At 37.1% G+C, this 67,273-nt stretch overlaps 2 protein-coding genes across 2 annotated transcripts; one reads left to right on the top strand and one right to left on the bottom strand.

Annotated features, from left to right (window-relative positions):
- The first annotated feature begins 5,405 nt into the window (after positions 1-5,405).
- On the top strand, positions 5,406-32,674 carry Idh (isocitrate dehydrogenase [NADP] cytoplasmic). Its single transcript, XM_068371125.1, has 9 exons — positions 5,406-5,511; positions 12,679-12,912; positions 17,508-17,668; positions 19,751-19,902; positions 20,111-20,239; positions 20,384-20,541; positions 29,289-29,423; positions 29,667-29,829; positions 32,188-32,674. The coding sequence occupies exons 1-9, from the start codon at positions 5,496-5,498 to the stop codon at positions 32,267-32,269; spliced, it is 1,230 nt and encodes a 409-aa protein (XP_068227226.1). The 5' UTR covers positions 5,406-5,495; the 3' UTR covers positions 32,270-32,674.
- A 5,020-nt stretch (positions 32,675-37,694) lies between these two features.
- LOC137635315 (uncharacterized) lies at positions 37,695-60,628 on the bottom strand. The gene is made up of 11 exons (XM_068367784.1): positions 60,554-60,628; positions 57,359-57,640; positions 56,704-56,915; positions 55,373-55,648; positions 55,036-55,237; positions 49,251-50,627; positions 45,537-46,879; positions 44,374-44,503; positions 42,816-42,934; positions 42,445-42,635; positions 37,695-38,005 (listed from the first exon to the last, which is right to left on the bottom strand). The coding sequence occupies exons 1-11, from the start codon at positions 60,626-60,628 to the stop codon at positions 37,875-37,877; spliced, it is 4,338 nt and encodes a 1,445-aa protein (XP_068223885.1). The 3' UTR covers positions 37,695-37,874.
- Between the last annotated feature and the right edge of the window lie 6,645 nt (positions 60,629-67,273).

Consider the following 67,273-nt stretch of genomic DNA (forward strand, 5'->3'; position numbering starts at 1 on the left):
TTGCTGATACATACACAGAATAGTCTGGCCTATTCTTTATATATACTCCTCTTTCTTCATACACTTGACAACACTGATATTACCAAACAATTCTTCTCCTCTCAAGAGGTTAACTACTGTACTGTAATTTAGTGGCTACTTTCCTCATGGTAAGATTAGAAGATACTCTTTAGCTGTGGTAAGTACCTCTTGTAGGAGAACGACACTCCAAATTCAAACCATTATTCTCTAGTTTTGGGTAGTGCCATAGTCTCTGTACCATGGTCTTCCTCTGTCTTGGGTTAAAGATATCTTGCTTGAGGGTACACTCGGGCACACTATTCTATCTTGTTTCTCTTCCTCTTGTTATTTTGAAGTTTTCATCAACTAGTTATTTTAAAGTTTTTATAGTTTATATAATGAAAGATTTATTTTTTATGTTATTATTGTTCTTAAACTTCTCTTGTAGTTTATTTCCTTATTTCCTCTTCTCGCTGGGCTATTTTCCCTGTTGGAGCCCTTGGGCTTATAGCATCCTGCTTTTCCAATTAGGGTAGTTGCTTAGCAAGTATTATATAATATAGTAATACTTGTAGTTGCACTAAATACGATATAAAACTCGAAGATTTCTCATAAAATTATTAAGATTCCTGTTCAGTATCTCAATGTAAGTCAAATTACAAATTTATATTAATTGTTGTTTTTAATTGTTACCCATGGGTGATCATTTCTCAAGATTATTTGCTCATATTTAGTTTTTCTTTGTTTTAAAGATAAGCCTGCAGCTTTTCCTGGTAAGTAAACGCTTGTGGTCCATTACTTGGGAGACCTTGGTATCGTATTCCAGAAGTCCTACGTTGCATTTCTCAATTTATTTTCAACGTATATTATTATTATTATTATTATTATTATTATTATTATTATTATTATTATTATTACTTGCCAAGCTACAATCCAAGTTGGAAAAGCAGGATGCTATAAGTCTAAGGGCTCCAACGGGGAAAAATAGCCCAGTTAGAAAAGGAAATAACAAGAGAAGTAATGAATGATATAGCATATTCTGATAACATTAAAATATATATCTCACACGTAAATTATGAAATCTTAAAAAAAGAAAACAAGAGTAATAGATATAAGATAGAATAGTGCGTCCGAGTGTTACCTCAAGCAAGAGAACTCTAGCCAAAGACAGTGAAAGACCATGATACAGAGACTGGCATTAACCAAGACTAGGTAACAATGGTTTGATTTTGGAGTGTCCGTCTCTTGGAAGAGCTGCTTACCATAACTAAAGAGTCTCTTCTATAGCTTTATTATTATAAATAAAACTTTATAATTGTAAAAGCCCCCCCCCCCTCTCTCTCTCTCTCTCTCTCTCTCTCTCTCTCTCTCTCTCTCTCTCTCTCTCTCTCTCTCTCTCTCAAACATACTGTTTATCAGCCCACACCCATTACAATATTGTAATTTAAGACTACGGCGTGCAGTGTATTCACTATAGAACCATGAATGCTCGTAGTTTGCTGAATTAGCATCTTTATAATGAATCTTGTTGGAAAATATCAAGAAACTATTTAGCATTATCAATATCTTTTATGTACTTTTTATGTGTTACTTTTATCACATGTGGCACTTTCAAGGCTTGTTCAAATCATTCTGCTTTTCATATTGCCGTTAATATATATATATATATATATATATATATATATATATATATATATATATATATATATATATACATATGTACAGTATATATATATATATATATATATATATATACATATGTACAGTATATGTATATATATATATATATATATATATATATATATATATATATATATATATATATATATATATATATATATCATTAGCCTTAACTAGACCACTCCAGGACACCTCAGGCATGCCCTTCCACTCCTGTCTGCTTATGACCTTTCTATGCCAGTCTATAACCTTAAAATGTCTTAGCTTGTCAACCCATCCTCTTCTCTTCCATCCCTGCTTCTTTTGTAATCCCCAGGGACCCATTCTGTTATTCTTAATATCCATCTATTATCTGTCATTCTCATTCTCATGATATGCCCTGCCCATGTCCATTTTTTTTTCTTACGTGTTGTTAGATTATCCTCTACTTTAGTTTGCTCTCATATTCATGCTGCTCTCTTCCTGTCTCTTAGAGTTAATTAAATCATAATTCTTTCCTTAGCTCCTTGAGTTGTAACTAGCTTATGTCCTAAGGATTTACTAAGGCCCCATACTCGTGATGCATAACTTGTTACTGGTAGGACTATCTGATTAAATACTTGCCATTTTCGGGAAAGTAATTTTACTTTTTATAACACACGCACACACAAACACACACATACTGTATATATATATATATATATATATATATATATATATATATATATATATATATATATTATTAACTAGGTGTGTAGAAGGACTGGGTAGAAGGAATTATGTAGTTGTTATGGGTGACTTAAATGCTAGAGTGGGCGCTGGAGAGGTAGAAGGTGTCATTGGGAAGTATGGCGTACCAGGTGAAAATGAGAGTGGTGAGAGACTGGTAGATATGTGTGTTGAACAAGAGATGGTAATAAGTGCTAGCTTTTTTAAAAAGAAAGATAAAAATAAGTATACATGGGTAAGAGTGGCAAATGGAAGAGTAGTAGAAAGGGCATTAATGGATTATGTGTTGATAACTAAAAGAATGTTTGGAAGATTGAAAGACGTGCACGTGTTTAGGGGTATGGCTAACGGTATGTCTGATCATTTTTTGGTGGAAGGAAAATTAGTTGTAGCAAAAGAGTGGGGGAATAGAGTAGGTGGATATAAAAGGGAGCTAGTGAGGGTTGAAGAGCTAATAAAACCGGGGGTAAAAAGTAAATATCAGGAAAGGTTGAAAATGGCATATGACGAGGTGAGAGTAAGAGAAACTGGTAATTTAGAGGAGGAGTGGAAGTTAGCAAAAGAAAATTTTGTTGGGATTGCAAGTGATGTATGTGGCAAGAAGGTTGTTGGAGGCAGCATGAGGAAGGGCAGTGAATGGTGGAATGAAGGAGTGAAGGTTAAAGTGGAAGAGAAAAAGAGGGCTTTTGAAGAATGGCTGCAGAGTAATAGTATAGAGAAGTATGAAAAATATAGAGAGCAAAAGGTGGAAGTAAAGCGCAAGGTACGTGAGGCAAAGAGGGCAGCTGACCTGAGGTGGGGTCAGGGACTAGGTCAGTCATATGAAGAGAATAAGAAGAAGTTTTGGAAAGAAGTGAAGAGAGTAAGGAAGGCCGGCGCAAGAGTTGAAGAGACAGTGAAAGATGGAAATGGAAGGTTGTTAAAAGGAGAGGAGGCAAGGAAAAGGTGGGGGGAATATTTTGAAAGTTTGCTGAATGTTGAGGATGATAGGGAGGCAGATATAATTGCTGTTCCAGGTGTTGAGGTGCCAGTGATGGGAGATGAGAATGAGAGAGAGATTACAATAGAGGAAGTGAGGAGAGCACTAGATGAAACGAGAGTAGGAAAAGCATCTGGTATGGATGGTGTGAAAGCTGAGATGTTGAAGGAAGGGGGTGTGACTGTACTTGAATGGTTGGTGAGATTGTTTAATGTGTGTTTTGTGTTGTCAATGGTACCAGTAGATTGGGTCTGTGCATGTATTGTACCACTATATAAGGGTAAGGGAGATGTGCATGAGTGTTGTAATTCAAGAGGTATTAGTTTGTTGAGTGTAGTTGGAAAAGTGTATGGTAGAGTACTGATTAATAGGATTAAGGATAAAACAGAGAATGCAATCTTGGAAGTACAGGGTGGTTTTAGAAGAGGTAGGGGTTGTATGAATCAGATTTTTACAGTTAGGCAGATATGCGAGAAATATTTAGCAAAAGGTAAGGAGGTGTATGTTGCGTTTATGGATCTGGAGAAAGCATATGATAGAGTTGATAGGGAAGCAATGTGGAATGTGATGAGGTTATATGGAGTTGGTGGAAGGTTGTTGCAAGCAGTGAAAAGTTTCTACAATGGTAGTAAAGCATGTGTTAGAATAGGAAATGAAGTGAGCGATTGGTTTCCGGTGAGAGTGGGGCTGAGACAGGGATGTGTGATGTCTCCGTGGTTGTTTACTTTGTATGTTGATGGAGTGGTGAGAGAGGTGAATGCTCGAGTGCTTGGACGAGGATTAAAACTGGTAGGCGAGAATGATCATGAATGGGAGGTAAATCAGTTGTTGTTTGCGGATGATACTGTACTGGTAGCAGACACAGAAGAGAAGCTTGACCGACTAGTGACAGAATTTGGAAGGGTGTGCGAGAGAAGGAAGTTGAGAGTTAATGTGGGTAAGAGTAAGGTTATGAGATGTACGAGAAGGGAAGGTGGTGCAAGGTTGAATGTCATGTTGAATGGAGAGTTACTTGAGGAGGTGGATCAGTTTAAGTACTTGGGGTCTGTTGTTGCAGCAAATGGTGGAGTGGAAGCAGATGTACGTCAGAGAGTGAATGAAGGTTGCAAAGTGTTGGGGGCAGTTAAGGGAGTAGTAAAAAATAGAGGGTTGTGCATGAATGTAAAGAGAGTTCTATATGAGAAAGTGATTGTACCAACTGTGATGTATGGATCGGAGTTGTGGGGAATGAAAGTGATGGAGAGACAGAAATTGAATGTGTTTGAGATGAAGTGTCTGAGGAGTATGGCTGGTGTATCTCGAGTAGATAGGGTTAGGAACGAAGTGGTGAGGGTGAGAACGGGTGTAAGAAATGAGTTAGCGGCTAGAGTGGATATGAATGTGTTGAGGTGGTTTGGCCATGTTGAGAGAATGGAAAATGGCTGTCTGCTAAAGAAGGTGATGAATGCAAGAGTTGATGGGAGAAGTACAAGAGGAAGGCCAAGGTTTGGGTGGATGGATGGTGTGAAGAAAGCTCTGGGTGATAGGAGGATAGATGTGAGAGAGGCAAGAGAGCGTGCTAGAAATAGGAATGAATGGCGAGCGATTGTGACGCAGTTCCGGTAGGCCCTGCTGCTTCCTCCGGTGCCTTAGATGACCGCGGAGGTAGCAGCAGTAGGGGAGTCAGCATTATGAAGCTTCATCTGTGGTGGAAATGTGGGAGGTTGGGCTGTGGCACCCTAGCAGTACCAGCTGAACTCGGCTGGGTCCCTGGTTAGGCTGGAGGAACGTAGAGAGTAGAGGTCCCCTTTTTTGTTTTGTTTCTTGTTGTTGTCGGCTACCCCCCAAAATTGGGGGAAGTGCCTTTGGTATATGTTATGTTTATATATATATATATATATATATATATATATATATATATATATAAAAGGATATATGTCGAGATCAAAAGTGTGAAAAGGGAAAAGAAAGTACTGTACTTTGCTCCAAAATGATTAGGAACTCTATACAAAGTACGACTACTCTTCCGTCGACGCACGAAGACTATTGTTGCTGGGTAATCCAAACACCGGCAACACACAAACATATCTGTCACTTGGTCATCCGCTGGTGGCAAAGGTAGAGACTCCTGTTCAAGGTTACGCACAAAATGGGGAAAATTGCTTGTAAGTATATTAAATATATGATATGTTGCATGCATATTTAGAATTGAATTACGTCGTATATATTCCCTTTAAATTAAACTTTGTCGGAAGCTAATATTGAGGCTTAAAGCCGGTATCCAAGGTATGGTCGTGGCAACCTCCCCTACATACGATGGCTTACAATTATAAATTAATTCCGGAAGTTCAGTAAACTCACCTAGATGTAAAGGATGTAGAGTCGTTTACAGATTAGCAAGTATTAGGGTGATATGTTCACAGTTTAGTCTTCTAGATAGAAAACAAATACTGTTTTCTGGAAGCAGTAGGCCTAACTTCAAATTTGAATTGATATTAGGCCTATGTAACTTTCTGTCTGATGCCAGATCTTTACAAGGCTATGGATCTACGTGATCACTTGGCTATTTAGTCTATTTTAATAAGCATTACTAAAAGTTTATAGTCTGCCTCTTGGTTTAACTTCCGGGATTTATTTCGGTGTCATCTTTTGTTTACAAAGCTTTGGATCCATTTAAAAATAAGCATTTTTAAAATTTTCTATAAGTAAAAGTTAAACATGAAAGTTTTAATTCGGATTGGGCGGTTAAAATTCATAAAATTTAGTTGAAAAACTTTGTATTCTTTTGTGACCATTTTAAATTTGATTTTACTCTTGTTAACTAGGTGTAATTACTTGTACATATTACCGTAATAAGTATTATTATTATTATTATTACTACTACTACTTGTTAAGCTACAACCCTAGTTTGAAAAGGAGGAGGCTATTAGGCCAGGGGCCCCAACAGGGAAAATAGCCTAGTGAGGAAAGGAAACAAGGAAATATAAAATGCTTTATGAACAGTAACAACATTAAAATTGATATTTCCTATATAAACTAAAAAAAACTTCAAGAAAACAAGAGGAAGCGAAATTTGATAGCGTATTGTGCCCAAGTATACCCTCGAGTAAGAGATCTCTAACCCAAGATAGTGGAAGACCATGGTACAGAGGCTATGGCACTAACCAAGATTAGAGAACAATGGTTTAATTTTGGAGTGTCCTTCTCCTAGAAGAGCTGCTTACCACAGCTAAAGAGTTTCTTCTGCCTTTACCAAGAGGAAAGTAGCCACTGAAGAATTACAGTGCAGTAGTTAACCCCTTGGGTGGAGAGGAATTGTTTGGTAATCTCAGTGTTGTCAGGTGTATGAGGATAGAGGAGAATATGGAAAGAATAGGCCAGATTATTTTGTGTAACTGTAGGCAAATGGAAAGTGAACTGTAACCAGACAGAGGGATCCAATGTAGTACTGTCTGGCCAGTTAAAGGACACCATAATTCTCTAGCAGTAGTATCTCAAAAGGTAGCTGGTGCCCTGGCCAATGCACTACCTATAATGGGGGACAAGTATTACATCAGAAACAAGTAATTTCATTACCTACATTTTATTCCCTTTAACAACATCAATTTTATATTATGCCCCACTTGTGTAACCATGTAGGAAGTCTTCTAAGCATAGATCGTTTACCTTAGCTTCCTTCTCTCCAGGATGGATTCCAAGCTGATTAAAGATATTATATTACTGATGTAAGAACTGGAATATATATATATATATATATATATATATATATATATATATATATATATATTTATATATATATATATGTGTGTGTGTATATATATATATATATATATATATATATATATATATATATATATATATATATGTGTGTGTGTGTATATATATATATATATATATATATATATATATATATATATATATATATATATATATATATATATATGTGTGTGTATATATATATATATATATATATATATATGTGTGTATATATATATATATATATATATATATATATATATATATATATATATATGTGTGTGTGTATATATATATATATATATATATATACATATATATATATATATATATATGTATGTGTGTATATATATATATATATATATATATATATATGTGTATATATATATATATATATATATATATATAACTAGGACATGAAATAAATGAAGCCGTTGCAATTTATGTTTTGGAATTTTTTAATTGATTTTGTGTAGATTGTTTACTTTTATATCTTTTGGAGTTGGGATACCTTAACATGTAATAGGGTTTGGGTATTACCAAGATCAACAAAGCTTCACTAGTCAGGGTGACCCTTACTAGGTTGGTTTGCAGTCAGCAATCAGACAAAAGTCTCCCACCACCACCAATCTGCAGTCGCTAGCTTGGTGGTGAGAACTGGCCAAACCCCAGACATGAATAAGGACATATCCGAGGCCTTTGTCCTGCAGTGGTCTAGATATGGCTGCAGTTGTTATTGTTTACTTGATGTATTGGTAATCATGCATGCTTTGCATGAAAGATAAATTTTGATGCAGAATGGTTGCGCATGTCACAAGAGAATCAACTTAACTGATTAACAGAATTCTTTTTGATTTACAGAGCTATCAGGTTAGGTTAGGATTTGCCTCCCAGTCTCATTACTGTAATACCTTGCATCTTAATGTCATGGGTATTGTAGTTATTAGATACCAGAATCAAACACTTCTACTTTAATTTATTCCCCATCTACACATATATACTCTCATACATTCACAGTTGTACATCAGATATTACTTTAAACCTTAAACTTATCGATGTTAACAATAATTCTATACAATCAGCTTCTCATAATGAAAACATAACCTATGCAGTTAAGATTATAATACTGTACCATAGAAGGCAACAGAGTTACCTAATTATCTTATCCAATAAACTTAACCCTAAATGTCTTGGATAATTATAGTAAACTAATATAAGCTTAACTATAGCATGTATCATAATACGAAATTATCTTTTTGCCACAATACCGTAGGATGGTGTTCACTCCATGAGGGAAGTCTATTCCAGTGGAAAATACAACCACATAAATCATAAGAAATACATACCAGTACTTCACTGTAATGTTTTTTTCAACAAAACTTTACAATATTCAACCATTGAAGAATCTCTTGCAAGCACATTACATCTTATTCAGCCTACTGTTTTCCATTCTTTGATACACAGTCCTCTTAATACACTATCTTTATCAAAGCTTTCTCAATTTCACACACGCTTATTTAAATTCCACTTTCTGTACTTACTTGCTGCTTTATTTATAATATTTTCCAAAGGCTTAACCTCACTATTACTGTTATTAGGCTGTTTAAAAAGGCTGATAAAGGTCTGTACATATTCCACTACACATAAAATTTTTTTGTTGTGTTTCGACATCCAAACAGAGTTGGCAATCTATTTTTCTTTAAATGCCTTGTCAAGTACAAAGCAGCTCGCTCTGGGGTCACAAAAAAAAGGTGAATGGAAGGGAAATTGCCAACAACATCTGATTTCCACACCATCCTGGAAAAAAGACAAAATTGTGGAAAACTGGCAAATGGGAGGAAAAAAATTTATTGTACCAATACAAATACAAACCTTTGGCTTTCAATGGGAGATTAATTCGAGTGCAACTGGAACTCTGCAGTTTAAACTTATGATAAGGTATCGGCAATGATGGGAAAGCCCCACCCTTCTTGCCAGTATACTGAATTATCACTTTGACTCCTGCCACCAACTATCATGGATATAATATTAACGTGGCTTTCTAAAATTGTTTCTTTCTCTTTTATGTGTGTGAGTGTGTGTGCTTGTCCATACCGAAGGTGGACATGCAACCCTGATCGGAAGTGTCGGGAAAATGCAGCACTTCTATGAGTGGTAGATACGTAGAACCTCATACTTTGCGCCGTTCATGCATGGGGCAGGAGTGTCGCTAAGATTCCCCCTGTGAGGAGTGGTCACCCTCCCAGTGGCAGGTGTATGGCTATTGGCAGAAGATGGCTAAGCCTGACTCCTCATCCTCGACATCAAAGAAGTCTGCTAAACCTCTTCTTTCAACCCTGGTACTTGACCCTCTGAACCTTCCCCTTCAGTTTCTTCAGGAAATAAGAGGGAAAAGCAGTGACAAATTAACTCTTGGATAATCTTGAGGTTGGGAAACTATTGTATCCCAGAGTGATGAAACAGGTGAGCCTCTCCCTTAAGAGGAGTCCTCTAAAATTTCAAATCTTGTTCCAGTTGACGATGATGTGATATACCTTAGTACAGAACATGTACTTCCCTGGGGTTACAGGCTACTCTGTCCAGAGAGAAGTTAGCCTTAGCGCTTAATCTCTAGAAGGGGAATAGTGCTTCAGTCCCTTTTGACATTGAACCTGAACCCAAACTGCCTGTTAATGCTCTGCCCTTGGATCAACTTCCATGATTGACAGTCCTCTACAAGTTTTATTAAGAAGACCATACAGTTTTGGGAAGAGTAAGTTGTCCTCGGAAGGTATATTGTTGTTCTTATAACGCGCACACTTCCGAGCAACATGTCTCTGAGCGCGCAGTGGTTTTGTACTATTTTATCAATGAACACTGCTTCGAGCTCACGTTCTTTTCCAACTAGATGAGAAAACCCCCCTTCACAAGAACTTGTCTGTGCTTGACTTGCTCCTGATACATGCATGTTTTGCTCTTACATTAGCACGCACTATGACAGATATTCGTGCAATCTCAAGGACCTGGGCTCCCAAATGCATGACCATGATTACATGCACAGTTTTGGCAATTGCAAAGCTATCAATGATGGTAGCTGTGCTCATTTGAAGCACTCGCAGTATTGATGCGCCTTCTATTTTCTTTTCAGACGGACAGAGGATAGCCACAAAAGATACGCACCCATTTCGTGCTTCCTCAGCCCACTTCAATGATTTTTTCTGAATGGAAGGAAACTATTCCGGCACCAATGACCATTCTTGCCTCTAAGTGCATTCGGTCTCTGACAAGACCATACGGTCCAGAAGTCTTGAGCACTACCTGATCCTCGTCATATTCAGGACTCTTGTTCTTTGAAGCTTTAGGTCTTTCCTTTATTGTTACACTCAGTTTGCAACAGCATGATCCTTGTAAGGGGTCACCAGTGAAACAATTTTCATTAGATCCTTTTCCTCAAATGCATAGATGAAAGAGATATCCGAGATGCATTTCTTATGTTGCCAACTACAGGCTGTCACCTTTCGAGTTGGTCTCGATTCTATGTTTTAGAAACGCCAGCTCTTTGGAACATTTCTCCTCCAGACAACCACCCTCGTGTCAAAAGTCTCCTGAATGTGTAGCACATTTAAGAGTCACAGAAGACACCTGTTTACCCTTTCGTATCGGGTCGAAGTGGAAGGAGAGCAAGGACTCGATGATAGTGGCATGGCGATCCTTTATTTCCCATTGGCTCTTTCATAAGAAAGGTAGTTAGGATCCCCTGTTTCCTAGTTTGCCAGCTACTGGTAGATGTTGAAAGGCAAAGTTTTACCTATGCAATTTTGTAATTCTTCGGATAGGGGTAATTGAAGCAATATTTTAATTTTCAACCTTCTTTGGCGCCAGCCAGATACGGTGTTAGTGTATCAGCTATAGGACACTGGCTGGTTGTTACTGGCTACTGCCAACACCTCGATATAAGTTTTAACTGCCGAGTTCCAGCTGAGGTTGACTCAATTTCCTATTAAAGGACTTGGGTTTGTATACTGTAGTTACAAAAAATATAAATAACTTTTAAAATTTTATATACAGTATTTGAAAAAAATCTAATAAAACTATTAAGATTAGGGAAGAGCATCTTAGGATGTAGGCCCTCTCAGATAATTACTTTTGGTGTTTCTTTTGCTCAGCCTTCTCAGCTACAGTATTCTGCAGTTTTACCTGAAACTAAACTGCAGATGTAGCCTACCCTGCTTCCCAAGAGATGAGCACAACCTAACAACAGAAAACCAACAAGCCTTGTATAGCCAGTTAGGTTTAGTTTTTGTTGACATGAATCACAGGTACAGAAATCCCTGTATAGAAGGGTTGAGAATTATTATTTTAGAAAGACACTTCTCTTACAAGAAGCTGCTGATGAACTAATTATAAGAGCAATGAAGTACAGAAAGTTCTTTAAAAAAGAAAATGGATATTGCAGTCAATTGAGTAAACAATAATCAGGAAATCAGGTTACATCAGGCTACCTCTAAATTCTTTTGTGCCACAAACTAAATTTTAATGCACAATTCTAGAATCTTCACTAGATATCAAGTTAAAATCTTAGGGATGAGCTAAGAATTGCCAACGTTGTGCCCATCACAAGATGTAGGCTGGAAGATGCAGATGAAGATTCCCTTCAATTTCCAAAAGTACATTACAGGAACACCTTCCTGGTTGCATGACTGTAAGCACCAACCAAGATGTTGTGAAAGGGATTTTTATAGTAATAATTAATTCTCTATCTATCTACCAAGGCACTTCCCCCAATTTTGTGGGGTAGCCAACATAAAAAACAAAACAAAAGGGGAATTTTCTTCTTCGCTCCTAACAGCGTGACGAGGGATTCAGCCTAGTTTGATTGGTACACGTACTGCTAGGGTGCCTCAGCCCACCCTTCCCTGTTATCTGCTATAAATGAAGCTTCGCATGCTGAATCCCCTACTGCCGCTACCTCAGCGGTCACCAAGGCGACTGGAGGAAGCAGCAGTGGCTGTTGGAACTGTTACAATCACTCGCCATTCGTTCCTATTTCTAGCATGGTTTTGCCTCTCAAGGGAGCAAAAATTCTTGTTGGTTATTTACCTATTTCATAAGGAAAACTTGAGCTTTTAAACGTATAGTAGTGCTAAATAGTATTAAATATCTGTCCTTTAGATTGCAGTACAGTATTTATCGAAGTATTTTTTGAAAATTAAGAAGTGTTAGTAGAGAAAGTATTTGGGTTAAATAGTGTTCTAAAGCAATGAAGCTAATGTAGGGTATGATTATTTTTTCAGGTACAGTTACAATGTATAGAAATTTTACTTTTTGCTTGAGTTAGATACCCTCATCTGAGGTGTGTATCTATAGTGACCAATAGCAATTCAAGTTAAAAAACTATCAAAAGATGCATTTTAGATTTACTTATGTATTTATGTATCAGGAGAGGAAGATTGAAATGCGGCTCAAATGTTTTCAAGCAGCAGACAGTTTTTGTTTGAGATGAAAATATAGTTAAGATTTGTATCTTTTGATTATTCAATCCACAACATTCAGTATGGATTTTCAGTTTGGTTTAATATTATTTTTCTTGTTCTTAGGTGGTCCAGTTGTGGAGGTTCTTGGTGATGAGATGACCAGGATCATCTGGGATCTTATCAAGCAGAAACTCATTCTCCCTTTCCTTGACATTGAGCTTCATACCTTTGATCTTGGGATTGAGAACCGCGATGCCACGGATGACCAGGTCACTATAGATTGTGCCAATGCCATCAAAAAGTACAGCGTTGGTATTAAGTGTGCTACGATTACTCCAGATGAGAAGAGAGTTGAAGGTAAGCTTCTTTCTGCATATAACTATTTAAAAGTTATTTGTTCTTACATGAATACAAACCCTTGTCTCTTAATAAGAGTATAATCTTTTAGTGGAACTAGAACTCTGCTGTTGAAACTTATAATGAGGTGTCAGTAGTTAATGGCTGGTGGCGGGGAAACCCTGTCCCTTGCCAACACATTAAGTAGCCACTTTTGGCTTTAGCCACCGAGCAATGCGGATGTTACCAAAATTTTGGCTATTTTTATATACTACTGAAATTGTATCTCTTTTCAGAGTGAGGGTATGTAATGGATTATGAAGAAGCCACGTGCAGGCATGCCGTCCTGTCCAGATGTAATAAACAAAGTGTGGCATGTTCATCATACATACATACATATACCAAGGCACTTCCCCAATTTTGGGGGGTAGCCGACATCAACAAATGAAACAAAAACAAAAAAAAGGGGACCTCTACTCTCTGTTCCTCCCAGCCTAACAAGGGACTCAACCGAGTTCAGCTGGTACTGCTAGGGTGCCACAGCCTACCCTCCCCCGTTATCCACCACAGATGAAGCGTCATAATGCTGAATCCTCTACTGCTGCTACCTCCGCGGTCATCTAAGGCATTGGAGGAAGCAGCAGGGGCTACCAGAACTACGTCACAATCGCTCGCCATTCATTCCTATTTCTAGCACGCTCTCTTGCCTCTCACATCTATCCTCCTATCACCCAGAGCTTCCTTCACTCCATCCATCCACCCACCCAAACCTTGGCCTTCCTCTAGTACTTCTCCCATCAACTCTTGCATTCATTACCTTCTTTAGCAGACAGCCATTTTCCATTCTCTCAACAAGGCCAAACCACCTCAACACATTCATATCCACTCTAGCCGCTAACTCATTTCTTACACCCGTTCTCACTCTCACCACTTCGTTCCTAACCCTATCTACTCGAGATACACCAGCCATACTCTTTAGACACTTCATCTCAAACACATTCAATTTGTCTCTCCATCACTTTCATTCCCCACAACTCCGATCCTTACATCACAGTTGGTACAATCACTTTCTCATATAGAACTCTCTTTACATTCATGCCCAACCCTCTATTTTTTACTACTCCCTTAACTGCCCCCAACACTTTGCAACCTTCATTGACTCTCTGACGTACATCTGCTTCCACTCCACCATTTGCTGCAACAACAGACCCCAAGTACTTAAACTGATCCACCTCCTCAAGTAACTCTCCATTCAACATGACATTCAACCTTGCACCACCTTCCCTTCTCGTACATCTCATACCCTTACTCTTACCCACATTAACTCTCAACTTCCTTCTCTCTCACACACTTCCAAATTCGGTCACTAATCGGCCAAGCTTCTCTTCTGTGTCTGCAACCAGTACAGTATCATCCGCAAACAACAACTGATTTATCTCCCATTCATGGTCATTCTCGTCTACCAGTTTTAATCCTCGTCCAAGCACTCGAGCATTCACCTCTCTCACCACTCCATCCACATACAAGTTAAACAACCACGGCGACATCACACATCCCTGTCTCAGCCCCACTCTCACCGGAAACCAATCACTCACTTCATTTCCTATCCTAACACATGTTCATGAGCAGGAATAATGTGAATTCCCCTTCTTTGTGTCCTTGCAGGGGGCATGACTGCATGTAGTCAACCCCCTGGTAGAGAGTAGGGGGTTACCGTCTTCGTATTGGTTATAATATGGCAAGAGAAGGAGGAAGTAGTCAAAGGTAGATTCTTCACCTTTTGGATCATCCTTGAAATAGAAGAAATCTGTTCTCTCTCTTTTAGCCCATGGGTACACTAGGTTGTGGGCATTCTCCATCTCCCTCCTCCAGCAGGATTACGAAGAAGCATGATTACTCTGACCTTCCTTTAGGGCAATATACGGGTCAGGTGATCTTATCTACTACCCCACAGAGAAGCAGGTAATCCTTTTCTTTCTTATGGTGAACTTAACTGTATAATTCATGAGGACGAGGCTGCTGGGAACATGATCCAAAGGGCGCTATTGTCTTCCATAGGCTTAGAGGGCATCTCCTCAACAGAGAAGCTGCTGCAAGCCCTATCCACATCTTGGACTACTGATGTAAGTTGTCTGCTGCAGTTCCTTTTTCGTGTTGCCCCTGCAAAGGAAGTGACTGATGTAACCCCTTCCAACTAGTTCTGATCTACTTTAGGTGCAGTTTATTGTTATTCTTCATCCTCTGTAACTCTGTCGCCCTCAGCAAAGGAAACCTCAACAATGACTTCTAGTAAGGGGAGGAAATGGCCTTGTCTTTCCTCTCCTCTTGGTCTGATTCTTTTTACCTCGTCCTCTGCTGTATAATCTCTTGTTGCTTCCTGCCTTCCGATTACAAGTTTCAGAAGACTACCTATCACAGACGACAAGATAGATATCCTGAGCACTATACGAGTTATCGTACACGATCCTCAGGGTAGGACTCTGCGCACGCAGATCATCTTCTGTTGATGTTCTTATGCACGTTTGTCTTACCATCAACAGTCTTCATGCTTGAAGTTTTCTTTACTCACATGGTCTCCTTTTAGCATGCACTGTCATTCATGTGTACAATTGCCCCTACACCTGTCTTCTTCTGAGAGCATGCATTTGCCTTCTAGTAAAACCATAGACTTCAGAGTTTTGTGTATGTATTAATTCGAGCGATTGCCATGTGTAAGGTCTCCACGGATACAGCTCCACCTTAGAAGAAATCCCCAAGCACTAAGATCATGCATGAATTAACGAGGTGTAAGAAACCCTTCTTCTCTTACGCTTTGGATCCCCTATTTAATCTTCCAGCCATTTAGGATGGTCTTCATCATCCTGGAGGCTGCATACCATCAGGAGAGCAGTCTTTCTGCAGTTCATCATGGGTACTAGTTCAAATCCCCTTGTTTTGACCACACTACAAGTTTTTACTTGGGTAATGGCTCCGGTGCTGGTCATTCTTCATCAGTTGGGTGTCTATGGAGGCGTCTCCCCGGTCACTTGTCTTCTCTGCTACACCTGGTCCCAGGGGGTCGCCTCAGGTTGAGATTCCTTCAGCTGGCTTTTCATCAGTTTAAAGGTTACCCATGAATCGCAGAGACAAGGGACAGTGACAGTGCCCTATCAAGCAGATGCCCTAGAGACTGACCATATACTGTGTACATGTGATCAGCGCCCAAACCCCCTCTCCACCCAAGCTAGGAGCAAGGAGGACCAGTCGATGACTGCTGATGACTTGGCAGATGGATCTGTAGGCTCCCTCAAATCCCCCATTCTTAGCTCATAAGGAGGATGAGGTTTCAGAGACCAAAGGAACTAATGAGGATATACTTTCTGACGAAAGCCAATTAATGAATATCTATCACTGACCTGGAAAAACTATGTTGGAAAAGTGGCAACATTTGTGCCACATTTCTTTTGGTTATGAATGAATAATGATGCAAAACCATAACAATTCAAAACTGAGTTTTAATATCATTGATGTTTTATATTAAAGTAATTGTATTCATTGTATCAGTCTAGTAGCATCTTTTATCTTTATTTTCAAAATACAAAGGTGGAAATAAGGCAACATGTGTTTTTGTCTACAGGTACAACTCGACTTTCTTTGTAAATTTGACAGAGTTTAGTATTATGTACTGGGCAGTACAGTCTGGGAAGATCTAAATGCAAAGGATGGTCAGTATAATGAAAAATCTTATGCAACAGCCATAAAGAACTAACTGAACGACAGTGTCAGGGGTTAATATCCAGATCAGGAATAAGGGATTTGATATACCACTAGTTTTTGTTCAACCATACATGAAAACAATACTTGAAACAAGGCAAAATGGAAGTATTAAAACACTTCTTCAGAATGGATTGATCACCAAAGCTTATCCATTTCTGTTTTTATGTCAATGAAGAATTATTTTCTAGGTTGCAAAGACAGATGGTGAGATTAACCCACTACCCTGCTGGTGTCAGTGATATTTAGTAAATTGTCTTGCGTGGTAATAAGACAAATTATTACCACTGGGTTAATGCCCACTTCTCTAAAGGGTAATATATATAGAAATTTGTTCTCGCGAGTTTTTTTCCTGTAAGGTGGTTGTGGCAAAGCCTGCAAAAATTGAGGTGTTAACTTTAATACCCCACATAAATTTACTTTTCAGTCACTTAGTCAATTTCTTCTCCAATTCTGTTAAAAGAATTAGGTTAGTGAAGTTTTTTTCACATCACTTTGGAAACTAATTTTTTAATAAACACCCTGGTAGCACTTTGTTAGGTGCCTATATCTTTGGCTAGAAATTTTGCTCTGTAAAGATTGTTGAATCATGACGTATGCAAGCTAGTGATAGATATTAAATGTTCTTATTAAAATTTATTAAACAAGCCAGTTGTACTAGATGTAAATTCAGAAAGATGAATTTCCTTAAACCTTGTCCTGTAGGAGTGGCACAAAAGCTTAAATCTGGTACCCCCTGCTTAGAACTTTTCTTCTTTTGCCATAATTTTCTCATCCACAACAGATTTTATTGTTATTTAATTGTTCATCTGCAATTTTTGCAAAGTATTAAATTGTTATAATTTTGTAAATACTGATTTCAGAATTCAAGCTTAAAAAGATGTGGAAGTCTCCCAATGGCACAATCCGTAATATTCTTGGTGGCACAGTCTTCAGAGAAGCTATCATCTGTCAGAATATTCCACGTCTCGTCCCAGGTTGGCAGAAGCCCATTGTGATTGGACGTCATGCACATGCTGATCAGGTGAGTTCGTCATATGAATTTTTTATAGATTATGTAAGTGAACAGAACCACAATGGTCCCAATACTCTATAGAATTTAGATTAGATCTTTGCAAAGTGCACTTATTATATAAATACTGTACTGTACTATATCTTAGTAGAGGAGAGGGTGTTGTTGTATATATGATTTAAAAAGATTTAATTTTCTTAAGTACATGATTAGAAATCCTAGCAGCAGGACTATCAGTTCGTTACATAGTTTCATTGATAGAAAGTGACTTTCTAATTTATTTGTTGTTTCTACTTAAGCTTTTGATAGTAAAATAGAGTGGCTTTGTTAATGTATAAATATTATCCTTCCCTAAGAGTGAAGTTACTTTTTGTTATGAGGAGTATAGAAACCTTTTGATTCTATTAAAACTAAAACAGAATTGGAAGCACTTTAAAAACAAGAAATAAATGAAAATGTTATAACACTTGAAGATATCTGTACAGGGTTACAGCAATCCTAAAACTACATATAATTGAGAGAAAATACCAATAGAGAAAGGTGTTAGACAAGGAGAATGTCTAGTAGTTTTTCAAGAATTTAGATTGGGAAAATTTAGGAATTAACATTAATAGGAATACATTAACAATTCATGATTTGCAGATGACAAAGTTCTATTTTGTGAATCGTGAGAGAAATTGCAATACATGATGGAAGATTTGAATGGAGAAAGTATTGTCGGACTGAAAACTGATAAGAGTAAAACTAAGATAATGTCCAATGAAAATGAAGACTGCAAATAATAGTTATTGAATAATATATATAATTATTTGGAACAGATGGTAAGTGTTTCCCCAAGACATGAGATCAAAATTAAAAGAAGGATAAGCATGTAATGGAGAGTTTTTGGTGAATGAAACAAGATTATAAAAATTAAAATGCCTCTATTCTTTAGAAAGGAAAGTATATCAATCAGATGTTCCGACCCGTATTAACTCATGCATTGGAAATTTTGTGCTTTACTGAAGCCTTAAAACATAAGATAGTTACAACTCGAAGATTTATCAAAAGAATTATGATGGGATTAACACTAAGAGACAGAGAAACAACATGGATACGAGAGCAAACTGAAGTAGAGGATATTTTAACAGCATGTAAAGAAAAGAAATGGACATTAGCAGGACATATAATGAGAAGGACAGATAATAGATAAGTATTAAGAATAACTGAATGGTCCCTAGATATTGTAAAAGAAGCACACACACAGATGCAGTATATATAGTATACTAATACTGTATCTGTTTTTTATATTTTATTACTACTTTTTTAAGGAAACATATAAGCACACATGATATGTTTAAGTAAGATAAGATTTTGTCAGGCTTAGCCTACTAGTGTTTCTGGTTACATAATGCAACTAGGAAACTATGCTCAAGATGTTGGCTGAAAGGGTAGATTGTTTGTAATGATATTGCTCACCGACAAGGTTATAACTTCGTAATCACAACGTTAAGGGGAAAATACCTGTACTGTATCGGCATTGGATAGAATAAATTTTTTAAAAAGTAATTTGTCTTTTTCCTAATGATATAAACCTGACCCATTTAAAGTTAGAAATCCAACTTCAACCATTCATTTTGGTCCTGAGCTGAAATTCTGACTAGTCAGCAACACTCACCTCCTGTTGTTAACCACCACATTAATGATTTCAATGGTTGTTCCAACTAACATTTCCTATTTTAAAGGTCTTACATTTGTATAGTTAGGAAAGAGAGTACGGTAATTGCTTTTAAAATGTGTAATTTTTTTGGTGTTTTTCTCCTTGGTAAATGATTAATTTAGAAATATAGTTATGTGATATGAGTACAGTATACTTTTACAATGGCACTGTATAATTAATTGTTTTCACTTTTGCCACCATATTTTAGCTGTAGTTTGAGTTATATTTTACATTTATCAATTGTATGTAGTATTTCCTTCATGTCTTTTTATTAGAATTTTGCACAGTTGTACTGTTGTATGTAGTATTATTTTTAACATTTCATTAGTAAAAAAAATTGTCAAGTTTCTTATATTTGTCTCACTATCAGTAAGATATTTTGATAATCCCAACAGTACAAAGCTGTAGATTTTATTGTCCCTGGAGCTGGAAAACTCGAAATCTCCTGGACACCATCTGATGGTGGCGAACCCATCAGAGAAGTTATCAATAATTTCCAGGGAGCAGGCTGTGCCTTAGGCATGTTTAACACCGAAGAATCAATTAGGTTTGTGTACAACGCTAGTATTTTTTTCTTTATATTGCATATGCTTGTTAAAATATAGTGTTAATCTTCAAGTATTTTTTATCAAACCTCATACTATAGTCAAATTGATAGCATTTCGTATTCCTTTGTATTATAAACACTAACCATAGATTCACAAGAGGCAATCTATATCTGATGTATGGTAGTTTTCACTTTTTTTTTTTTTCAGAGGATTTGCCCATGCTTCTATGGTCTATGCCTTGGACAGAAAGATGCCTCTCTACATGTCAACTAAAAATACCATTTTGAAAAAATATGATGGCCTCTTCAAGGATGTTTTCCAAGAAGTCTATGATAAGTAAGTTCCCACAGCAACGTTGCTTTTATGGATATTTAGTTTTGAATGTTCATGTACAAGAATATTTAAAAGATGTTTATAAGCTATTTTATTGATTCTTGTAACTCCTTATTTCAACATACACTTTTACTTCTTATTTCAAAGAGAATACAAATCTAAGTATGAAGCTGCTGGAATTTGGTATGAACATCGATTGATTGATGACATGGTTGCACAGGCTATGAAGAGTGAAGGAGGATTTGTTTGGGCATGTAAAAACTATGATGGAGATGTCCAGTCTGATTCTGTTGCTCAAGGCTTTGGTAAGCAAATAAGTAGTTATGTTTTACTTGTGATATTCATGATATATGCAACAGATTTTTTGTATATTACAAATAAGCTTGTTTTAGTTTTTAATGAAGTTTATGAGGAATGTTACAGCTATAATCGTAAGTTTTAAATATTTAACTTAGCCGGTGAATATATAATAGCTGCTGCTCCGGCGGCTCGACAGAAAACACACAAAAACTCGCGAGCGATCGCTATGAAGGTTGCGGGTGTGCCCACCAGCGCCAACTATCGGCCAGATACCGCATATGCATGTAAACAAGCCTCAATTCTTCTCTGTCGGTCTGATCGACAAGACGTACCATTACTCGCTGTTAACCTGGAGTTTTTCAACAGACTTGGTGAAGTACTTCATTTTGGTTTGAGCTTTCGCAGTGCAGGTGTTTTATCTTCAACTTAAACTCTTGAACTCTTTTTTGGACAGATTTAATTGTTGATGACTTTGGATTGTTTTTTGGACTTTCTTTGACTTTTTCAAAATGGCTGACCCTTCTCCAATTCCTAGATTTCGTAAGTGTAATGCTAGGGATTGCAATAAGCGTCTTCCAAAGGCCTCTCTCGACCCACATACTGTGTGTTCTAATTGTCGGGGTAAAACCTGTCAATTAGGAGATCGGTGTGAGGAGTGCGTGGGCCTTTCGGAATTCGATTGGCTTGAATATGACAAGTATTCTCGTAAGCTAGAGAGAGATAGGGTGAGGAGAAGTTCCTCTAGATCGTTAGAATTTTCCTCCTCCCATGCCCCTGAACCTAATCCTTCCCCTGTAGTAGTTGTGCCTGAACCCTCTACTAGCACTCAGGAACCATCAATGCGGGATATGTTACGTGCCATTCATGCTTTGGGCGAAAGAGTTGAGTCGTTAGCTACAGACCGTAATCAACTCATGGCTGACGTTAAAGAGTTAAAGTGTCAGAGTGCCACAGTGGAAAATCGTGGGAAAGTGATTAGTGCGCAAAGTGTTATCAGTGTTGCGACCGAGGGTTCGTCTGTTCGTGCCTGTTGTTCGCCTCTGTTGTTCGCCTAGTCCGAGACCTCTTGCAAGCTCCCAAGCCCCAGGGAGAAGTAATGTCGTACGACTTATGGGTTCGAGAGGCCTTGATCAGCGAACAGACGTTCCCTCTATGGTTTCAGGCGTGTCTCATCAAGACCGCCCCTACCATAAGACGAGCGAGACGATTTTCTCCTCGTCATCCGAAGGCTTTTCGCGTAAGAAACCGTGGAGCAAGGTTTCGAGGCCCTTAAAGCGAAAGTCAGTCCCTTCAGGACAGGTCCAGCGTCCTGGTTGTAGCCATTGGGACAGCTCTGACCCTTTGCAGTCATCGGAAGACTGCTCGCCGCCTAAGCAGAAACGTAACACAGGCTCCGAGAGTCTTGGTGTAGGCAAGGTTTTGCAGTCACAGACGTTACCCTCGTCTCTTACCGCACCCATTCCCGTTGATCCTAAATGGGTTGTACTGCAAGACATGCAGATTAAGCTCGCCTCCCTTATGGAGGACTATTCTGCTGAAAAGGTTCACGATGATCCTCGCCGCTTAGCTGATCGAGATCCTGGCCGTCAGCCGCCCAAACGAGCCTTTGCTCGTCCTGTTGACGTTGGCGTTACTAAGTCACGTCAGTCACGTTTTGTAGAGCCTCACTCGATGCAGTCCCGTGTTGACTTTCAGCCGCATGTGGACGTTCAGCCGCTTCCTAATGCTCTTGTTGACGTTCAGGACGTTCGCCAACCAGCGAAGTTGACTTGTTTTGACACTGAGCGTCAAGCACCGCAGTCAAGAGTTGTTTTGACTGCTCAGTCTAGACAGTCAAGGCAGTCTCGAGTTGACGTCAAGCGTCCTCCCGCTCCTGTTGTTGTTGACAGTCAGGCTGTTAAGCAGTTACATGACGTAGCGTCCTGGACTGCTACTGATGCACCAGTGCGTGTGGACTCTGCGTGTCAAGCATTGCCACCAAGGCAGGTCTCCCCTTTGCTTGTTACTCAGCAGTTGTCGGACGAAGATCCTTCAGATGAGGACGTTGCTGATCCTCATCATGATGATCATCCTTCAGATGTAGACGAACCTAAGACAGTTCCTCCTTCGATGGACTTTAAGAAGATCATGTTGATTTTCAAGGATCTTTTTCCCAATCACTTTGTTACCGTTGCTCCTCGTTCGCCACCGTCTGAGTTTGCTCTAGGCTTACCTGCTACCAAGCCAGTCTTTACTAAGCTAGTGCTTTCTCGCTCTTCCAAGAGGGCTTTACGACTTTTAGGCGACTGGTTGGATACCAGGAGGAGTTTGGGGAAGACGGCCTTTGCCTTCCCTCCTTCTAAGCTTGCTTCTAGATCGAGCGTCTGGTATGACACGGGAGAAGTTCTCGGCTTGGGAGTCCCTGCCTCTGCCCAGGGTGACTTCTCAAGCCTCGTAGACTCTCCCCGTCGCCTGGCCATGAGACGCTCGAAGATTAGTTGGTCCTCCTCGGACCTTGACCATCTGCTTAAAGGCGTATACAGGGCCTTTGAAGTATTCAACTTTCTTGACTGGTCATTAGGAGCTTTAAGTAGGAAAATCTCGTCTGCTGACCGAGATGTTTCCTTACTTATCATGTCATGTATGGATAAAGCCATCCGCGATGGCTCCAATGAGCTCGCCTCCACCTTTACGTCGGGAGTCTTAAAGAAGCGAGATACCCTTTGCTCTTTTCTTTCGGCAGGAGTTACTCCCTGTCAGAGATCAGAACTGCTCTTTGCTCCCTTATCAGCGTCCTTGTTTCCGCAACAACTGGTTAAGGATATAGCTTCTTCGCTTGTGCAGAAGGACACCCATGACTTGATGGCGTCCTCTGCTCGCAAAGGGACTCCTTCTACATCCTTTGCTGTAAGACCCAGGATCGAGACTCCGGCATCCAGATTTATCCCGCCCTTTCGTGGCAGAGCTCCCAGCAGGGGAAGCGCTCGTGCCAAGGGAAAGAGAGGTAAGAAGAGAGGAGCCAAGTCCTCACGTGGCAGAGTCTGACTGCCCACAGCCTCAGACAGCGGTAGGAGCCAGATTGAAGAGCTTCTGGCAGGCCTGGGAGAAGAGGGGCGCAGACCAAGAGTCTGTTCGGTTGCTCAGAGAGGGGTACAAAATTCCGTTTGTACCCAAACCTCCTCTAGTGACAACTCCCATAGACCTCTCTCCCAGGTACCGAGAGGAGTCAAAGAGACAAGCCCTAAACCAAGAAGTGTGTCTGTTGCTAGAGAAGGGAGCGGTGGTGAAAGTCTCGGACCTTCAATCACCGGGGTTTTACAACCGTCTCTTCCTAGTCCCAAAGAATACAGGAGGTTGGAGACCGGTGCTAGACGTCAGTGCGCTCAACGTTTTTGTTACGAAAACAAAGTTCACTATGGAGACCACGAAGTCCGTCTTAGCAGCGGTCAGAAAGGGAGACTGGATGGTCTCTCTCGACCTACGAGATGCGTACTTCCACATTCCTATACACCCGGATTCCCAACCGTTTCTGAGGTTTGTTTTCAGGAATGTGGTATACCAGTTTCGGGCCCTGTGCTTTGGCCTCAGTCCTGCTCCTCTCGTATTTACGAGGCTCATGAGGAATGTGGCAAAATTCCTCCATTTATCGGGAATCCGAGCCTCCCTGTACTTGGACGACTGGCTTCTCAGGGCATCGTCCAGTCATCGCTGTCTGCAGGATCTTCATTGGACGTTGGGTCTGACCAAGGAATTGGGACTTTTGGTCAACCTAGAAAAGTCCCAACTGATCCCATCCCAGACTATTCTATATTTAGGGATGGAGATTCGCAGTCCAGTTTTTCGGGCTTTTCCGTCTGCCACCCGAATAGAACAAGCCCTGCTCAAAGTCCAACTAATGCTGAAGAGAGAACGGTGTTCAGTCAGGAATTGGATGAGTCTCGTAGGGACTCTATCATCCCTGGAGCAGTTTGTCTCGCTAGGAAGACTACACCTTCGGCCTCTCCAGTTCCATCTAGCCTTTCACTGGAACAAGGACAAGACGTTAGAGACGGTATCAATCCCGGTCTCCGAACCAGTAAAGGCATGCCTGAAATGGTGGAACAGCAATATCAGTCTGAGAGAGGGAGTATCCCTAGCAGTCAAGAACCCAAACCACGTGTTGTTCTCAGACGCGTCGGATTTGGGTTGGGGTGCGACCCTGGACGGTCGGGAATGCTCAGGTCTGTGGACCTCAAGTCAGAAGAGCATGCACATCAACGGCAAGGAGCTATTGGCAGTCCACTTGGCCTTGATGAAATTCGAAAGCCTCCTTCGAAACAAAGTGGTAGAGGTCAACTCCGACAATACCACAGCTTTGGCGTACATCTCCAAGCAAGGAGGCACACACTCCCTCACGCTGTACGAGATCGCAAGGGACCTGCTCATTTGGTCAAGAAATCGAGGCATCTCCCTGTTAACGAGATTTATCCAGGGGGACTTGAACGTCTTGGCAGACTGTCTCAGTCGGAGGGGTCAGGTGATTCCCACGGAATGGACCCTCCACAAGGACATGTGCAAGAGTCTTTGGGCGACTTGGGGTCAACCCACCATAGACCTCTTTGCCACCTCGATGACCAAGAGGCTTCCAATCTATTGCTCACCAGTCCCAGATCCAGAAGCAATACACATAGACACATTTCTACTGGATTGGTCTCATCTGGACTTATATGCATTCCCACCATTCAAGATTGTCAACAAGGTACTGCAGAAGTTCGCCTCTCACGAAGGGACAAGGTTGACGTTGGTTGCTCCCCTCTGGCCCGCGAGAGAGTGGTTCACCGAGGTACTTCAATGGCTGGTAGACATTCCAAGAAGTCTTCCTCTAAGGGTAGATCTATTACGTCAGCCCCACGTAAAAAATGTTCATCAATGCCTCCCCGCTCTTCGTCTGACTGCCTTCAGACTATCGAGAGACTCTCAAGAGCTCGAGGCTTTTCGAAGGAGGCAGCCAGTGCGATTGCAAGAGCGAGGAGAGCTTCTACCATTAGAGTATACCAGTCGAAGTGGGAAGTCTTTCGAGACTGGTGCAAGTCAGCATCTGTGTCCTCGTCCAGTACCTCTGTAGCCCAAATCGCAGATTTTCTTTTACATCTGAGAAATGTTCGCTCCCTCTCAGCTCCCACGATTAAGGGCTACAGGAGCTTGTTGGCTTCGGTCTTTCGTCATAGAGGCTAGATCTTTCCAACAATAAAGATCTCCAAGATCTCCTTAAGTCTTTCGAGACCTCTAAAGAACGTTGTTTGACGACTCCTGGATGGAACTTAGACGTGGTCCTAAGGTTCCTCATGTCAGACAGGTTTGAGCCATTACATTCAGCCTCCCTGAAGGATCTCACCCTCAAGACGCTTTTCCTAGTGTGCTTGGCTTCGGCTAAAAGGGTCAGTGAACTTCATGCCTTCAGTAAGAACATCGGCTTTTCTACAGAAAAAGCCACATGTTCACTTCAACTTGGTTTCCTGGCCAAAAATGAACTGCCTTCTCGTCCTTGGCCTAAATCTTTTGATATACCTTGCTTATCAGAGATCGTAGGCAACGAACTTGAAAGAGTGCTGTGTCCAGTTAGAGCTCTTAAGTTCTACTTAGCCCGTACTAAGTCCTTACGAGGTGGATCTGAGGCATTATGGTGCTCAGTTAAGAAACCATCATTGCCTATGTCAAAGATTGCTTTGTCATATTTTATCAGATTTTTAATACGAGAGGCTCATTCTCACTTGAATGAGAAAGACCGATGTTTGCTTAAGGTTAAGACGCACGAAGTAAGAGCTATAGCAACTTCCGTGGCCTTTAAGCAAAATAGATCTCTGCAAAGTATTATGGACGCGACCTTTTGGAGAAGCAAGTCGGTATTCGCGTCATTTTACTTAAAAGATCTCCAGACTCTTTACGAGGACTGCTACACACTGGGTCCATTCGTTGCAGCGAGTGCAGTAGTGGGTGAGGGTTCTACCACTACATTACCCTAATTCCAATATCCTTTTAATCTGTCTCTTGAAATGTTTTTAATCTTGTTTTTGGGTTGTACGGAAGGCTAAGAAGCCTTTCGCAGCCTGGTTGATTTGGCGGGTGGTCAAAGTCATTTCTTGAGAGCGCCCAGATTAGGGGTTTGATGAGGTCCTGTTGTATGGGTTGCAGCCCTTGATACTTCAGCTCCTGGGAGTCTTTCAGCATCCTAAGAGGATCGCTGGGCTTCGTGAGGAAGACAGACTAACAAGGCAGAGTAATCGTCTAAGTCAACTTCCTTACCAGGTACCTATATATTTGGGTTTTGTTATGTTATAACTGTCAAAAACTCTAAGCATATACGCTGTAAACTTAATTAACTCTGGTCTCTACCCACCACCATGGGTGTGAATCAGCTATTATATATTCACCGGCTAAGTTAAATATTTAAAAATGATATTTTAATTATAAAATAAATTTTTGAATATACTTACCCGGTGAATATATAAATTAAAGGCCCTCCCTTCCTCCCCGATAGAGACGCAGCGGGATGAGAAGAATTGAGGCTTGTTTACATGCATATGCGGTATCTGGCCGATAGTTGGCGCTGGTGGGCACACCCGCAACCTTCATAGCGATCGCTCGCGAGTTTTTGTGTGTTTTCTGTCGAGCCGCCGGAGCAGCAGCTATTATATATTCACCAGGTAAGTATATTCAAAAATTTATTTTATAATTAAAATATCATTTTTATAGCAAGGGAAATCATGTGTTAACCTTTTAAATGACAGAGTTTTTATAGTTGTTTTATCCCATTTTAGAATATGAAAGACCATAAGATAATTTGTATTTTTGATAAGTCTCCTAATGATATGTAGCAAGCCCAAATGTATTGGGTAAATTTTTATAACTATACTGGAATGTCTTGAATAGTAACTTATTCATCAGGTTTCATGCTGTTATTGTATACTGTTTATGTTGTGAATAAGTATGCAATTGATTGCATAGTTTTAGAAAATGCACAATATTAGCCTTGGCTGATAAATGAGAAACATCACAATGCTTTGATTTTTTAAATTTCATTTTGTGAAACAGGAAATTTAATTAGTATGAAATTTAATTAAGCTTTTTAATTTTGTAAACTGGTCACAGCAGAGATAATAATTATTTGTAAACCATTGATTTATATTGCCCATTTGGTTTGGTTTGTCACAGAATGTTTTTGACAAAAATTTTCCTTCTTTTCTGTGGTTATAGGTGCATATGTATTGAATGTGGAATGAGTTGACCCACAGGTTCTGGCTGTCAATCCGTCTCATGTTTCGTTTATCAGTGCTCATGAGTACATGGTTTTCTAGACTCATTGATGACCTCTTTTACCTTTTTTTCTCATTATTGTCTTGCATTGTGTGGCATTAATTTAGATTGCCAGGCAAAATACAATTTATTTAAAAAAAGATTTATCATATTGATATGTAGGCTACACCTCTTCTCTGGTTTGGTAGCAATCACGTTCATAAGTGATGATATTGTGTACCTATTTTTTGGACAAATTTTCAGCCTAGAAAGCAACATCTGGCAACTACAGTAGTACAAGCAGCACGTTCCCGTCAAGTGGCTGATTTAAAGGGGCATGTTATCTTTCAAATTATCCTAGTGGCCTACTTATAATTTCAGGTTCTGATATGTTTTTACTGGAAAAAACTTAAAAGGGAAAAACTAACGACAAAAAATGTTTTATTGATTATGTATAGTTTGAATTTTCAAGCGCTCGCCAAGAATTAAATCTAATACAATATCGATTGGTCTGAAAAGTTTATTTTAGGTCTGTGCCTACTTTCCATGACTAATTATTGATGAAAATATATTATTTAATTGAATCATAAAGTATAAAAGGAATAAAAACACAATAATTCCCTTTAGCAATGATCCGAATATCCTGCTCTCGAGTATTGGATTTGGGTCGTCCTTTTCTAGGCTAATTCTTGAGGCTGAAACATTTGATTCTATCTTAATACTGTCTGACTTTTGTATAATTTATGACTAATTTTGATGGGAAATATATTATTTCTATGCATTTCTATAATGACTGTTTAGTTAGTGAAGTTTCCCAGTTTTTTTCAGCTTTAGAATTTATTTGAAGGACCACAAGATGTTTCATCATTCCAACGTTAGCTAAGCGAGAAGTATGTTAAATACTGAATGTCACCGTATCTCATCTAACAGATTGCAGCATTGTTTCCACAGCTTTTCAGACATGCTAACCTTTTGTAGTATGGGAGGTGTATTTTCTCCTGTTATTGTTTAGGGAAATTGTGTGGTTGGTAGCCCTAATTTTCATTCATATTTCAGAATGTTTTGTCTTATTTTGTGGCATAATATGGAAAATGGCAAAGTTTTTTACTAGTAGAGAATTATTATAAATTTTATATTCGATATAATCTTGATATTTGAAAAGTACTTATTTGGTCTTATAATTCAAAGTTTATAACAAAAATAGAAATAACTCTTTACACTTGTGAATGATAATAAAAGTACATAGTATTGTCACTAATGAACGTTATTGTACCATTGTAGGGTTTTATAACTTATTTCCCACATCTAGATTGAGAGTTGGTTACTGCAGATGAAAGGTTTGTTATAAAACCTATGTAATTATAAAAAAATTGTGCATTTACTTTAAAAGCAAAAGAAGAATAGGCACCACTGTATAAACATAATACTGTAAAGTTTTTGTATGAATAACTATCTTTTTCAAGAATTAATAATGATTGTCTAAATTTTTTTCATTACTTAGGTTCCCTTGGTATGATGACATCAGTATTAATTTGTCCTGATGGCAAGACATTGGAATCTGAAGCTGCTCATGGCACAGTGACCCGACACTACCGCCAGCATCAACAAGGAAAAGAGACCTCCACCAATCCAATTGGTAAGTTTGACAATCAAATGTTGTCTGGCCTTTGCATCACTTTGCCAGTTACAACATATGAACTTTATATAATCTCTGCTTTTAATTCTTCAATAGTAATTGCTCATACAAAATGTTTTTGGTAATGTTTCATAAAAAATGCAATATTGTTTTCATGGATAAGGACATGTTTTGCATTACTTGGTTTATTATATTTACAAAATTTTTTGGGACATAATTTTAATATATTTTGTCCAAAATCAGCATCTGTGTATGCCTGGACTCGTGGCCTTTCGCACAGAGCTAAGCTGGACAACAATGAAGCCTTGGCAAGATTTGCAGTTACTCTAGAGAAGGTTTGCGTTGATACCATTGAATCTGGTGCTATGACCAAAGATTTGGCTATCTGCATAAAGGGAATGGCAAAGTAAGTATTCTTTTCCTCAAGGTTAATTGAAATACTATTTATGATCATGGGTATTATTTATAAATGGAAGGGCTAAGTGAGTTTAAAAGTTAGATAGATTTAGATGACTGAACATTTAAGATGTTCAAAAAGTACTACTGTACTCATCTAGGTATTGCTACTCAATTAAGGTACTATTATACAGGTATTTACAGTTAAAAACCAAGGTAATGTCGGTGTATTTAGAAATATCCATATCCCATTTTAGTGTTCTTTTACCCAATCACTTGAGTTCACATTATGATCGACAATTTCAAAATAATTCCTGAGTGCCATGATTTTTCAAGAGTGTTAATAAGTGGAACGTTATATAGTAATGATTTAGTTTATGCAGACAAGAAATGGATTAAAATATTGGTGCTTCTACAGTATGTAGTAATTCTAAATGTGTGAAAAGGCTCAAATTATATTTCTGTATGTAATCGCTGGTATCATAGTAGGATGACAGGGCTGCCAACATACAGCTGAAGAAAGTCTCCCCACTGAAAGTATGCTCATACTTTATGGAAGAAATGTACATGCTGTACTGTATATGACTGGACTCCTTGTATTGCAAATTTGAGTTGCAACAAAAAGGCCAGGTTTGAAGAACAAAAAGTATCCAAGGAGATAACACTACATTACTGTGCTGTATCTAAGAACTTTATTTATTAGGTACTTACCCTAGAAGTTTAACTTTTAGAATGTTTGCATACAATTGCTGCAATAATTTACTTTGCCTTTCCAAATCTTACAGTAGTTCAGCATCATTCACAAAATAAATACAATCGTCCTTTAATTAGGGAATATGTTCTCAGTGTGAACTGGACAGACGCTGAATTTTTTAACTAACAGTTACTGACAGGTTGGAATGAGGGTAATGAGCCCTGTCCTCCCACCTGTCAAAAGCTCTTCTCTTATGTTTTTGGTTGCAACGAGTACAGGCATAGTGTTGCACCCTTAATCGAACATTTAATTTTCTTTGTCTTTTAGGATGTGAATTATGGCTGTAGATCCATACACTTGTTGCTTCTTGCTATTATTATTCACAAGCATCCCTTTGTGCAGAGTGTAGGTCATGGCCTCCTATGCAGTGATTCACTATTTATGTACAGTCTTGAAGAAGGTTCCGGAAGTTGTTTAAAGGTCACAATGTTTCAAGTGAACTGCTTGCTCAATATGCCTATGAATCTCGCCAGAGGTTCACATGGCATTGTCCTTGAAGTAGTAGATGCTCAGAATGTGATATCTTATCAGACATACATACAGTACTTACAGAGTTATGTTACTATTGTTTATCTGGGTTTGTGAGAAGGACTTAAATATAAGAGAAAAATACAGTAGATTTCAAATTAGGAGAGCATCCAGAGAAAACTAGACTAGGGGATGTTACTGTGCAGGCTATTACTGGGTTCTCTGAAGTTCATAATGATGTGCTTGATATTTTTTCTCTTAGGGAAAAGTTTATGTTCATGCAATCTGAGAAGGCTAAGTTGCCTTCTGTCAGTGGTACTGATTATAGCCTAACCTGCCTTCATTTGAACTTTAGGCAAATTTCCTGTTTTGTTTTGTGTTTTTAGTTTACCATTTGGTAAAGGTTCTGATGATACAAAGCGCATTATAGGTGACGGGTTAAAAAATTTCACCTTTTTTAAACAAAGAATTTTAGCAGTACAATTATACTGAACTCTAATTTTAATTTTATTAGTATGAAGCATCATGGTCAAACAGGAAATTAAATTTCCCTTAACTGGCAGCCAGTTGAATTACTTAGTAAATCAATCAAAGCTGTTGAATTTTTTCTGACTGCTGGTTCATACCATGGTGTTTATTGCATTTTAAATTGAAAATGAGTGCAAAGTACTGTGTAGAGGAACATATTTCATGTTCTTGGGTTATGCTGTGTTTAGGGATTTCTTTTACAAAAAAGCTCAATACGAGATAGAGGAAAAACATTTATATAAAATAGAAACAAACAAATCAGTGTAAGCTTTGAAGGGAGCATAGCTAAACAGAAAATATGCCCAAAGTTTTTTTTTAGGTAGAGCTTAAATAATACATCTTTGGGGTACAGGAATATCAGTGTTTTATGCAGTAAATAAGTGTGTACAAAATCTGCATTAAATGGAATTACCACACAAAACATTATGTGAAATACTTAGAAAAGGAAATGAGGATAATACCCAAGAAGAATAGCATAATGAACAATATAATTTTATGAATAACAAAAAGGAAAAGCAAACTTAAAAGGAGGAAGAATGGAAGATAAAAACAGCTTTAGACATGCAAGATGGTACACTTCTGTGTAATAAACCATTTTTTCTACATTTTTCTTTTCAGTGTTGGACGCCAGGACTACCTCAACACATTTGAATTCCTGGATAAACTTGCAGAAAATTTACAAAAAAATATGAGTGCCTGACTGGATAGTTCTCAGATAAATATATCCAGATTATAACAAATAGATCCAGATTTAAACATTTAGCAACAGAAACATTCCCCCATCTTAATTAGAACAGGGTGTTCTTTCAATAAGAGTGTACTAGTACAATTTCTTCATTCCTTGGGGGGGTATACTGAGTTAGCATTTATTTTTGCATTTAGATGGTTTTTATTTCAGGATTGTGTACTGTGGTATATATCAGTTTTTAGAGGATTTATTTTTTTGTTGTGCTGGTACGTATAGAATTTATTAACGTCAATATAGAGACTGAAACAGTTTTTAATTTTTTATTTTACTTAACAGTACAGTATTAGAAATTATTTTTACCAATCCTTAATCTTAGGGACCATAAATTGAAACATGAATGATTAAATTTTATTACTAGACTTTATTTTTTTCTCCTGGTATATTACATTGCATACAATTATTTCATTTCCCAACCTATTTAATGAAAAGTTGACATTTAAAGTTAAGGTCAAATAGTAATTTTCCTATTGTAATCCAGTTTAATTTAAATATTATATAAAAGGCTAAGAAAGTAATTTTTTTTTCTTTTGCTACAATTGATAATTCTTCCTACACATGATACAAAACATTGACCTATAATATGAGTTTTAAGTTCAGCGAAGGCATCCGGTAAGAGGTAGAGGTGCTCATGCTCCTTCTACCAGTATGAAGTCTTGTATGAGATCGAACACAAGTGCTGTTGGTCACGATGTCAGGAACTGCTCTCGTACCTCCTTCACGCAAATATGAGAGGGTGGATGGGGTTCTTCTCATCATTCGCCTTCCCCACAATTGCCGCATGAGCAAGCTCCATTAACTTGATCAGCAGACTGTAGTCCTCCACACTCCTGGCCTTCTCCTCACATGGACACCTCACGCTTTTGGCCTGTTCTCACTCTCTTTCAAGGGAAAGAGAAGTGGTACTTGTCAATGAAAATTTGGTACTCGCAGGCCTGTAGACATTGTTGAGTATATACTAAATTTTTGTAATTGGGGAAGATGATCTTAGTACCTTACTACTCGTATTGTGAACGATTCTTTCCCCAAGAATATTTTTTAGTACACTATACAGGCGTGTAATATCCCTGGCAAGTGCAACCTTATGAAGAATAAAAAGCCCTGCCCTTGTCCCCTCACTTCAGAGTTCCAGAGATGACTGCCTATCATTTCAAGTGCAAGAAGACTGACTGGGACACCTCACGCCTGTCCTTCATTGACTTTCTGTTGAAAGAACTTCTAGCATATGCTTCGTTCCAGCTTTTCTAGTCTACGATACTGGTGCAGGAGGAACTTATGGCAGTCTTCATTGCTTATATATTCTACATGATCTTTCATTTTACGGGAGCAGAGGTTTTCTCGTGATCTTTCTCTGTGTGTCTCATCCTCACGGGAACCTACGACTGGTTTCGTATTGGCTGTTTTCCACGATGGATTGGTATGTGACTGTTTTCCACTCGACTGGCCTGGCACCCATATTGGAAATCGGGCAATCTGGAACATAATCTGAATGTTCTCTTTTCGAGTGAGCTACATTAGTCTCTCCAGTGAATTAATTCAACTGTTCCTTCCAAGCACTCCTGTCACATTGAAGAGAAGGAGAAAGAAGTCACCGAAGCATAGGAGGACAGACTGGGCTAAGTCTCACAAAACTTTGACTGATTCCTCTACATAGTTTAACAGAAAACCTCAAATCAATCATGGAAAGAGCAGATCTATATTAAAACCTATCCCTGATAAGAGTTTTTTGTTATAGGGTTCAGGAGCTCATGCTCCTTCTACCAGTGCTCAAGCACAAGCACTGCTATTCAGGACAATTGGCGGTCGCCCTTATCCCTCTCCTGCCACGGGACACTCCAAAGATGATTTAGTGACACCATTGCTTGAGATCATCCTACACACCAAGACTGCTACTCAAGACCTGAAGTTTTCCCAGACACCATCTTTCAATTCTTTCTTGCATTAGGGATTGGAACAAGTGACTCTCAGGTCCAATCTCAACACTCATACAAACACAGAGATACCTCATCATGCTTGCTATCCTGCCAAGGACAAGCACTCGTGTGATACTGCTAACTGCTGTGGGGTGCCACACTCACCCATTTGGTCTCCGTAGACTAAAGCAATTAGTACCCCTGTAGTCTCAGAAGAGAATGAGAGCCAGATACAGTTCAGTCACCGAAGACGACCAGTCAACGCTCGTTTGTCCCTTCTTTCTCTACAGGAGATCACCCTGTTTCATTCATGAACAGAGCAGTGAATATCCAAAGGCAAAGAGAATTCTTTGCAAAGCTTCTAGAGAATCATTGATCAAATGGAACCCAACTGGCGTCCATTATCTCTAGAGGTAGAGATCTTCAAAACTGGGTTAATGATCACCTAGGTCTTTGTACTTAATCGTGAGTGCCAGAGGTGGACCTTCTCCTCTGTTCACTGACTTGGACATCAGGCATATTGTTTTGTGGCCAAGGAAGCTGCTTCCAGGACCAGCCTAAATAGCTTCTCGCTTCAACCACTTGTTGGGTATAGTTGTATTCTTTTGCCTTGATCTGAATAACGATAATCCTGAAATGCAGAAGTACTTGCACTTAGTGTGCTCAGGCAGAAAGCTGGGACCTTCTTGGCATAGCAGCCATCTTACCAGTGGGCCTTTGGGTTCCAAATGAATACTGAAGCAGAAGAATGCACTTGAAGTCTTCCAAAACAGATCTCCATGCCCTTAGACGTAGACTGTGGCCCGGGAACTGACCTTCCTCCCCTTCTTTAACTCGGTTCAAGATCATCATCAGTTTCCATACGGTCTGTTATCAGGAAGAAAACTTCGTGCACTTAGTGAGCTTGAAGGACACGTGCACCTAGATGCCCGTCATTCGATCCAATAGGATATATCTCTTCATCCTCAGGGATTTATTGAACAATTCAAAGCCCAGCACATCAGATGGTTTACTGCTACTGAGTATTCACACTCACCTCTTCTGGTGCCTATTCCCACATGTTTTGCCTCTGAGATTTCCTGCTCCTCCAGGACTGAGAGAGAAAACTTTCTTGTGTTAACATCTGAGAATAGTGTTCAATCGTTAAGCCCACGCACTTTGTCAAGCAGAAGCCAGAGAACCAGAACACAGTATGCTGTAATACATTGAAAATTTGAATCTACAAAATATAAGGAGATAGTAGAGCCACTTCTGCTTAACCAAGGACTTCCTGCTCAATGGTGGCAATGTTTTTTGAGACTCTCTCGTCACTTGAAAACTTTTTCTACACGGGCTCCCTTGCCAGCAATTGGTCCAGGGTTGCTGGAAGCTTCACTGGTAAGCAACCAGCGATTTTCTTATCTTCTGATTTCAGTGGAATAGGAAATACGGTATGAATAAACTTGGCAGCTGATTGACGAGATCCTTTCCAGGGTAGTAGTAGTTGAATCGCACCTCCAAGAATCCTGTGGTTCACAGAAGTATTCAAGGAGGGTTGGGGACACCTGAGGTATCAGAAAACATTTGGACATGGTTCACAGGAGTAAACACCTGCTTTTCAACACACGAAGTCTAAACAACTCTATTAGTATTGCCAACTAACTAACTAGAAAAGGTGTACTATTTTACAGACCCTTTGCAGGTTGGCAAGCTGGTATGCACCTTGGCAAACAACAACATGACAAAGCCACATACAAGATGTATTCTAATCAGTGTTCTAGCAAAAAAGCTCAATCCCCACAGACACGGAGTAGGACCAGACTGGTCCCCATAATCGTGCTTTGGGAATACCATTGAAGGGCCTCTTTGCCTCCGTTAATGCAGAATTCCCAATGTACAGTATTGCTCTCCAATTCTTGAACATTTTCCAGTAAGTGGCCCTCGAGTTCCGGGAATGTCAGCAGTGTCTGGGACACCTTCCAACACACCGGTTATTTCTGTATCCCTTGGCCTTTCCAACAGTCTTATTGATTACTGACCGGCGTCAATGACCTTAGATGTCAGGATGCCTGAAAACTTTAAATCAATCAATCAATTGATTACTGAAAAGTCTGTTGACAGTATCAGTTTCAGGATGGCCTAGCAGCTTCCAAGTGCCACTCACCAGATGGGATCCGGATTTGGTGATGCTTTCCTCTAAGCAAGTACCAGTAGAACTTCTCAAGTACCACACATTGGATGGTACCAGTAGAACTACCCATCTGCTAGTGGTATAGTAGAAGGGATACTGTTGTCTTCCTTTGTTGAGGGATTTCTTCTCAGTTTCTATTGTAAAGGGCTGTCATTCAGCCTTTAGCCAAACCTTGGACTGAACTACTTGGACCCTTCACCTTTAGAAGATCAGCTTGGGCTTGGAAGTAGTTCCGAACAGTCATTCCTCACTATGAACTTGAGCCCCTTTTTGGCATGTTCCTCAAGTCATGTCTCTCAAGCAGATCTTAACAAGTCCTTGACCTGGTATTACATTGATTCTGACACCAGGACTACTCAACAGAGTAAGGCCTTCCTTTCCTTTGATCTGGAGTTTATCTCTCAGCTCCAGAATGTAGCCCGGCACAAGTTGGAATTCAAGTCCTCCATCTCTAGGATGACTCATTTGTATATTTTGAAAGGACACATCAATTATACCTTAAAAACTCTGGTCTCTTTGCAAAGCACCAGACTTTCCACACCAAAAGGGTAAGAAGAAAATATCCGAGAATATTCAAGCATATGAAGTCAGATCTACTTGAACCTTCAGGAAGAACCTATCAGTGACACCACTCCTGAAGGTAAGTGTCTGGAATGACAAACAACCTTCACTGCTCACTACCCAAAGGAGTTTAACCAGAGGCCCCTGCATAATCTTATCCTTGGTTCTGCTCCCTCATAGGACAAGAAGCACCTCATCTAAGATGGTGATTGTGATACGCATCTAGAAGGAGAGCTAAGTGTATAGCCATTCTCCTCGTCCTTTGTCCTTATTTTGTTGTGAAACAGTTCCTTCGTTATTTGGTGGACAATAGATGCAGTCTTGCCTCATGACCGAGTAACTTTACTTTCGACAAATTTTATATTCAAGTATAGAATGTATGCAAATCCATTTCTCATAACGGCCATATATTCAGGATGTAGGTTCTTCTACGACTACTACTAGTCTCCTAGTGGCAACCTAGACTTACACATGCTTACTTAGAGGTTGACAAGAGTCATGAGTTTCATCTACGCGACCAAAGTACATGGACATTTCCTGGGTTAGTTAATCAGCCAGATTTAAGTTAAGGGACTTCATCCCTCTTGAGGATTTGTCTCCTATTAAAGATTAATGGTTTGTACTGTGTAGAAACGAATAAAAATTTTTAAAAGTAATAAGACCTGATGCTCTTACAAGAAAACTATTCTTTCTGTGCAAGCAACAAAAATCTTGAAAAAAATGATTAGTCTTGTAATTTCTTCCATAAAGCTTTTATTTTAATAGTTGTGCTTATTTTTGTTTTTCATTGACAATATAAAAACTTGTAGAGGCAATGTAGTGAAAATACTAACAGGATATTTTCCAGTATGAAAATTCTTACCTAAAATAAATAAATATAATTAAAATACAGTACTATAAATAAAAGCTGAACTGATTATACTAATGACTGTTCCTGTAGAAGTATTTTTGTAGTAGTCATTATATGATGATCCCTTTCAAGGCTTAAATCATGCAGCATGTGGAGACATCCAGGGTGAAACCTATTCTCTGCAACTTGACAGTTCACTGTAAAAGAAGAAAAATAATCTAGTTCAAACATAATTAAGGATAACAGTTTGAACATTAGTAATCTTTGAAAATGTTTATGCACAGAAACTGCATGTAATATTAATAACCTATAGATAAGGTTATAAAATGCAGACCAATACCCTAACGCTGTGTTAGTCCTCCAAAATTCTTTCATGTATTTTTTACTTTTTTGCCAAATATATTGTTATAATAGTTTTAAAAGGGTGGACAACTGCAAACCCTTTTTAGTATTACAAAATTAATCAATTTTCTTTTTTAGTGCCATACAAAAGATTAGTGAAGTCTTATCAAACATATCACAATGAAAACACTGTTCCTATTATTACTTAAGAAGTAAAAATTAGAGCTAGATTAATTGAATGATTATGCAGACTGAGAGGAAAGAAAACATACAGTAATTTGAAAGACACAAAAATAGCAGCGTAGTAGATTGTAAAGAGCATGCAATAGTGCACCATGCAAGACACTGTACTGTATATAGCAGAGTACTAATTTACAAAGTACTTCGCTATGCAGTGCACTTTGAAAATGCCCTTGACCTAGAATGAATGCCATGACATTTTTCCAAGGTATGGAATTTTGCTCTCAGTCCAGGTACTTGAAATTTAACTAAAACCCCTTGAGTACTAAAGGTTTGACCCCTGGAATGGGTAGGACTGTGCTCTGGAACCCAAAATATGCCTTCTAGTTCTGCATATGTTATTGTCATATATAAATTAGTCAAGAAACTATTGAACAGTCTCATTTCCTTTTCAATCAACATTTCTTACGCTTACTAAAGTTAATAGGTAACAAAATTTGTCCTAACCTATTGTATATACAAAAGTTAATGTGAATTGGAGTAGATACCAATTTCTGTTTTGCGTAAATCATTGTTACTCAAGACTAAATTTTCTCAGCCAGTAAAGTGGTACTTTGGTAAATTCATTCTTGCATCAAGCTTTCTTTCATTTCACTTGTCACATTATCCAGTACAGTTTAGTACTTCAATCACTGAAAACTTCTAAGATAGGAATTTTATCCTAAACTTTCATCTTAATTACTTAGTAAAAACAAGAACCAGTTCATATTAGATAATTGTTTGCCTTTCAAGTTTGCTCTGGAAAGTTAGTAAGGATTAAACAAAACCCTAAACAGTAGGTGATATAAACAAGAGTACATTCAATTCCAGCACTTCAATTTTCATGGATATCATTCCAGTTAAGGCATTTCTTAAATGATAGTCCTGCCTTGAAGAAGGATTTACTCATTACTGAACAATAACACAACCTTTACCTAACGCAGAGAGATCTTGGCAGCCTAATGAATCAAAGAGAATTGAGCATAATCATCCATCTATTAACTAAAATACATTTGCCATAAATATTTGTGTACCTTGCAATATAGTCCATTTACCTTTTATTTCTAGTGGTAAAACAGAAAGTAAGCTATAAATATTTTCCATGGCATACAGAAACCTATATTAGCTATAAAAAGATGATAAAAATAGATGTACTATGATATTTGAGATTATACAAACAATGCTGCAAAAACAGAATTATAATAAAATTTTTGGGGGCTCAAGCCATGTCGTCCTGATGGAAAGCTACCAATAGGAATCTTCCATCAGGACGACATGACCATCTCACCCAAATATAGATTTTTCGCTTCGCTTCAAAATCCGTTTATTAAAATTAAGTTTATAATCATGTACCTTAGAGAGAGAATGGGATAGTTAGTGTAATGATAGTTTGTGGTAAATTTGTTTTTTTTTTGCACTAAGACTTGGGAAATGCTTGTTTAATTTGAATTTCATTGTTGTAGTGTGATAGTTATCAAGGAGAATTCAACACTGGCTCTAGAGCATGGTAGTCGATATTTCTTTAGTATTATTGTCGTATCGTATTCCCTGTTCCTTCCTTTCACAGGAAAGTACTTTGGAAACCACACAACACCTCCCGGCTAAAAAGTTTTTCCTTTGTGAAAACTCTATTGCAGTTCCTCTCTTTACCTTTGCTTCTGAATGAACGAATTCGATTTTCCATTCTCTGATTTGAGAGTACAGTAGTTGAATGCTGATGTTGACTGGACCGAAATCTGAGTTAAGGCAGTTCCTTATTCTTTCTTGACCTTTTCCTTGCCTCTGCTATGTCCTTGGTTCTAGCAGGCTGAAAATGGGTCATTCAGAGCCTTTTTGAGGCTTGAGATTGGGTATTGCCCCTGGGCCTGTGGTGGCTGTCCCTTCTCCATTCTTCTGTAGCTGCTTCTACCTCTGCTGGTGGAAAAGGGCAGGGCCCTTAAGAGTGGAGTTACATAGGTTTTACTCTTCTCGGCGGCTGAGCTGCTTGTGAAACTTGAAGATCATAGTGCCTTGATGCTTAAGCATGAAATTGGCCCATTGGTTAGCCCCGTGGTGCACAGGACCTCAACACCCCTTGCCCCTATCAAGACAATGTCATTCAGTGCTTGCCTCTTATCAGGGCCAAACAGGTCCTTAGTGTCGGCTAAGTAGCCGACTGTTCCTGACCAGTGACCAATCCACGAGGCTGCGTGCTTAGTTGCCATGTCAAGGTAGAAATACAGCAGAATCCAGAGTGACAGAAATAGCCCCGTAACGCTCTTACAGGACATAGTAACATCTTGTCAGGATCATCGGATACTTCCTGAAGACATGAAATCTGGAAGGTCTCAAGCTTTTTTTTTTTTTAATTCTAGCAATAAACTCATTGAAGAAGCTTACTCACTCACCCCGTTTGCAGAGGCGTATGCAAAAGGGAAGAGAGTCTTGAGAGTCAAGTTGCAATCTGATGCTCGACTCAATAGTTTATAAGGAGCTCCTTTCAGAGAACATAGCACCTTCACTACATTCCAAGGAAGTGGTATCGCTTCTGATTGAGGGAAAATAATTTCAAAACTGTATGAACATAGAAAATTCCGGCAAGGAGATAATGTCAACTCTTTTCAGTCTAAACACTAGGCTTAAGGCTGAGCAGAGTTTATCATCCCGGAGATACAACAAAAACTCGGCAATCAGGGATACAGACAGCCCTCCTTATTCGCGGGGTTAGGTAACGGACACCCATGGAAAGCGAGAATCCATGAATACTTGCTGCCCTAGGGTGGGTTAACACTTAACCTATCAACTCACTGATCATTGCCTACGTGTAGCTGACTAATACACTAGGTAACCCACTGCACTGCCTAATATTGTTTTTTCCTTGTTTTTATCACAGTACAAATATTGTGTTAATGCTTTAACACATTTCAGTAAGCATACCATACATTTACACTATTGTACTATGTACAGTATACATAACTTAAGTTATTGCCACACTTATACTTAAGTAATATACTGTAACAACAAAATACTGTTGTTCCTATCTAATATAATACTCGCTGAAACTGTAATGTATATTAGTGTAATATTGGAAAGACTTAGTCTTTCCCAATACAGTATTTCATCGCCAATTACGTGTTTAGCCTGTTATTTTTTACCCATATTAACTACAGTAGTACCTTGACATACAGTACAAGTATAATTCTTTCCTGGACCAAGCTCCTAAGTTAATTTGCTTGTACTATATCAATCCAATTTTTACCTTACTGCATAAAGTAACTGAAAAATTTAATCCATTCCTGTCCTCTTAAGACACATTTTTAATTGCTTTACTGTACAGTGTAAACGTAGTTTCCATACACTCACAAAATTATTTACTATATATGATAACTGTGATATGCAATAAAGTGTGGTTTTAATATAGAGTTCTTTGAGACAGACAATAGCGGCTAATGGCAGTGCGTGGAGTGGAGAGAGGGAGGAAGGGACGGAGAGAGAATTGGACAGTACCGTATTTACTGTTCCTTTCAAATATCGTAACATTTAAACTTAAAATTAACTTGACTGAACTTAGCCTAATTTTTTTTGTTAGCCTTTTATTCTTATCTATTTTTTCCATTTTTATATTTTTTTTACTGTTTGAGGATTGTACATGTCATCGATGTACTCGGCTCGTAATGGCATGCCAACTCACTCGCATGGACAACACATTCATGTTTCTCGATAATTTCATGCTTCACCTCTGTCGTCATCATGCGTTTTTGCTTCTCACTGCTAACATTACCACTCTTTCTCTCTCTTAGGGCCCATTACTTATTATGAAGAATGTTCACAAATTTACAATTAAAATCATGTAAATAATGTAAAGACAACATAGGAGATGTGTACTGAAGTCTATAATCAGTAAATTTAGAAGTGGAAAATTCTTTAATGCTATAGTAAGCAGGTTAAAGTTGAGAGAAGGTATCAGATTGAAGTGAAGTTGGCCTTGGTGTTGAAAAACTTGGGAAACCACCAGTCTAAGGAAATTATATAAAAGACAAGTGAAGGTTACACATTTGTAGTACAGTAGTTTAGAACTCTACAATAGTATTCTTACCTGGAAGACAAGGCCCTTGGCAGAGCCTCACTGTAACTGGTTTTGGTTTATGACAGTTTTCATGACGTAAATAAAAAGCTGCAGCAAATGCAGACCCTGACTCTAATAGTGGGACTGCACAATCTACTTGACGATGCTGTACGCCAGTGTCACACCACTCTGAGCAATGGCCCCATGGTTTAACAATCCACCTGAAACACAGCTATGATAATAATCCTAACCATGATATTGTAATTTTAACAAGTGTTGATTATATCATCCAAAATCATAAACAGTATAAAATATAAATATACTATAAAACTTTTATAGCTCAGATAAATATAAATGTATATAAAATAATCCTCACTAACATGAAGCAGTACATATCTTACTCTGGTGCATGACAAGGGAAAGTGTTGCATAATTCAGTGTAAGGGGGAATACTATTTGGCAATCCATCACATAAGCTGGTTGGAACTTCTTCTCCAGGTTCACTGCCTGAGATACACACCTGCAAAGGAATGAAAAGGCTAATGTACTGTGAAAATCTATAGAATACTTTATTGATTTTGAATTTTCAAAACAATCGTATGTCATTACTATGCCCCATTTTAAGACTACAAGTTATTGCTACTTGCTCTCATAGGTAGTTCAACCCTTTTCATTTCATCATTGACGGCATCCCTTCTTTACCTCCCTTCCCACAGCTTTTCTTCCCTCTTGCTGTGAAATTTTACTTCATTTAGTATTCTACAACTGTTACATTTTCCACAGTTGCAATTGGGTGCTGGATGGCCTTACATGCCCCAGCACTGCCCTATATATAACCAAAATTTCATAAATTCAATCAAAACATTTATGCTGCTTTTTAAGTGGGTTGGATATCTTGGTAGTCAAGTTTCCATGTGGATGCTGATTTGCATTCTATATTTTTAATTGCTATTAAAGATATCCTAGTTTCTCAGTAGCCAATTTAGGATTATGAAAAATTTTGAAAGTGGTTATGAGTGTCTTAAGTTTAATAATTCCTTGAAATTGTAGATTTATCAGAAATTGTCTAGTGTGGAAATGTTTATCACAAATTAACGGTAAATATATACTGTACTCTAATTTGTCCCCAAATAAAGTTCTTTAACCAGGAACAGAATTATGATGTTGTGTCAATGTTTATCTGTCATCTGGCCAGGCTGTGGCAAAACTATCTGGCAGCCTTTTATATGTTTAAACAACAGAAAAGTAAAAAAGACTGCACTGGAGGTTTTCACCAATTTTCTCCAGGTTTTCAAGTTATTAGGACCTGGAAGGGCATAAGGGTAGAATTCAAAAGGAAATTTGTACGTTCATGTGTAAAATGGTAAAATGGTGGTGAAATGCATTTCACCTTAATTCTTCTTTTACAACAACATCAAAACTCAGCCAGCATAAACATAGAATTTTTTTTAAATGCGCCTTCTCGGCATCTTGATTCATTTAAGATGAATTTTGCCACCTGTCCCTACAAGAGAAGCTCTTACAACTACTGTACTTTATTAATAGTGATCCCCTAAAGACATGCTGAAAAATTAGTTATAATTTTCAGCTGTTTCTAGGGCATTGTTTTAGTTCCCACCTTCTTGCTTTCTTTGGCATATCTTTCATTCATGTAGCCATAAAGCCTGGCACTAAAAAATCACGAAACCCCATTTTTATCCGTTTTAAATTCTGATTGACTTTTCGTTCACCTTTCACAAAATTTAAATTCCAATGAAATCTATCCAAAACTTCAAGAAATTCTAGAGAGAGACTCACAGGGTAGAGAGTGACAAATATAGTCCTGGCCTTGATAAGAGTAGGGTACATATAATAATGAAAGATGGATTTCTTGTAAATGGGTATAACATTCAGTTAATCCTCTGATAGAGTTCTAATACTACAAAAATAAACTGTAGAAACTGTTTTTTGTTTTCCCACCTGACTTGTAATTCTGGTTCCAATTCCACAAGATCTACTGCAAGGAGTAGTTCGCTTGACCCTGATATATGATGGGGCTGTAATGGCCATTATAGGATCCTGAAGTTGGGATGATCTCAGGAACACTATCCTGAAGATGTGATATTCATTATATTCATTATGATTTTAGTTGTGCATACTATTTTGTGTTAGGTTTTAATGAGAAAGATATATATATTTATATATATGTATATATATACATATATATGTATATACTATATATATATATACATATATATATATATATATATATGTATACATACATATATATATATATATATATGTATATATATATATATTGCATATAAATGATATATATTTATATATACAGTATATATATAAATATATATATATATATATATAATATATATGTATATATATATGTGTGTGTATATATTTATGTACATATATATATATATATATATGTGTGTGTGTGTGTGTGTGTTTATATATATATATATATATATACAGTATATATATATATATGTGTGTGTGTGTATATATGTATATATATATATATATATTATGTAGCCTATATACATATATATGTGTGTATATATGTGTATATATATATATATATATATGTGTATATAAGAATATATGTATATATATATATATATATATATTTATATATATATATATAAATATATGTTTATACATATATATATGTATATATACAGTATATATATATATATATATGTGTGTGTGTGTGTGTGTATATAAGAATATATGTATATATATATATATATATACAGTATATATACAGTATATATATACATATATATATATGTATATATATATATGTATATATATATATATATATATATGTATATGTATATAAAAATATATGTATATATATGAATATATGTATGCATATAAAAATATATGTATATATATATATATATATATATAAATATATGTATATACATATATATATATATATATACATATATATATATATATATATATATACTGTATTTATAAACTTCCATGACATACCCTTAAAACTACATAAGAAAGGAAGGCTATTTATATATAAATTGCAGAATCAAAGAATTTCATCAAGTTTGAGAAACAATATTTAATATTTTCTTGTACTCTTCAGATTTACACTAACTACTTACTTTCCATCATCAGTTTTGTTCAACATGGCGGCAGCTTTGTTTTCCTTCCATTTAGTTGTCTCGGTCATGGATCCATTGTTTTTCACTTCCCGTACCTCGCTGATTACAGGACTTTTAAGTAACTGAAGTGGATAAGACTTTGGATGTTTAAATTGGTCAGAGCTATTTATAACAGTGCCATTATCCCAATTTTCCTTTACAAGACTTTTGTTTAGAGAAGCAAGATTCGCTAAGTTTAGGCTTGGGAAGCTTGGGTTAAGCTTTCTTCTACGACTACTCTCTACCATAATCTGACTCCTGTTGTCCCGATGAACCTGTGTTATATTCGTAGTCTTCTTATTCACCAAATTAGTTTCAAGATTTGCTCCGAGAAGCTCTATAATCCTGTTAGCAATCAATTTTTGCTGTGTCTGGTTTTGTGGGGGTTTAGTCTGATTTGCTACAGTATTACCTAAATCTAAGTTATGCAAAAGTCTTTGTAAATCATTTAACTTCAGGTTATCATCCTGTGTTTCATCACTGGCCTTCACATGGTCAGAATTATCTGAAGAATTATCCGTATATCCATTTTCTGTAAATGGAGTCTGTATGATTTTTTCCTCATCAAACACTTGGGTTGGAATATTCATTAGCTCTCTTGTTATCAGTGAAGTTTTATTTTTGTCACTAAACCTATCTCCTGAATTCATGTTCTTTTCATTCTTCAATGCAGGATTTAGAGCATCAGTTTCTGCCAGCTGTATTTGGTACCTACTAGATTGTTGTCTCTCCTTGTCTTGAGCCAAAGGAGAGGATATATTGGTCAAATTTGACTGACTTTGAAGCTTGTTATTTCCCATGGACACTGGGGTCTGAATATCTTTAGAAGCAAACGTGCTCTTTAAATCTTTCAAGTAATTCAAAGTCTTGTCAGAACTTGAAGACTGAAAGTATTCATGATCATACCAATCATTAGATCTTTCATTAATGATCTGATGTAAATGATTTGAGTCCTCTAATTGACCCACAGCAGTGTCATGTAGATTGTTTTTCTGGTCTTCGTTGTTGGTGAAAATCCACAAGTCTGATGATTCAGAATTGTTTGGCTGAATCACATTTTCCTGTGGAATACTTGAAGGGATCCCAGCTGTACTGTCTGGTTCCTTTTCTGTTACATTTGATGAAAAACTTTGTAAATCTGCTGTAGGTGTTGAAAATAAGTATCCTGAATTCAGGGCTTGTGCTTCGTAGATAGCTTGTACCATCAGTTTATTATAGCCATTATTTGTTCCTGGACAGCCAAAGAATGGATGAAGGAACAATGGTAAGAAGAGGCAACGCAATCCCAGAGGAATTCTCATCATCTGAAAGAGATTAATTTTACTTTTGTAATAATTATTCTTATTGAAGTTATCGGATAAAATAATAGTGATAATAATACTGATACTAATATCATTATTATCAAGGGCAATGTGAGATTTAGGACTTGCTAGTATTTGTAATTATTTTCATAACTCTAAATCAATTACAGTATTATCTCTACAAGTTGGATATGAACACTTGTTAATGGGAGATTCTTATGCTTCAATATAGTGTACATTCACGCCATGAACAAAGAAAATAACTACTCCTAAAATAAATATCCATTGGCAACAAAATATTTTTAAAAAAGAGACTTTAAGAATTCTTTTCAAAATTCACTCATTATTCCTCCTTAATCCACATCCTAGATAAAATAGTCTACATTCAAATAAGTAGACAGAAGTGTAGACTAACACACAAACCGCATGAATTCTAGATACTTATTGCCAGGAAGTTCATGGTTTTGTATTGTTTTATAAAACCAAAATATGAAATTGTTTCACTGCAAACCCTCACTCATATTAAGATTTGAATGACAATTTATGCAGACGACTGAACTGCTGAACACCAAGAAAACTGATAGTAACCTACAGTATCCAACAAGAGAAAAAGCACGAAGCCTGTAAAAATGGGAACTAGTAAATATGCAAGATTCAGATGATTTAGGAATTGAAGACAGCTATCTTATATGTGAGACTTATATGCAAGTAAGACCAGGAGATTGTATCTCTTGGGGTGCCATAAGTAAAATTAAAGATAGAGAGTTAGGTAGAAGAGATCGATGATCCTTGGGTCTTCCATAAAGGTAAAGTACCACAGGCACCGGTCCTACAGATTCTGAATGTGCCCCTTTACAAATTACAACCCTAAGGTAAAATTTTGAAGTAGACTAGAACCTCCAGAGGTTTACATCCTATACTGTATAGCAGTTGTGTGAATTATGGTTAAAAGCTCTCTGATCTTGACAACCAGAGTTCTGCTTGTGCCACTTACAAATGTTTCTTGATGTTACAAGCTTTAAGAATAACTTGCCCATGACTTTTTTTTTTTTTTTTTTTTTTTTTAAATCTTTGAACGTGTAGAGAGAAACAGTCTTGAATGGTACGCTTTCTGGGATTTCTTGAAGGGGGAAAACAAGTAAACGGATGGCCAGAGATGCTGTGTAATGGTCGTGACTGCCTGGAATGAATATCTTCACTAAACACAGATATGGCTAGATATTTATATTCACTATGAAGTAAGCTGTAAACGAAAAACCTATGAACTCCAGCCCTTCCCAGAGAGCATGTAGATCTCGGTTATCTGCTTTGAAGAGGAAAAATACCAGTTCACGCTAAACTTCAAAGGTGTAAAAGTTTTAAAGGTCACTAGTGAATGGCAAAGGAAAGGAACAGTGACAATGTCCTAGCAGGATAATGCCCTAGAGACTGGCCATACATTTGATCAACACCCAAGCAAGCCCCTTTCCACCCAAGCTAGGGCCAGACAATGGCTGCTCAAGAATCAGATGGTAGACCTACAGGCTTCCCATAGCCACCCCATCCTTAGCTCACAAGAAGATATACAGTAAAAGAGCAATTCCCTTTGGAAAGTCTTCTACAAGTAATTTTATTTTTCAAAAAACGGATACAAATTCAAAAATTTAGTCAAGAACACAAATCAAGTTGACAAAACTCAACGATCTGTTAGACGGCTGACTTTATAAATCTTGGTTGCCGAGACAGACAGCATATATGATGCCTAAGGAACATATGAAAATTCAGTACAAAGGGAATAGTGGAATCAACCTAATTAATACCCCTCTCACGGCGCAAACTACAGAACTGGTTCCACTCAGCCTGATGGAGTTTGAGTAATGGGTCTTTGTTGCCTGGAAATAGCTTCAACTGCCTCTGCATGAAGCCATCCTGAAGTTAGGAATAATCTGAGGCCTCCGCTTGATAAATATCTGAATAGCAAAGTGGAGTAAGTATAATTTTTTGGTACATTTGATGACTGGAAATATGGCTGTAAAGGGGTAATGAGTTTGTGGACAAGGAAATATGTTGAAAAATACTCTACTTTTTAGATGTATAATTTTCTTTGCAAAAGATATCCCCCATTATAATTTTTGTGTGGTGCTATGGAATCAATATTTCAATAACATTAACCAAATTCCATGTACTGAAAGCATCAAAGTAACTTCTAACAGATAATCTGATTCCAAAATACTAAAATAAAACTCTAAACTCTTCACTAACAATAGTAATTTTTAAGAGCTTTTTCTATTCAACGAATAGACAAATTTTATGAGGATAATTTCAGTAGCACTGTTAAATTACTGAAAATGAACTGTATATAAAATATTAATAATGTTCATGTTCCATTACTTACAAAGTTCAAGAGAAAACTTGAGAGGATGTTACTGAAAGGGCCAAGATTGGCACCAGGTGTTGCACTTGGTATATTCATTCCAGGGTAAGGACTGTAGTTAGAACTGGGACTTGATTGAGTGTAGGGCCATGCAAAACTTGCTGGTGGCTGTGTTACGATGCCAGGGTACCCAGGGGCATTTCCTGTTTGCCACGGGGTATTACTGGGGGCTAATGGAGGTGAGGTGAAATGGGATGGCCAAGAAATTATGTTGAATAGACCTGGAATCAAATTTGGGGGGAAAAGTGTAGGGATTATATTGCCGGGGGGAGATGGCAAAATCGTAGGTGGAAATGGCCATGGTAAATTATTTGGTGGGAATGGCACAGTGCCAGGAGGTGATGGTATATTTGTAGGTGGCCATGGAATATTGGTTGGTGGAGATGGCACAGTACCAGGAGGTGATGGAATATTTGTAGGTGGCCATGGGAAATTGGTTGGTGGTGATGGCACAGCACCAGGAGGTGATGGAATATTTGTAGGTGGCCATGGAATATTAGTTGGTGGTGATGGCACAGTACCAGGAGGTGATGGAATATTTGTAGGTGGCCATGGGAAATTGGTTGGTGGTAATGGCACAGTACCAGGAGGTGATGGAATATTTGTAGGTGGCCATGGAATATTAGTTGGTGGTGATGGCACAGTACCAGGAGGTGATGGAATATTTGTAGGTGGCCATGGGAAATTGGTTGGTGGTAATGGCACAGTACCAGGAGGTGATGGAATATTTGTAGGTGGCCATGGGAAATTGGTTGGTGGTGATGGCACAGTACCAGGAGGTGATGGAATATTTGTAGGTGGCCATGGAATATTAGTTGGTGGTGATGGCACAGTACCAGGAGGTGGCCATGGTATATTAGTTGGTGGTGAGGGTACATTTGTAGGGGGCCATGGAATATTAGTTGGTGGTGATGGCACAGTACCAGGAGGTGGCCATGGAATATTAGTTGGTGGTGATGGTACATTTGTTGGGGGCCATGGTATATTAGTAGGTGGTGAGGGCACAGTACCAGGTGGAGATGGTACATTTGTAGGTGGCCATGGAATATTAGTTGGTGGTGATGGAACGTTTGTTGGTGGCCATGGAATATTAGTTGGTGGTGATGGAACATTTGGAGGAGGCAATGGAATGTTTGTGGGGGGAGAAGGCAGCCCCGTAGGTGGTCCGGGAAAAGTTGTTGGTGGTTTTTCAGGTACTGGTGGTGAGGGGGGAGGTATCCTACCAGAACAACTTCCCCCACTGCAAACAAGATTCTCTCCACATGAAGTTCCTGGGAGAGCTGGGTGTGCACCTTTGGTGACAACGCCGTTTGAACACGTCAGATAATGGCATACATTCTGAAAGAAAAAAGGACAAATGTCTTACAGTGCCTATTAAGAAATTTTCCAAGAATCACAAACCTACTATAGATGTACTTTCCATAGCATCCAAAAGAGCTTAAAGCTGACAGACTAATGATTAATTGATAAACAGGATAAAACCTTGACCTACTATAAGTCATAACTCATTGTTATCCTGTATGTTGGTACTAGTGTACCCAAGCTGTCAAAAATAACGTCTAAATATTTAGATAGATATGCTCATACAAGCACACACACAAATTTAACCATTCCCACCCCTTCCTCTTTCCTAACTACAACCCGCTGGTTTGGCATTTTGTGGGAGTGTGGTTCCCTAGGGGACCTTTCTGTGTCCCCCCTCTCACTAGGGTATGACTACTCCATTTCCCCCTGAGTGTAACTGGATATAAACACATATATATACACACACACACACACACACACACATATATATATATTTATATTTATATTTATAGTAGATAGGTTGGCCAGGGCACCAGCCACCTGTTGAGATACTACCCGTAGAGAGTTATTGGGTCCTTTGACTGGCTAGACAGTACTACATTGAACCCCTCTCTCTGGTTATGGCTTATTTTTCCTTTGCCTACACTTACACAGAATAGTCTGGCCCATTCTTTACACATTCTCCTATATCCTCATACACCTGGCAACACTGAGATTAAAAGATAATTCTTCTTCACTCAAGAGATTAACTACTGTAATATAATTGTCCAGTGGCTACTTTTCTTTTGGTAAGGTTAGAAGAGACTCTTAAGCTATGTTAAGCAGCTTTTCTAGAAGGACACTCAAATCAAACCATTGTTCTCTAGTCTTAGGTAATGCCATAGCCTCTGTACTATGGTCTTCCACTGTCTTGGGTTACAGTTCTCTTGCTTGAGGGTATACTCGGCCACCACACACTAGTTTTTTTAAATGGTGTTGGGCAGGCTGAATATAAGGGACATGGATGCCTGGTGGTTTATCAAGAGGTTGGCTTTTCCCTATTGGTTTCTTCTTCTTTTAAAAACCATCCTTACTGTCCTCCTTTCTGCTGAAGTGGCTATTCTGGAGTGTATTTAGCCTTGCATGGTGTTTCGGCTCTGCCATGTTGACGAGTTTTTCCACCTTTTTATCTATAGTCTATGGGTTTTATCATTCACTTTTTTCCTGTACATATTGTTTTATGTTATCATTATTGTTAATGTAGTTTTTAAGTTTGATGCCTCTTTTTTTTATTGCCATTGATTTATTATCATATCTCGAGATATTGTGCGAAATCCTGGACCAATACGTCCTAGACTTTGTCAGTGTCGTCTACTGTATTGCAATATTCGTGTTCTGCATGAAAATATTCAAGACCCCACAGTTGTATCCAGACAGTATGATATTCTTTTGTGCTCAGAAACTTTGGTGTCTAATATGTGGCACTCATCTAAGCTACATATAACTGGTTTTAAGAAGCCAATAATTCTGAAACAGGATTCCATTCCTAGAGCCAGGAGAGTGGCGGCATATAATATGACTCAGTACCCTGCTTCTCATAAGTCCTACTATGAATGTGGATACCATGAGATTCAGGTAATAAAAGTTTGTGGCAGGCATAACAAATTCTTTATATGTTCGATCTTCCGGAATCCAGACATGAAAAATTCTATCTTCGACTGTCTTCTTACCATTATGGCTAAGATACAAGAAGATTATAGAAAGGCTTCTTTTGTTTTTGTTGGTGATTTCAATGCTCGCCATAGGGAGTGGTTAAATTCTGTTTCTCCTACTGGTCGCCATGGCTTAAGAGCTATGGACTTTGCCTCTGCATCAGGCTGTGAGCAATTCATAAGTGAAGCTACTCACAGGTCTGGTAAGTGCTTGGACCTCATATGCACCTACTCCCCTGGTGTTATAACAAGTAAGGTTTGTTCTCCAGGTGGGACATCTGATCATGCCTTGATTTCATTATTAGTGAAGCCTGGGCTACCTGTCCCTGATTTATGACACTCATGTAAGATTTATATAAAATCTCAAGCAGACTGGAATGACATTTTGAGTAATCTTTTGGGCTTGAATTGGTCACAATTTTATAGTAGTGTTGATCCCGTTGTTCCTTTGAATGATAAGCTAGTCAACATAATTGATAAGCCTATGCCCCCGTGTGCGCTAAGGTACCGAGTGAAAGACAAAACATGGTTCACTGATGATTGCTGACGTGCTTATTTGGAGAAGCAGGAGGCCTATCATCTTTGGAAGTGTAACAGATCAAATTTGACTTGGAATAACTATACTCAGCTTAGAGCTTTTGCTCAGAGAGTTTATGCTTCAACTGAAAAGGAATACAATTTAATCATAAAAGAAACCCTTTCTGGTACATGTCAGGAGCATAAGTGGTTGGCTACCCTTAGTTCTGCACTCTTTGGTGTAGATGCCACAGTTATTCCTTTATTTAAACCATATGGCTCTGTCACTCACTGTCCAAAGGAAATGGCAACCCTTTTGACTGATGTGTTATACAGTAAGCAGAGTAATGAAAAACTTGATCTTCCTCATTCCTGTTTTCCTGAAGCTAAACTAACTAAATTAGCTTTTTGATCACTTGAAATTAAAGCTCTCTTGATGGACCTTGATGATTATGGAGGTATAGACCCAAATGGTATTTTTCCGTTGTTTTTTATAAAGACTGCAGATTGTTTAGTTCCAAAGCTCTTATTTTGCGTAAATTAGCAAGAAGAGGAGCTTTTAGCATTTGTTGGAGAATCGGTTATGGTACTCCATTATGTAAAAGTGTTCTGATAGTTCAAGTCCAACTGATTATTGCCCAATTTCTATAACTCCTATATCTAAATTTTTTTAATGTCTTTTAGCAAGATGTCTAAATAGGTTTGCAGAAGACAATCATCTGTTCCCTAGTTTGCAACTTGACTTTCTTAAGGGCATTGGAGCATGTGATGCCCTTCTTACAATCTCCAATACTCTACAGAAATCCCTTGATTGTGTTCGGACGTTCGTATGATTGGCTTTGATTTTAGTGCTGCCTTTGACCGTGTTAATCATGAGGTCCTTGTTTTCAAACTCAAACAGCTGGGTATGGAGGGCCTTTTCCTAGCATCATCATTGAATTTCTAAGTAATTGATGGTCATCATAGTGTGTATAGGAATGTGATATCTCGTGTTCCTTAGAGTGGTATTCTTAGCCCATTACTTTTTATACTATATACACGTGACATGTAGTTTTGCCTAGAAAGCATATGCAGATGACGCTACTCTTTGCATCAATTCCATCTCCTGATTGATTGATTGATTGAAAGTTTTCTGGCATCCTGACATCTAAGGTCATTGACGCTGAATCCTTTAATAGAGATCTTGCTAAAATTGGTGCATGGTGCAAATTATGGGGTATGAAGTTGAATCCTAACAAAACTCAAAGCATGATTGTAAGTAGATCAAGGACAGTGGCTCCTCAATATCCGGATCTCAGTATTGATAATGTTTCTTTAACTCTGTATGACTTCAAATTTTAGGTGTGATTCTCAATAAAAAAATTACTTTTGAGAAACACTTTAGGTTTGTGTCTTCTTCAGTTGCACAAAAATGGCTTATTGATAAAGTCTTTTAAGATTTTTGGTGATCAATCTATTCTGAAGAAATGTTTTAATTCTTTCATTCTACTTTGTTTCGAGTATTTTTCTCCTCCCTGGTCTTCTGTCGATTCTCATCTTAATTTGCTGGAGAGGAACTTACGGTCTATTAAATTTATAATTCCTGATCTAGTTAATCTCTTGCACCGTCGTTCAATTAGTTCGTTATGCATGTTGCATTAGATTCTTCATAATTCTAACCATCCTTAACATTCAGATTTTCCCGGACAGTACCACCATGTTTGTAATACTAGGTGTGCAGTTAATTCTAAGGGTCAGGCCTTCTCCGTCATGAGGCTCAATACTACACATTATTCTAGAAGTTTTATTCCAGTTATGACCAAGTTGTGGAATGATCTTCTTAATCTGGTAGTTGAATAGGTAGAACTTCAAAAGTTCAAACTTGCGGAAAATGCTTCATGTTGAACAGGCAGACATAAGTCTCTTTTTATAGTTTATATATGGCAGATCTGTTTTAATGATGTTACTTTTCTTAAAATATTTTGTTTTAATTGTTTATCAATTTTCACATAGGTTATTTATATCCTTATTTCCTTTCCTCACTGGATTATTTATGTATATATATGTATATATATATATATATATATATATATATATATATATATATATATATATATATATATATATATATATATATATATATATATATATAGCCAAACACTGGCTCTTTATTATATAGGCAAGATTTAATTTAAATATTTAGTTATTTAAAGATTGTTAAGAATTAGACTTTCTATGAAGTAATTTACACTTACTGTTCTTGATGGAATAGCTTTATAATCTTGACCAAATGCTAGTTGACACTGTGCATCAGCTGGGTACCGTTGACCTGGAAGTCCTCCGAGGTTGTGATCAAGTTCAGGAAACCTGGCTGGCTCAGTATGCATTCCATCAGCCATTCGAGTCGTGAAAATGGTGCTGCTTTCTTGGTCATTAGTTTCCAAACACTGGTGTTCTCTGCAATGCAAGTGCTTTAGCTTTACTCTTTGTAATTTCCACAGATGAATTCCTATTATTTCAAGATTTCTTAGATATAGATATAGATTACATTTTTAAAAGAATGAAAATTCGGAATTTGCATAGAATACTAACACTAAAATTTGTTTGAATGCTCTCTTTGAACAGTCAGACCAAGTCAGACTTTCTTCGGTAATAGCTTCTCCCATGATATAGCCAACTGAAGGACAGCTGGAAGCTCCCTCTCTCCCATCATGAGGAATGCCTAGAGAATGGGCAATTTCATGTGCAGCTATGTGGACTGACTTGAAAGAATGAGCCTCTACCAATGAGCAAGATTTTACAGGAAAACAGGCGCCACCCAAGAATGTTGTGCCAATGGTTTCTGCTGTTGTGCTGAAAACTTCTTTCCTGCAAAAACAATAATAATATATAATCATCTAAGGTTTAAAGAAAGAAAAAAAACTATTGGCAATTTCTTTGACATATTCTGTACACACTTACCTGTCTGTGTTAAGTGTGTTTGTATCCTAAAATTAGTGCACTGTATTATTGAGTCTGTCAGTATTTTACAGATGAATATTTTCTGGGCACTAATATGATTTTATGGACCCAAATACAATGAAAATTCATCAGTTAGGGAAACCCCTTGATAGGGCCCTGTTGAGGGACCTTTGATGATCAACTAAAATATGCTCTGCATGTTACCTAACATTATTATTATTATTATTATTATTATTATTATTATTATTATTATTATTATTATTATTATTATTATTTTTATTATTATTATAGTATAGGTACGTTGCAAAATCCTAGCAGGTATCTGGTTGCATTTATAAGTAGGTCCATGCACATGAAAGAAGAATTTTAAAAATCCAAACTGACCACAATAGGTTCCCAAAACTGATGATAGCAAGGTGTTATCCTATCTGATTTCAAGGCAGAATGGGATGAAAGTAAAGATTGAGAATTTCATTATTAATTATTTATAGTACAAATAAAAAAAGCCTAATTACAATAATAAGAATAAGCTTAGAAGCTTTGCACCTATCTATAATGCGATAGAGTGCCCGCCAATTTATTTTGCGGAGTGAGCAATCAAGAACCAGGAACCACGGCAAACTGGAGAGCTAGAGATCCCTTACTGTAGTAGGATTCATCCCCGAATTACCTCACAATCAAGTCAATCATTAATCTAATTGCTTTCCCAATGCTTCATTGCTTGCTCTTGGCACTAATAGAACTCAAGGGCATTATAGAAGTATATCCTTGATACACCGACTGTACCAAACCATAATAATTCTATGTTTATATAATGTATTTGCATAAAACTCAAATACTTATATTGTTAAATACCGGGGTTCTGTAATGTAATTAAAAAAGAAATAAGAACTTTCATTGCTATGTTTTCCAGCCAATTCAATATCCATTCACATCAGGGTAACTAGCCGGAAAAATCATACCTTGTTAGTAGCATGGCATGATGCCAATACCCAGGAGAACCCCTAGCAGAATTAGCTCTGGATGCCCAGTTGCAAAAATTAAGGAGCGTTCCACCTGCATTTGCATCTTTTCGAATTGGCTGTTCTGCTAGTTCCGACCATACTCCAATATGGACCAACAAGATCTCTAAGCTTAAGTCACTGTCCATTGCCTCTTGGAGTAAAGACTCAATCTGAAAGAAAATATAAGTCAGGAAATCAGGCAAGATAAGTAGCTATTTCGTTTGACAGCTTTTGCAATTTTTCTACTGATTTCAATTCAATAGGGCAACTGTAGCTTCGCTGAAAATATGGTCTTAGTCAAATGACATATGATTTGCTTTCACATAAAAACAAGTAGGCTACATGAATTCTGTTATAACAGAGAGAGAGAGAGAGAGAGAGAGAGAGAGAGAGAGAGAGAGAGAGAGAGAGAGAGAGAGAGAGAGAGAAGGGGGATAGTAAGATGTCAATATAACATCTCGATAACTGAAACATCTTGGAGATCATCAAATTTTAAAAGACTGTTCGTAGCAGCAAAGAAGTCAAATTACACCAGGAAATTAGTCTAAGGTCAATGGCTTATTTCCTTCAGTGCTTTAAAAATCATAAAATAATCCTTTAGGGAGTTACTTACCGCAGAAGTACCCGTGATAATATAATTGTATGCTCCCAAAAGAGGGTTTTCAGGACTCATTTCAGAGAGATGATTCACCAAAGACATATCGGCAAATACTGCCAGACGCAGTATTCTTTTCTTCATGTTCTCAGCAGATTGAGCCATGATATCATCCACCTCCTGTCGTTGAATCTGGTCATTTCTTTCCTTCCTTGGATAGATTTGTAAGGGGAAGTCTGGAAAGCCGTTCTTCGAATGATCATGAATTGTGTCATTGGAAATTTTGCTTTCTCGTTCGGCCTGAAAAGAAAACGGGAGACTGATATTATGTACTATTGGCAATTTTAATTACCCAATTAATGACATGTGCTTAGCAAAGGTTTATACTTTAAATTACAGTTCAATATTGCATCTCCTCTCAGATTTCCTTAAATCTGTGAAGCAGGAATGGTTCACCATATTACTCTGTTTATAAATTATGATACAACGCAAAAGAAATCAGGAACCTATGATCTCTCTTCAATAACCTAATATATAGGCTATATATATGTGTATATATATATATATATATATATATATATATATGTGTGTGTGTGTGTGTGTGTGTGTGTGTGTGTGTACACAGTTCACCAACCAAATCCACAGACTTTTCCCCACAGTTGGTACATGATAGCTTTCCTATTAGAGAGAGAGAGAGAGAGAGAGAGAGAGAGAGAGAGAGAGAGAGTTTCTTATCATCGTATTGCAATTTACAGTGTAAAATATTTTTTATCATGCATTGGGTACAATACTATCAATGTTACCTTATTACACATCTTATGTATTTAGAGCCTCTTTTAATTAAGTACTGTTGTTGATAATATCATTATACGTTAAGACTTATCATTATTATTATCATCATTATTACTATTATTTTTATTACTATTATTATTATTATCATTATTATTATTAGCTAAGCTGCAACCCTAGGTGGAAAAGCAGGATGCTATAAGCCCAAGGGCTCCAACAGTGAAAATAGTCCAGTGAGGAAAGGAAATAAATAAATTACAAGAGAATTAATGAATGATTTGAATAAAATATTCTAAGAACAGTACCAAAATTGAAATAGAGGAATATTGGGAGTTAAATGACAGGATAGGATTAGAAATGAAACTTTAATCTATAAAAGAGATTACTCGAGTGCCATATGTGGATGAGATCATAATGAGGGTTAGAGGAAGATGGCTTGGGCATGCTCTTCGCACTCCCCAAGAGAGATTAGTTCACCAAACTTTCAACTAGACTCAACAAGGCACTAGAGAAGTTGGAAAACCCAGGCCTACATTGCTAAGGGTTATGAAGCGTGAAGGAGGAGATGGTGAATGGAGAAATATTTAATTAAAAGCTCAAGATAGAGACGACTGGCGAAATCTAACCAAGGCCTTTTGTGCCAATAGGCGTAGGAGATGATAATGATGGCAGTAGTTTAGGGGATTTTTTATTTTAAAAACATTGTGAAATCATCTAGATTTTTTACAGGAAAAAAATGAGTTGAACCTATCGGAATTTTATGATTTTATATATGTAAAGATCACTCTATTCCTAAAAAATCAATTTTTAATTAGCAAATGAGACACATCAGATTATATATATACGTGTATATATATATATATATATATATATATATATATATATATATATATATATATATATGGTGTGTGTGTGTGTTTATATATATATATATATATATATATGTATGTATATGTATATATATATATATATATATATATATATATATATATATATATATATATTATATTATATATATATATATATATCAGAGCAAACATTAGTTTTCCATTTTAGAAGTTTCTCATATTTATGAATTACCTCGAGATCTACAGTATTTAACTGTTTCCTATTTAAATATTGGTAAGTGAAAATGTATCAAGTATAATAAATACAAATATAGAAAAAAATAACACCATCTTAGGTTGCCTTTCCAATATAATAACAATTTTCAAGTTTTTACAGTTTACATATGAAAGATTCATTTTAATGTTATTATTGTTATTAAACTTCTCTTGTAGTTTTTCCATATTTTCTTTCCCCATTGGGCTATTTTCCTTGTCTGAGCCCTTGGCCTTATAGCATCCTGCTTTTCCAACTAGGATTGTAGCTTAGCAAGTAATAATAATAATAATAATAATAATAATAATAATAATAATAAACTACCGAAAGCTTTAAAAAAAAATAGCGAAAAACATATTATGACAATAAAATTAGTATCTTTAAATATCATATATTGTCCTTGGGCTTGTAGTATCCTGCTTTTCAAGCTAGGGTTGTGTAATAATAATAATAATAATAATGATACCGTTACTGATTTATTGACTGACATTGCTTTATGGAGACTACTTGGTATTACAAAGCGATTTTTTAAAATTACTAATAGAAACAGTATATGAGAATTGTATACGAGGAACCGGAGGCTCCGAATTAAAAAAAAAAGAAAAAAAAACATTCAGTGACGTGGAAATTTTTTAAAATGCGGATTAGGTAATCTGGAGATCATGAACGAAAAAGTAATAGAAAACCTCGGGACTTATTTCTTACAGTAAACAATGTAAACTATATACCCATATATGCCCTAGTATACATTCACATAGGTAAGATAAATAATGCATAGAAAAATGTAAGACTAAGAATTACCTTTACATTCACTTGGGATGATGTAATGCATAGAAAAATGTAAAACTAAGAATTACCTTTGCATTCACATAGGTGGGATATAATGCATAGAAAAATGTAAAACGAGGAATTACCTTTACATTCACATAGGTAAGGTAAATAATGCATAGAAAAAAATGTAAAACTAAGAATTACCTTTGCATTCACATAGGTGGGATATAATGCATAGAAAAATGTAAAACGAGGAATTACCTTTACATTCACATAAGTAAGGTAAATAATGCATAGAAAAAAATGTAAAACTAAGAATTACCTTTGCATTCACATAGGTGGGATATAATGCATAGAAAAATGTAAAACTAGGAATTACCTCTACATTCACATAGGTAAGATAGATAATGCATAGACAAAAAGTAAAACTAAGAATTACCTTTGCATTCACATAGGTAGGATATAATGCATAGCAAAATGTAAAACTAGGAATTATCTTTACATTCACATAGGATAAATAATGCATAGAAAATTTTAAAACTAGGAACTTACCTTTGTTATCGGAGGGCCGTTCATGATAAACAGCCATGCAAATATGAAAACGTTCATCCATCTGGAATCGGCCATGTCTAGAACATCGGAGAAGTGCGAACTTGACGCTTCAGTACATTACACGCGATTGACTTAAAACATTTCGGCCGCTTCCTTTTTATGAAGTCTGACAAATAGAGGCGGCTATTTTGAGAAGCGAAACAAGAGTTGCCAGATCAGCCTCGGTTTGATATGATTTTCGAAATTAAAATGATCGGACTTCATCTTCAATGTTCAATTACAAATGACGGTAAATGGAATCCCATAATGACAATATAGATTATGAACTGGTTTGTCCTCGACTTATTCGAGTTTATATTGATAAATGTGGATAAATTCGATGGTTAAACACTCTCACCTCTTATCTACGGCTACAGAGATCAAAATCTCCTATTAATAGGTCGCTCACTTAGCCTAAAGTGTTTTTTTTTTAGATTTTCCTTGATTTCCCGGTATCTTTTACATGGTTAATGAGAGAGAGAGAGAGAGAGAGAGAGAGAGAGAGAGAGAGAGAGAGAGAGAGAGAGAGAGAGAGAGATGGGAAGAACGGTTGATTATCTTTAGTGTAAGAAATTGAATTTACCAACAATAAATAAGTCTGTATGATCGTGAAATTTGCAGATGTCAGAGTGACTCTTTTAGCATAAATTTCGTTTAACATAATGTACTTCTTATGACTCCATGAGTACTTGATATTTTCTAAAGACGGAAGGGTGTGAGAAGTCGAGAGAAGACAGATGTGTAGGTGCACAGGAATGAGACAAAATACAATGACATTCCTACCAGATGTTAGTGAAGAGAAGCTGAAAAGCGTGGCGAAAGACTTTAGGCGTTATTTCAAGAATCTAATTTAAATGTTAACAAAAAGGAAGTTGCTTAGAACAGAATTTAAAGCCAGAGGGTGGAACAATGAATAGGCAAGATAGTTGATGGAAAGGAAGGGTGATTTTTAGGCATTCCAATTAAGGAATAAGTATATAGTAAGTACGGGTATAAGAAGAGTTTAACTCCTTAATAGGTACTATAGGAAAAGTAGCAGGGTTCCTGAAGAGGGTTAGGAAGAAAAGGGGAATCTTTATGGAAGCAATATTTGCTTCATGTTTTCTGTGACTTGATTGGCACATTATGTATTATGTGATTATGTTACATTTATTAATATCTATATAAAAATTGTTACATTTATGAATATCGATAATAAAGATTATGTTCCATTTACTATTATCTATAAAAAGATTGTGTTAAATCTATTAATATTTTTAAAAGGTACTATAGGTACTATAGGAAAAGTAGCAGGGTTCCTGAAGAGGGTTAGGAAGAAAAGGGGAATCTTTATGGAAGCAATATTTGCTTCATGTTTTCTGTGACTTGATTGGCACATTATGTATTATGTGATTATGTTACATTTATTAATATCTATATAAAAATTGTTACATTTATGAATATCGATAATAAAGATTATGTTCCATTTACTATTATCTATAAAAAGATTGTGTTAAATCTATTAATATTTTTAAAAGATTATGTTACATTTATCAATATCTGTAAAAGTCGCCCACTTCCAATATTTTAGCACACATACTAACATTCACTTCTGCAGTTATTTGCATTCCATTTGTATTTCCACTTAGTTCCATTCACAAAGGCGGGTTTCAGAGACAGGTCGTTCTGAAAGAACTTTAGTTCCTCTGTCATAATCTCGTTAAGTTTCCGATTTCGAGCTATTTTTTGAACTATTAAAAACTATTCAGAATCAAAGTTTGGAGAGGAACAAACAGAAGGCAAAGAAAAATAACATTTTCTGAAAATACATTTTCCGTATGTATTATGAGTAAAACCCATAAAATATATTTTCCGTATATATTATGAGTAAAACCCATAAAATATATTTTCCGTATATATTATGAGTAAAACCCATAAACTAAATATAAAAAACATTAGATTAAATTGATCTTTGAAGGAACCATCTCTCTTCCTCTTCAGATGATCTGAATAGAAGAGAGGTGGTCCCTTCGGAGCCAGGTAGGGGCACAATCTTGTCTCTTATCCTTGCACAAAAGGACTGAGGTGGAACTTTGGTTAAATGGCACAAGGGGTTAATTAAATGATGAATGTGGTATTAACTAATAAAGCTTTATCTTTATTCAGGTTACGTCCCCTTTTAAAGGATATATATATATATATATATATATATATATATATATATATATATATATATATATATATATATATCATCTTCGTCTCATCATCATCATCATCATCTTTATCATCATCTCCTCCCACGCCTATTGACGCAAAGGGCCTCGGTAAGATTTCGCCAGTCGTCTCTATCTTGAGCTTTCAAATCAATACTTCTCCATACATCATCTCATACTTCGCGCTTTATAGTCCTCAGCCATGTAGGCTTGGATCTTCCAACTCTTCTAGTGCCTTGTGGAGCACGACTGAACGTTTGGTGAATTAATCTCTTGGGGAGTGGGAAAAGTGTCATCGTCATACCACGACTCATGTAACACCGATGGCAATAAACTGATATATAGCCTGATTTCTATATGTAATTTCAGGCGATTTGATTTCCAAATTTCACTTAATCTAGATATTGTCTGATTTGCTTTTTTTCAATATTCAATTAAACTCTAATTCTAAAGACCCTGTATTAGATATCTTAGTTCCTAAATATTTAAATGATTCCACCTCATTAACCCTCTCATTTTCCAATGATATTTCTTTTTCCATTGCTCGCACACGCACATACACACATACACACACATATGTATATATATATATATATATATATATATATATATATATATATATATGTGTGTGTGTGTGTGTGTGTGTATGTATGTATGTATTTATGTATACATATGCATATATATATATATATATATATATATATATATATATGTGTGTGTGTGTGTGTGTGTGTGTGTACTTCTCAAAAAAGAAACCTATATTGCTTTTAATGGGGCATAATATACTGGTATTGGTATCCAAGACTAAAGCGTTTGACATCAATGTGATCGGGGCATTCTGGATCGTGTAAAATTGGGTGTAAATCACAAATAGTTTTTATATAAAAATCAATTCACTATCTTGATAATAACATTTCCAAAGGATAATTCATAAATGTCTTTCCGGACCAGGATTCCAGTCTTCGTCTGTGAATCAATACAAATGTTGAGGTGAACTTATTCATCAGATATCAAGATATCTTGATAAAATGGAAGATATGTCGATTGTCTAGTTTTATGTTGATTTGAATTATGACACCTTTATGGGAATCAATGAAGACCTTAGACTGGTTGGAACATTCGACATGAATTCACAAATTACATTTGGGACAATTATTAAAATGTATAATTTCGGGAGTGCCTTCGTATCTAAACATGCTTCCTGTTAAAAGGTTTAAAGGCCACTCATGAATGGCAGAGGCAAGGGACAGTGACATTGCCCTACCAAACTGGACAATGCCCTAGAGACTGACCATAGCACAAGCTCCCTCCCCACCCAAGCTAGGACCAAGGAAGGCCAGGCAATGGCTGCTGATGACGCATAAGGTAGGCCTATTGGCTCCCCTCATCCTTAGCTCACAAGGAGGGTAAGATTGCAGCAACTACAGAAACTGGCGAGTTTGAGCGGGACATGAACCTCATTCTGTCGTTCATCAGTCAGAGACGTTACCACATCGGCCACCACAACCCTATTTTCAATGGATTCTGAAAGGAAAATTTGAAATTAATAGAATATATATTGCTGTGTTTTTCTAAGTTTGCATTCAAAATTTTTATGATCACATTTAAATGATAATGTCACATTCATGATCTTATTTGTAAAATTGAATACAGTAGCTTGCCTTTGTTCTAATTATATTAGTTATTTTTTTCATTAAGGTTTGATACGTAACAATAATTATTAAAATATGATTTCAGAGGTGTGATTTCATCATGGAACGTAAGTCAATCTGATGGCAGTTTAAAAGACATAAAAAGTGATATATATAAAGGATTTAGATTAGAATAAATAGGACAGACACTTTTCCGTAATTAATGTGCTCCTCAATTGTTAATTTATGAAGTGTCCCAAATGTAATTTGAAACTTATAATGGTTGTTCCAACCGTCTCTTGATTCCCATGTACTGTAGGTCTCAGTCTCTGTTCTTGATACAAGCTAAATCTAACGGACCTTTTCTCTATCCGTAGGTATGCAAGGAAACCATCAATTTTTCTGATTTAGAAATATTATCCAGTTACTTTTCCTAGAGTCTTTTCATTAATCCAATATCACGCAACTACTTCTGGTCCTTTACATATCAACGAAAATTTATTGTTCTTTAGTGTAAACAATCGGTCTGTGGACCCTCGTTAGTTTTTCATGTGTGTGTGTGTCTTAGCTTTAGGTAGCCGTGTAAGTATCAGGGTTGTGTTGTGATACATGTTTCTGCGTGTTATACATGAAATTTATTATCTTTGATATTTGCATATTAATACTATTATATTTCCGTTTTAGTTTTTTCTGTTTCTTGTAATTCGTAAATTATCACTTTGGGTGTATCCTGCTTTAGTGTTCTTGCTGTTATATTTTATTTTTTAAATTTTATCCAGCAATATATATTAGTTTGTTTACATTATTGAATTGTAACCATTGTGATAGGAGTGATGATTTACCGAAAGCTTGGTGTAGGTCTGTTTATTAAATGTATAATAAATTATAGACTAGCTCAAAATATTGAAATTTCTGCTTTTGTTAGTCGTCCGTATATATATATATATATATATATATATATATATATATATATATATATATATATATATATATATACATACATATATATCAGCATCCCCTTCTACGCCTATTGACCCTAAGGGCCTCGGTTAGATTAGGCCAGTCGTCTCTAACTTGAGCTTTTAAATCAATACTTTGTCATTCATCGTCTCATACTTCGTGCTTCAGTCTTCAGTCATGTGGGCCCTGGTATTCAAATTCTTCACATATATATATATATATATATATATATATATATATATATATATATATATATATGTATATTTATATACATATATATGTATATATAAATATATATATACATATATATAAATATGTATATATATATATATATATATATATATATATATATATATATATATATATATATATATATATATATGAAGAGTTGGAAGACCCAGGCCTACATGGCTGAGGACTATGAAGCGTGTAGGAGATGATGAATGGCACGCAAACCTATTTACTACTGCACTGTAATTGGGCAGTGGCTACTTTCCACTTGGTAAGGGTAGAAGAGACTCTTTAGTTATGGTAAGGAGCCGTTCTATGAGAAGGCCGCTCCAAAATCAAACCACTGTTCTCTAGTCTTGGGTAGTGCCATAGCCTCTGTACCATGGTCTTCCACTGTCTTGGGTTAGAGTTCTCTTGCTTGGGGGTACACTCGGGCACACTATTCAATCTGATTTCTCTTTCTCTTGTTTTGTTAAGTTTTTTATAGTTTATATAGGAAATATTTATTTAGATGTTGCTGTTCTTAGATTATTTTATTTTTCCTTGTTTCCTTTCTTCACTGGGCTATTTTCCCTCCTTATAGCATCCTGCTTTACCAACTAGGATTGTAACTTAACAAGTAATAATAATAATGATAATAATGATAATAATAATAATAATAATAATAATAATAATAATACAGTAAGTGACCTCTACTTTGGAACAGGATAAGACGCTATTAAAAATAAATAAATAAATAAATAAACTATGACCGAAAAGGCATAGTATGAAGCTTCAACAGGTCAGGCAAGATCTTGATGCCAGGAGCCTTTCCTGAGTAAAACTCCCTTACATCACGTGTTATTGATTCTCATGGGAACTGGCAATGCATCTGACACCAATGCGTCTTCGGTGTTGAAGTGGGCTACGTGGGTGCGTGGTGGCCCCCGTTAGGTGGTCAGAAATACATACGAATTCGGACGAAATTTCCCGGATGTCCTGGCATTTTCCATTTCGAGAGTCTTTCGAGCTGATGGTATCTTTTATCGTCTTCTTTTAGACAAGTTCTCTGTGGAGAACTTGTTTACGTTTTGTACTAGCTTTCACAATGATATTCTCTCTCTCTCTCTCTCTCTCTCTCTCTCTCTCTCTCTCTCTCTCTCTCTCTCTCTCTCTCTCTCTCTCTCTCTCATCTATTCTATTTGATATCTTTATCTTAATCATAGGGCGCCAATATATTGATAGATTATTCCATTACTGATGTCTATCAATCCAGCCGGTAAAAAGTTTTTATTTCCAACCCTCAAACATACAAACCCGTCCCTTTTATTTTTGTTAATGTACGATGCCTATATATTCACCGTTAAATACTGAACGGCATATTTAGTATGTAGGCCTACGTCTTTTCTTTTCTCTTCTAATTGGCGAAGCCTCAGAACCAAGATCGTGATACCGATAAGGATAAGGCGCCAAAATCAGAAAATAGGCGCCGGGGAAATCCGTTATCTTTCTTCATCAGTCGAGGTAGTACATTTTTTTTTTTCAGTTCCCGTTATTATTAGCAAGAAATCTACCGTTGTCGTTTAAAGAAGTTATCCTTGAGTTTAGACTTTAGATAATGCCTATATAAACGATCAGTTTCTGAACGAGGGCAGTATACTACTGAAGCTAGAAGCTAGTATATTTTG

The sequence above is a fragment of the Palaemon carinicauda genome, chromosome 3 (genome assembly GCF_036898095.1).
Source record: "Palaemon carinicauda isolate YSFRI2023 chromosome 3, ASM3689809v2, whole genome shotgun sequence".
Classification (NCBI taxonomy): domain Eukaryota; kingdom Metazoa; phylum Arthropoda; class Malacostraca; order Decapoda; family Palaemonidae; genus Palaemon; species Palaemon carinicauda.

What these genes read in the sequence shown, in the direction of transcription:
- Idh (XM_068371125.1), top strand. An exon ending in TTCCAAGAAGTCTATGATAA is followed by an intron (nt 20,240 to 20,383) that starts GTAAGTTCCCAC and finishes CTTATTTCAAAG; the next exon opens with AGAATACAAATCTAAGTATG. An exon ending in GACCTCCACCAATCCAATTG is followed by an intron (nt 29,424 to 29,666) that starts GTAAGTTTGACA and finishes GTCCAAAATCAG; the next exon opens with CATCTGTGTATGCCTGGACT.
- LOC137635315 (XM_068367784.1), bottom strand. Translation starts at nt 60,628, where the DNA reads ATGGCCGATTCCAGATGGATGAACGTTTTCATATTTGCATGGCTGTTT. An exon ending in GCATTCAAACAAATTTTAGT is followed by an intron (nt 55,238 to 55,372) that starts GTTAGTATTCTA and finishes CTTGCATTGCAG; the next exon opens with AGAACACCAGTGTTTGGAAA. An exon ending in GAACCAGAATTACAAGTCAG is followed by an intron (nt 42,935 to 44,373) that starts GTGGGAAAACAA and finishes ATTCCTTTGCAG; the next exon opens with GTGTGTATCTCAGGCAGTGA.